Raw genomic sequence first — 60165 nt, 5'->3', positions numbered from 1 at the left:
TGTGCTGCTCAGTCTGAAGCAGTTTGTCGTCTTAAGTAGGTTACATGTGACCTTGCACTGCATTCTTGCTAGACACTGCCCAGCAGGCCCTTTTTCTTTTTAAACAAACAGCACATACACGGCCACCACCCCTCTCCACTGAGCCCAGGGCACTGGCTTCCCCCACAGGAGGCTCCTGGGAGCTATCTGTGCCCTGCCCAAGGGATGCTTCAGTCTATCCAGGCAGCAGGGAGTCCCTGCTGCCCCAGCCCAGTCATGGTTGTAGGTGGAGGGCAAGGAGCCTGAGCTAATGAAAGGTGGCAGGGGTGGATGCCAAGTAGGTCGACAGTGTTCCCAACCTGGGCAGTGTCCCCCTGCCACAAGGGCTTCAAGACCCCAACAGGAGCATAAGGAAAAGCAGTGTATCTGGTCACCCACACCCCCATGGCCAGGACTCTGCATGGATAGCCTGTTTCCTTCACCCCTCGAAGAATCACTCCTGGGCTGTCTCTCAACTGTGATCTGCTGTCCAGGGATCTCCCTTTCCTCGTCATTCCGGAGGCACCCTCCACAACCTCGCCTGGTGGAGCCTGTTTTCTCTCCCTTGTTTTGGTGGGTGCACCTTCCAGTGCTTTCCTGGGCAAGGAGGCCACTTGCCTTGGTGGAGGCATTTGCCCTCCGTTGTTAAGGGAGAAAGTGCTTGATCAAGGGTGGGGCCGCCATCCAGTCCCCTTTCAGATGTTCTCACGCTCCGCTCCCTGGTCTCCCAGCCTCCATGTGCTGGAGACGGAGACGTCAGATCCTTTCTCATCCCAAGATTCTCTGTTTCAGCCCAGTTTCCCCACCTCTGGAAGCTTTTTTTTAGGTTGTCTTGTTCCAAGTGATGGTCATGATGTTCCATGTGGCTTCTCTCAATCTGAAAAATCATGTCTTTCAGTCTGGGGCAGCTTCTTGAATTATTTCCTTTCTTTTTCTTTTCTTTTTCCTTCCTGGAGAATTTTAAAGAATTTCAAAGAATTGCAAATATAAAAAACATGAAGAAAAATACATCATGGTGCATCATGATTTCTAAAAACGATATTGAAAATGAAGATGGAGAACTGCACACTTCCTGATTTCAAAACTTACTACAAAGCTATAGTAATGAAAACGGTGTGGCACCAGCACATGGATAAACATACAGACCAACGGAATAGAGCTGAGAGTCCAGAAACAAGGCCATACATCTATGGCCAATTGATTTTCAGCAAGAGTGCCAAGACCAGTCAGTGGAGAAAAAATGTCTCTTCAACAAATGGATGTCCACATATGTAAAGGGATGACAGTGGACCCCTACCTCACACCATGTACAAAAATTCATTCATAATGAGCCAGCTTTGAGCTAAAAGTATAAAACTCTTAGAAGAAAATAGCACATTTTCATGATCCTGGATTTGGCAAAGAGTCCTTAAGTAGAATTCCAAAAGAAAAAAATAAATTGGATTTCATCAAAATTAAGAACTGTTGTGCCCCAAAGCTTATCATCAAGAAAGAGAAAAGACACCCGACTGAATGGGAGAAGATATTTGCAAAGTCGTTCAAACCAATACTTGTACATGAACGTTCATAGCACAATTCACAACAGCCAGAGAGTGGAAACAACCTAAGTACCCATCAGTTGATGAGTGGATAAACAGTGTGGCATATCCACGCAGTGGACTGTGCGGCCATAAAAAAGAATAAAGTACTGATACCTGCTACAAAGTGAACGCAGAAAACGTGTTACGTGAAATAAGCCAGACACAAAAGACCCTAGGTTGTGTGATCCCATTTATCTGAAGTATCCCAAGTAGGTAAATCCATATAGAAACAGAAAGCAGAGTAGTGGTTGCCAGGAGAGTCGGGAAGGGGGGACGGGGTGACTGCTTAAGGGGGTGATCAAATGTTTTGGAACTTGACAGAGGTGGTGGCTGAACATCGTGAATGTAATAAATGTCACTGAATTGTACATTAAAAATGTGTTCATTTTAGGTATGTGAATTTCACTTCAATTAAAAATACCCCACAAGTGACTCTAACAACCCACCCCCGAGCACTCAGCGCTGCTGTGTGAGGGCCACTGAATCCATCCACACTTCCTGAGCCCCCTTTCTGCTGCTCCCCTTTCTGGATTCTTCTGTGGAAAAGGCGCCCCCTCTGCTTTAGCCAACTCTGCCCCAGTCCTTGCATGGTTCATCCACCTGGCTGAGTTCCCTTTTAATAAGATTTCCTTGTTGAAACATTTTTCAAGAGAGTTAAAGAAAAGCACATTCTAATAAACCATAGATTCACCCACGTGTCAGGTGTTAATTAAAGGGAAACTAACATTTCCACTGGCCTTGGGCTAAGTACCTACACCTGCTCCTTGCTGCCCATAGCAATGGGGCAAAGCCCAGCACCAGGCAGTTAAACGGCACACAGGCTTGTTGTTTAGTGTTTGTGAGAGCAAAAGAGCAGGTGGTGTGTGCGGGCTTAGAGCTGGGCTGCGGCCCCGCCAGCTCTGGGTTCCAAGGCACTTGCTGACTTTGTCTTCCGGTCTCGCTCACGGGCAGCCACGAAGTTGAGCAGGTCAATGGCGGTGACGACCCCGAACACCATCTGCCTCTTACTGGACTTCCCGTGGCTGTGATCTGGGGAGGGAACAAGGCAGCGGATTAAAGGCACCTCCACATGGAGCAGCGCCCAACCCCGGGCACTGTCAGAGGCTGGACCACAAAATGTGGCCCTGGGGGACCAGCCCTGAGCCTGCCCCAATGCCTACAGGCACCTGTGTGCTATGGGAACCCAGGCAGCACCCACGGAAGCCCAACAAAGCTGCCTTCTGACGGGAGCCATCCGGGCGAAGCTGTAGAGAGCAGCATGCTAATCTCTCTGAGCCATGCCCACTGACCGCACGCCCGGGGGCCTCACTGATTCAAAGCAGCCTGTGGGGCTGTCAGGGTGCCAAGGCTCAAGTCTAGGCGTGAAATGCCTACACCAAGCACACCCACGAGCTGTCAGCTCACATCTCTGGCCTGTGATTGTCTCCAAACCCATGCTGTTCTCCGGGGCTTAGAATGAATGCTAGCCCCGGCCCCCTGAAGAGCAGAGAGGATTGTTGAGATGTTTCTACTTGACTGGGCCACAGAGTGCCCGGATTTGGTCAAACATTATTCTGGGTGTTTCTGGATGAGATCAGCATTTGAATTGGTAGACTGAGTAAAGCAGATTGCCCTCCCTGGTGTGGGTGGGCCTCATCCAATCAGTTGAAAGCCTGAATAGAACAAAAAGGCTGATGCTTCCCAAGTAAGAGAGGACTTTCCCAGCTTGTGGACTCAAACGGAAACAATGGCTCTTCCTGGGTCTCAAGTCTGCCCACTGCCCCTGTAGATCATGGGAGCTGCCAAATTAGTCATGTGAGCCAGTCCTTTCTATACACACATCCCACTGGCTCTTTTTCTGGAGAGCCCTGACTGAAGGTTGTCAAGCACAGAGCCTGGGGGAGCTGAGGGGTGGGTGGAAAGTACCCAGGTCACATTTTATCCTGCCAGACCCCACACCAGCTCCTTATGGCCACCTGTCCCTAGGGTAGGGGTGGGGGGGTACAGAGGATCCAGGAACCCTGCTGACCCAATCAAAGCACAGAAAATAACAAGGGGAGCCCAGAGGAAACGAGCTCCCCACGTTTCAGGGACTTCAGGGGAAAGCAGCACTTTGGAGAAGTGTGTCCCCTGCAGGGGAGGGTGGTCTGTGCTGTTTCTGCAACCTGACCCTCGGAGACTCGTGCACAGCGGAGTCGGCCACCTTTGTAAAGGGCCAGAGTCTCTGTTACAACCCTGCAGCTCTGCCAACAGCAGGAAGGCAGCCATGGACAGGGTACCAGGCGTGGCTGTGCCCACGGACACTTCATATATGGACCCTCGAATTGGAATTCATTCTGGGGGATGTTAAAAAATGAGGGAACCCTCCCCACCAGCTCTGGGGTCTGGGACGCCGGACGCCCTCCTCTGCCCTCGGAGTTCTGACAGCAGAGCCATTTCCGAAGAAGACAGCGGGCGTACATACCTGCAGGCCCCCCCACCACTCCTGCCAAGGCCTGGTCCCGTGCTGTGGAGCCAAGGACGGGAGAGGGGTTAGGCTTGGCCATCAGGCCTTGAGACAACCCTCAGCTGGGGGTGGGGAGCAGGCTCCAGGGCACTCCCGATTCTCATGATTCCTACGACCCTCACCCTTATGGGCACCCAGGCCTGGCCCACAGAGGGGTCCTTCTGAGAGCACAAGGCTGGGGGTGGCTGAGGGTCAGCACCACTGACTCTTAACGCCTGTGAGGCAACAGGGCCTCGCCGCCCCACAGGAACTCATGGCAGCAAAGGGCACATGGACACCTGGGACCGGGCCTCGGTGGCCAGCACCTCCAAGGCTCCCCACCCTGCCCCCAGCCCCACTTACACTGGATCTGCTCGTGGACCACCAGGGCGAAGTGGTCCATCTCCAAGATGCGCGAGAGCGCGCCCAGCGGGTCCGTCAAGCGGATCTGGAAGAGAGGCCGCTGTCAGCGGTCACCGGGGCAGCCCGCCGGGCCCTCCGAGGAGAGGGGCATGAGGGGACCTGAACTAGGTGGACAGCGTATGCTCCTGCCGTCTCTCCTCGTTATGGGGGGGGGGGGCACTGCAGGGACCACATGACAGGTGACGGCACTGGGGATGGAAATGGCGAGAATATATGGATTCTGGTGACATTTCAGCTGTGTGTGTGAGAGAGAGACAGAGACCAGGAGGGAGAGAGGTCAAGTTCTCTCTTAGGTTGGGGCTCAACCCTAGTCCCGCTCACTGGGAGATCGGAGAAGGGAGGTGTGAAACCGAGACCAGAGAGAGGGACACCCCGATGGCACTGCCTCAGGGACACCAAGAGCAGCGTCCAGTTGGCTCTGCTCAAGCCTGTCAGAGGGTGGCCAACACTGTCCCCAGACAACCTTGGAGGTCTGGCCATCCCCAGCACAGCAAGGGTACTTCTCCCAGGACATTCCAGTTCTTACTAAATCGTTAGGCGTGCCCGGTGTTCTTAAATTAATGCTTCACAGAGAAAAGCGAGGGCCCAATGTTACGAAACTGACCCCCAGACGCGGCCATAATATGGTGGGTGTGGGCCAGCCTCATGGAGACGGGGGGCTTGCAAAGCTGGGGCGAATTCTCAGGTGTGTGGGCTCCAGGAGGGCGCAGCCAGCACTGGCCTAGCTGGCACGGGGTGCAGAGGGTCAGAGGCCGGGGACCTGGCCCTGGTGCACAGGAAGCGCTGTGTCCGGCCTCAAGGACAGAAGCAGGTCTCGGCACCACAGCGCCAGCGAATCGGAGCCGTACCTGTTTGAACTGCTTGTAGAGGACTTTGTGAACTTGGTCTGACGGCTGCACCTTCCCAGCGAGCAGGCAGGACAGCATGTTCCCCAGAGTCACCATCCCCAGGATCACCCTGGCGGAGGGGGGAGGGGCAGGGTTAGTGCACCCCGCCCCCCCCGAGACAGAACACGCCCACCGCCGGCCTCCCTCAGCACCAGCGTGCTCCTTGGCGAAATGCAGAATTACTCTTAGAATTCAACAGATATCTGCTGAGGACCCACACGTGGCAGGGAGACGGCAGGGGTCGGATGCCCTGCCCTGGACCCGCCCATCCAGTAAACGGATGAGTCCTTTGGGTATTTCCACCTGACAAGTACTTGTCAGCTGCCCTCCACTACTGGACATCTCAGAGCAAGGCCAGTTACTGCCACCTGCCTCCCGAGCTCACACTAGTGCAGTGGGGTGGGACGCGGGGTTCATACGGCCAGCCCCCCGCCCCGGCCAGCGCTCAGGAACAAGGTGTCCAGTGGGTGGACATCCCTATGCAGAATGACTGAGGCCCTTCCAGGGGGTGGCTGAGACTGACCCCGACTCATCGACCACGGGCGCCTGGTCGAAGCCCTTCTCCCGGAGGATCTCGATGGTGTGCTCACAGGTGACCGTGGGCAGCACTGTCAGCGGAGCCGACAGGCTCAGCTCCTGGACTCTGAGGTGCCACCACCTGAGGGAAGAGGGCGGTGAGCCGGCAGGTGTGACATGAGGGCAAGGTCACACAGGGAGACCGTGGGCCGAGCAGCCGGGCGCGGGGGAGAGCGCAGGCGCCCCAGGCTCCCGGGACGTGTGCTCTGCAGCCACCCCGGGTTCTGGGGGGTCCCTGCAGGGTGGTGTCCTCACCAGGGCTTCTTCACCGTGAGCTGATCCTCCTTCAGGAAGCCCTTCTGCAGCATCCATCTGTCACTCAGGAACTTGGACCTGCAGGCGCCAGGAGGTCAGCAGGGCCTGGCGGAGGGTCTCACCGCCGTCTCTGCCCGCACCCAGGGGCACAGCTCTCAATTCTCTTCCCCAGACCCCACGGGGTCCAGGAGAGACCCCCAAGAGGCTGGCTGGAGCTCCAGGAAGAGGCCTGGGAACCAGACTCTACTGTCCCCATGGGAACGGCATGTCCATGGGGCATCTGGTCTACCAGGAGGAAGGCGCTCGAGCACAGCAGGGCCTGGTCTGGAATCTTCGCTGTCGGCCCCGTCAGGCTCCCTCGGCACCTCCTCCCCGGCCCCCCTCACGTCTGCTTAGCCACAGGGAGCAGGGGAGCTCGACCCACTTGGGTCAAACCTCCAGACCAGGCCTCGGGGGCTGCCAGGGACCTGCTCTAAAAAGGTGGACTGGAAGGGGTGGGGGGATAGTAAAGGGGAAAGGGAGCCAAATATACGGTGACAGAAGATGATTTGACTTTGGATGGTGGGCACACAATGCAATGTACAGCTCATGGAACAGAAATGTACACTCAAAACCTGTATGATCCTGTTAACCAATGTCACCCCCAATAAATTTAAATAAATAAGCAAAAATAAAGTGACACGTTGCATCTTCCAACAGGCCAGAAGGCAAGGTGGACCATGCAGCAGGATGCTGGTCTTTTCAGAATGGAAGAGAGGAAAAAATAAAAAATAAAATTAAATCTAAAAATAATGAATAAATAAAAAGGTGGACCGAGGACCAACGTAGTGGGGAGAGACGACCCTGCACCCCTGTGAGCAAGACGGGCCTGTGCAAGCAGGCCCAGAAAACTGCTCCCGAGACGTGGTGGAGCCCTGGCCCGGGGGGGGGGGGGGAGCAGAGCTTGCAGCCCTGGCCCCACCCTGCCTCCCTGCTGCCAGATCTCAGGGGAGATGCAACGGGAACAACTGCAGCACCCAAGCGGGTGCCAGGGAAGGATAGGCCTGGGGGTGGGAGGAGGAAGGTTTCTTACATGTAGTTCCGGACAGAGTCGGGCAGAATCACCACACAGCGCTGGCCCTCCCGCAGCTCCTGCGCCGCCTTCACGGCCACTGACATGGCACTGCCGGCGCTGCCACCTGCCGAGAGGGCCGCGAGGGCCGGAGTCAGACCCACCGGCGTCAGAGGGAAGTGGGCTGGCAGGAGCCCTGTCCCAGCTTCTGGCCATGGAAGCCCTGGTGATGGACCCCTCCAGCCTCTCCCAGCACCCCACCCAGCCTTGGACCCCCACTGATGGGGAGCCCCTGAAAAAATAAGAGTCCTGAGATCTCTGGCCCCAAAACACATGCACCAATGACAGTGCTGCCAGGTCGCCTCCCGGGGGCCACACCCCGGCCCCCACTGATGAGTGTGCCAAGTGCAAAGCCAACAGCTGCTTCCCTTTGCTGTCCAGCTGTCAGGCTCCCCGAATCCCCAGACCCTTTTCGGGGCTCCATGCCATGGCCCATTCTCAGCAGGGCTGTGACGCACAGAAGGCAAAGCGCATGGACCGCAGGGACCCCAGGACCCCAGGAATATTGACCCGGGGCTCTGGTCGCACTGTGAAAGGGCACTCCTGTCTCGCCTGTGGAGTGACCACTGATCTGGAGGACAGGCCAGCTGCTCTCCCAGGGGGTTGGTGTGGACGGACGGCCCCGGGGAAGCTGCCACCCTCATGAGGGTGTCCTTTAGCACCCGGACTGGAAGCTGGCAGAAGGCAAGCGCCCACCTGTCCTCTGCACCCCGGCCGCGGCCCCAGCGCCTGCCGCCACTCACCGCACAGCAGGCCCTCCTGCGCAATCAGCATGCGGGCAAAGGCAAAGGACTCCTCGTCGTTGCACTTGAACCACTTGTCCACCACCTGCAGGCAGGACCCAGACTGCCGGCTCCAGGAGGGGCTCGGGCAGGTGTGCCGGAGGGGTGGGGGCCCCACAGCTGTTCCCAACCTCACGGATGACCTCGGTCCAGGTAGCTGTGACCCTCGGCAGACACAGCCCTGCCCCTGCTCTGGGGCCTGAGACTCACATCTACAAACCCAGAACTTTCTACCTCTCCTTGGTCCGGCGCACTCTGCACGGGGACACTAAAACTGCCCCCGGCTCCCGCCGCACGGCCGTATGTCCTGCCGGCTGGACTCTGCGTCCCTCAGAATGATGCCCCCTTGTGGGTCCTTAGGAGGGGCCTGTTCTGGGGTCCTTACCTCTCCCACATTCCCCTTCCTCAGCCATCCGAGCTCCCTCCCTCTGCGGGGGACCGAGCTGTGCACACGGGCAAAGCCAAACCTCCTGGGAGTCTTTGCCCAGCAGGGTCACCTCGCTACTTGGATACGGGGTAGTCTGACCTTCGACACTACGCTTCCTCCACCTGCTCGTACAGGGGTGTGTCTCTGCCCCCGCCTCCCAGGAGGAGCCAGGCCGGGCACCGGTGGTCAGCCAGCCATGCAGACGCGCAAGCTGGGCAAAGGGCGGCCTGAGCTGGAAGCAGTGACCGCGGCCCACGCACCTGCCGGTCCAGCACCGTGGGGATGAAGTCGTAGCCGATCCCTTCCACCTCGTAGGCTGTCAGCTCCGTCCGGTTCAGCTCCTCGGGCTCCGCGAGGATGGAGCCTTCGGGATCCACCCCGATGATCTACAGAGGGGGCAGGGTCGGGGCGCGTGTCCAGCAAGTGTAACGCGGACGTGCCCGGCTATCATCGGAAGCCAAGACCACCCCTAATGATCTGCCCGTGGGGTGCAGGTCTTGTTCCCAGCTCCGGGGCAAGACTCGAAACCCAGAAACTGGGGAGCTGGAGTGATTACAACTCCAGGGGACGGCTGGGGGAAGTGGTTCACCGGGGAAGTCCCCCCTGCACAGAAGGTCCCAGGACCACCTGGCACACCGCCCTGGGGGACAGTGGAACCCTGGGAACAGCAGTGCTGGGCACTGGCCTCTTCCTGGACAGCAGAGAAGCAGCCAGAGGGAGGAAGTGGGCTCAGCGCCACCGCCAGGAATTTCTAGGACCCCTGCCCCGGGCCCACTCAACTCCAAATCGAGTGCCCCTCCCCGCCTCTCGGAGCCCCGGGTGGGGCAGACGCAGGACCTGAACCTGAAGGCTTAGAGCTTCTCAATGATACTTGGAGGCACCCAAATCGGCTCCCGCCCCCAGCTCATTTGGTCACTGGATTCCTCTATCTCCCCGGCAGGGCCCGCACCCCCCTGGCAGCCCCGGGCCACTTACTTTGCACCCAGGACATTTCTCCTTTAGCTTCCTGGCAATGCCTGTGATGGTGCCACCTGTGCCCGCCGAAGCCACCAGCATGTCCAGCTTCCCTGATGGGGGAGAAGCCGTATCAGGAGGAACATCCAAATAGTAAGTGAAAAGCTACTCGACCAAGATGAAGGCACGTTATCAAGGCCAAGAGAGCTGTGCTCCGGTTTCCACAGCCTCGCATCACAGTCCATCTTTACGAAACACCCGTCACTGGGTCAAGGGGCCCCGTGAGCTGCATTTAAGTCTCGGCTAAATGACACTCGGCCACTGAGTCTCTATTTGGTGTAAAGCCCATCTGGAGGCACAGGGAGGACAGACGTGGGGCTGCCTGGGGGACGGGGGGCAGGGAGGCGCCTCTCGCGCCTTCTTCTGCTGTCTGGTTTTGGACGCTGCGAATAAGTGAACTGAGCTATAAAGGAAACAAATAAATCACTCAGGCTTGGCTCAGAAATCACCTGGGCTCTCCCGCTGCCGAGCGCCAGCCCAGGAATCCTTCAGACAAGTCCACGCGGGCCCCGGTACCGAGGCGGAGGCTGTTTTTGCCAAAGGAGAGAATTCTCACCCGTAAAACCTTGGTGAGCAAACGCCTGGACCTCACCGCCCGGCTCCCGGGCGTGGAACAAGGCTGCACTTAGGCCAGTGCCAACACTGGACTCCAGACGGGCGGCCAGGCAAGCATCCCCTGAAATCTCTTAGGGGAAACAGCCCCTCAGAAAACATCACAACCCCACGGGCCTTGGCACCAGCTGTGTGGAAATGTTCCAGGAGCCTCACGTCACGTCTGTACAGAGAGTAAGCTAATGGGTGACACCACCACCCGGGCTCCGGAAATGAGAAAACCTGAATATGGAATTTAATGCCCAAGTTGGGGCTTGACACCCAGTGCTACTCAGCAACATGAAGCCCAGCTGTGAGCCAAGGACACGCCAGCCTAGGACACACTCACTCCCTGACTCAGGAGCTTCTACAGCTCTGGAGGACAGAAGGCTGGGTAGACAAATACGACTGCATGATATAGTTGGTGTTTAGAAGAGGCTCACGCAAAGTCCAAGAGAGCACAACAGAGGCAGGAAACTGTTCTAGAGAAATGCTCTAGACAGCATTGCAGAGAGGGGACATTTGGTCTGGGTTTTGAAGGATGAATAGGAGTTTACCAAGGAGTGGGTAAGTGATTTGTACACTCCCAGGCAACCAGGGAGCGAAGCAGTGAAGATGGACAGAGGGGTCAGGATGGAAGTACACACCGTCACACTGCTGCAGGATCTCCTCGGCCGTGCTATCGTAGTGAGCAATGGGGTTGTTGACGTTTCGGTACTGAATGGAAAGAGAGCAAAGGGGCTGTGAGTGAAGGTCAAAGACACGGACAAAGCAGCAGCCATAGGGCAGCAGGCAAACAGTTCGGTGCAAGCCAGTGAGGATTCCAGCGGCTCAGAGAAGAGGCCAATGGCACAGGCAGTTTTAGGAGCCTCAACAGGCACAAAACATGAAACCCAGCTCTTCAGAAGATGCAATTTCTGAATTAACCAGGAGCGAAATGAGTGAGAAAGAAGAGCTTCCAGTAAAAGGTTTCTGTGCATTTTACACCTGCAGAGGCTTCCAGGATCCTCACCAAGCGCGATGAACTGAGCCCGAAGCAGAGCCAGAGGCTGGGCCAATCTACTGGCCACAGGCTGGAGGCCCTACCTGGCCGGGAGAAGCCAGCGACCACGTGCCACTCACTGTCAGTCCCCTTAGCAGCCCCCAGTCCTGCTGCAAATGCGGCACCACCCCCACACCCCGGCACGGACCCCTCAGGAGCGCGCTCACCCCAGGGCCCGAACCTCACCTGGTCCAAGATGTGAGAATTGGGGATCTCGTTCCTCAGCCTCCACGCCACCCCCACATGCGACTCGGGGGAGTCAAACCTGGCATTGGTGGGTGTCCTCACGATCTCAGCCCCCAGGGCCCGCAGGACGTCCACCTGCAGAGGGAGGCCGAGCCTTTACCCACCCGCTGGCCTCTCGAGCTGGGGCCGGGGTCCCGGGAGGAGGCTGGCCCGCCACCTACCTTCTCCATGCTCATCTTCTCGGGCATCACGATGATGCAGCGATAACCCTTCACCGCAGCAGCCAAGGCCAGCCCGATCCCTGGGGACAGCATGCGGGTGAGACCCTGCCCCAAGCGCCTGCAGCCACAGGGGACGCTGGAGACAAGCCCCGAAGGCCCAGGGAGAGGGCACTGCAGGATTCCCAGAAGCCCCGCATTGTCCCCTCTGCCCTCTGGGGTGAGAGAGAGAATTCTGAGACAAAGGGAAGTGTGCTCACAGGGAGGAAAAGCTGGGGTGCAAACATGAACTGCAATGCCTCCAGCTTTTGCTGGGTGCCCACGCCACGTCCTGGGTGCTTAGAGCAATAGCAGTGAGAGCAAATGCTGCGCACCGGCGGTGGGTGAGCACAGGCGCCCTTCACGGAAAGGGAAGGTGGCCCCGAAGGCAGGCAGGGCTCGGTGGGCCAGCCTCCTCCCTGGTCCCAAAGGGGCAAAGAGTCAGGGCCACTGTCCAGAGGACGGAACTTAGAGCCAAAGATTCCCCTCAGGTCTTAGGATCCAATGGAACCTGCCCGGCGGGATTTGCCCAGCTAGGGTTTCAGACTTGCTGGGGACCGGGCACCCCTCCGTCTGTCCGGTTTCTCCCTTCGCCACGGAGGTGTCTGTCCTGTGCCTGTGCCACCATCGTATTTTGGAAGCTCAGGACTTGTCAGGTTCACAGCTGGAGGGGAACCTGCCTCAGGAGGAACCTCACCCACATCTGACGAGAAGAGACTGAGGCGAGACCTTGGACAGCGGAGTTGATGCTGGGGTGCGTTAGGATTTGCGGGGGCCCCTGGGGTGAGGGAATGTATTCTGCATGCGAGGAGGACATGGATTCGGGGGCCAGACGGCAGAGTGCTATGGGCTGAACTGTGTTCTCCGAAATTCCTAGGTTGAAGTCCCACCCCCGTCACCTCAGAAAGTGGCTGTTTGAGGAGGTGGGGAGGTGAAATGGGGTCACTGGGGTGGGTCCTAATCCCACTGGACTGGTGTCCGCAGAGTAAGAGGTGAGGACAGACCCGTGGAGAGGAGCGGCCACGCAGAGGCCTCGGGGGAGCCACCCTGCAAACCCTGCCTGGGGCTGCGAGGGAATCTGCGGGTGCTGCTCACGGAGCACCGGACACCGACGGGGCGACTGCAAGGCGCCGGGGGAAGGGGGCGCGGCACAGCGGCACGCACGCGCTCGCACCAAGCGAACTGCCGGGAGGCGGCGGCCAGGAGGCCCGGCTTGTCCCCGCACGCACCTGTGTTCCCCGACGTCGGCTCGATGATGGTGTCCCCCGGCTTCAGGGTCCCGGCCCGCTCGGCCTCCTCGACCATGCGCAGGCTGATCCGGTCCTTCACGCTCCCGCCCGCGTTGAAGAACTCGCATTTGGCCACTGGGAGCCAGAGACGAATGAGGCAGGAACAACCTGGACCCCTAACTGTCCCCTTCCCCCGCCTGACCCAGCCCGTGCAGGGCAGGCCTGGTCTTCCCTGGCTCTGTACATCGACCCCTCTCTCCACTCCCCACCCCCCCAAAGCTGGCGGTGCTCCTCCCACCTGCGGAGGACCGCGGGGCAACCCCGAGGGAATGAGACGGAGGCGCAAGGAGCCCCCACTGGGTGGATGGGTCACAGCCCCCTCCAGCATGGCCAACAGGAGCCCACTGGGCATACAGCCGTTGGGCTCACGGTCCGCCCCTGGGAGACGCCCTTGCCCAGCGACACTAGAGCGACAAAGGCTCCCCACCACTCCTCCCTGCCCAGCGAACACGGTGTGGTTTCCTGCCTGAGGTCTTTGCTCTGCTCTTCCCTTTGAACGACTCCCTCCCTTCTCCTAGAAATATGTGGTGTTTACAGAAAGAGGGAGGTACTGCACCAAATGGGATCTGAAGACTGGGCCAGCCTAGGACACCCACAGCACAACCTCTGACCCAGTTTGTCCTGGTTTCTGAAATCCCACCTCCACCCAGCCGTCCCCTGGAGCCAGGAGAGGCCCCTGCTGGGACCGTGTGGGGGTCTGTGTGCACGTGTGTGTACATGCACCTGTGTGCAGGGGAGGGGCTCCCAAATGCCTGACTGCTGAGCAGGCCTGCACCCAGGACCCTTCTGGTCTCACACTTGAATTATTGAGTTAGATAATTCTAACTAGCCTGAGGGTGTGCCAGCATTGAAGCCGGGATCCAGCGGGCCAGCTGACAGCCTCAGGCAAGCCATGTGACAAAGCCTCCTCGGTTTGTCCACGTGTGAAATGAGCACACCAGAACCTACACTGGGGCCACTGCCACGCTTGGATGCAGGGGCCCACATCTCTCTTACGTGAGGAAAGAGCACAGAGCAGGCCTGGGCCGTGGGGGTCTCCAGGGCACCCCCAGCAGCGTGCACTACTCATTGCTTCTTAGAGAATTCTTCCCCCAGACCGGAGGAGGGACGGCTTTGCTGATGACGCCCTCAGGGGAATGGGCCCGAGGCCTCAGTCCCTCCCGAGTGGTGCCACTTCCTCAAGGCCTGGCTCCCCCTTGAGGTGACCTGTCCTCTCAGGCGACCCCACCCCAGAGTGCGTGGTCCCCTCTAGGGCATCTGCCTCTGCTGTTTCCTCTGTGACAAAGTGGCCGTCTACATTCTACTCGGGCTCTCTGCCCTGAAGAGGGGGAAAGTGAAGACCCCCCCCTTTTGTTCCTAGAAACCACTTCCTGCAAAGCAGTTCCTTCCCCAGATGACAGATAAGGCCAGATTCCCACTCTTTGTCTCGTAAGTGATGGAGGAACTGTCTGTCCCCACAAAACCAGCCAAACACTGAGATAACCACTTCCTGCCCAGGTGATGACTGAGACCCTCATCACGAAAACAGTCCTGTCCTCACATCACCCCGGTGGCAGCGTGTCTGCTCCTCCCCAGAAAAGTCTAAGCCAGCCCCGTACTGCTGGGCTCGGGGCCTCCCCCTGCTCCGTCCAGGTGACATCACCCGCCTTCCTGTCCCAGGTTTGCCTGTGACACCAGCCAGAACAGGCCTCCCAGGGCTCCACACGCTCCCTCCCACGCTCAGGCCTCAGCTCACCGGTGAGACAGGCCAGTAAGCCAGGACTAGCGGAATAGGGAAACTGAGGCACCTAGTAAATCCCATCTTCCCTAAACCAAGGACACTTGAGAGCAAAGGGTTTGCATATCTCCTCCCCAACCAGAGGGTAAAGAGCTTAAATCACCCCACTCAGGGAGACAGACAACAGAAATCCAGTTAGTGCCCTTTGCCACCCACACCCAAGGGCAGGTGAAGTTAAGGGGATAAATCTCACTTTGGTGCTTAGGCACAAAGCTGATGAATATTCTATTGAGATCCTTCCCTAAACAACCAGCCTTTAAAACCCATCAAAACCAAGGTCCCAGGGTGGTGCTTTCCCTCCCCTCCCCCCTCCGCTTCCCTCCCCTTCCCCTGGGGCGTGCATCTCCTAAACTCTAAGGGACTCCACCCCGCTTGCAACCAGGGCAGCAAAGGGCAGCAGCAATTCATCCCAGGCAAACCCCTGAGCCTGTCCCCAAGGCCCCCTTTTCTCTGATTTCTTGGTGAGCCAAAGCAGCCCAGCCTAGGCTCATTTCCCCAGCCCTTTCTTGTTTCAGTCCCCAGCTTTCATAAACACCCTCTAAAATTCACCTGGGACTCGTGTTGTGAAATTTTTCCTGCATGAAGTCAAGAACCCACCCACCCACTACCAACTGGCGTAGGCAGACCGGCTCAGGGCCAGGGCCCCTTTCTGGTAACAAGGTCACCTCTCTGCTGACACTCCCGCTCGGTCGCTCTCTAGCACACGACCCTGTTGTACATTCTTCCTGATCTACCTGACCCAGTCTTGGCCACTCATTAACCCTAAGGGGCCTAAGGGGCCTATCCCGCACCCCCAGGGACACTGAGCTGGCTGGGCAGAGCGCAGAATGGACGGAGCAGGTACTCACGGAGCTCACACTTCAGGCCAAAGTTCTTCCCGATCTTATTGATTCTCACCATGGGGGTATCTCCAATTTTTTTCAGGATATCTGGCAAGATTTTGGGGGACTTTGCCCTAAAACAGAGGAGTCCATCATTACTCAGAAAAACAAAACAGTACCAGCCTTGGCAGCCCAGCACATTCTTTTAAGTAATCAAAGAACTGCCCTGGCCAGGTGGCTCAACTGGTTGGACAGTCGTCCCCTACATCAAAAGGTTTCGGGTTTGATCCCCGGTCGGGGCGTGTATGGGAGACAATCGCGCTGGTCCCGCTCCCCAGGGACTCTGAGACAGGTGAAAAATGCTGCATTCCACCTCAGGGGCCCAAACAGTCAGCCACGCAGACAAGCTGGCATCCACCTGCCCCCTTCCAATGTGGCAAGGAGCTGAAAGGACAGCCAGGCCAAAGGCAGGGTGTCAGGGTGAAGGGAGAGCCTGGGCTGGGGGGCAAAGGGCTCCTGACCCCACTTTGGAGGCCAGGTTCTTAGGGCCGCGCCGGGGGTTGATTCATTAACTACTTAAAGCCAAGGCCGGACAGAGGTAAACACCAGTCCGTGGGGGAGGGACTGGAGGGCTGGTGGGGGGCAAAGGTCATACCAGCTGGAGGCTGAGGCCCACCCACCACCAGGCAGGGGGTGGTGGACAGACAGAGGACTCGGGGTTCCCGACTCAGTCACCTGAGAGTCTTGCCTGAGGTGATCATGGCAGGACCTGGGGAAGCGAATTTACCAGGGGTGGCCCTGGATCACCTCCCAGTCGCTTTCATTTTGACAGCCTCTGGCAGGACAACCCCACAGCATCTTAGAATAATATCCAAACTCCGTACCAGGGATAAGGTCCTGCCTGCCCCTCTCCCGAGGCTCCCACTCTGGCCCTCTTTCTAAGCCCACCCCACCTGCCAGGTCACCTCTCACAGTCAGGACCCCAAGGGCTGTCCCCTCCAGGGGATCTTGGTTTAGTGTTCTCCTAGCAGGTAAGCTCCAGCCTGACTTGGACCTGAGCCCAGCTCAAAACTAGGTACCTGAACTGGGACAAGTGGCGCAGGGCTCCGAGCTCCTGGATGGGATCATCAACCCCTTCAGGGCTTCTAAGGAGGGGTCATTAGGCCAGGAGGTGAGGGGCAGGTGTCACGCTGCCTTCCCACCTGGAGAGCAGGGTGACCTTACCCCCCAAGGACTGAGTGAGAACACCCACCCCTCGGGGGCCTGGTCTCTCCTCTGGAGCCTAACTCTGGCTTCCACCCGCTGCTCAGTTTGTTTTGGCACCGGGGGCTCATCCTGTTGGGCCACTGGCCAACTTGGTTTCCCAAGAGCCCAGCACTGAGATATGCTTGACGCCTGGAGCTTCTGGGTTTGTAAATTTCCATTTCTGTTTATTGGCCCCCAGAGGAGTGCACCCCTTTCTCCACCTCCCAGTTCTGATTCTAAAATCAATAATCATGCCCTGGCCAGTTTGGCTCAGGGGTTAGAGACGATTCCCGGTCAGGGGCACGTGCCTGGGTTGCAGGGTTGATCCCTGGCCCTGGGGCACGTGCAAGGGGCAGCCAGTCGTCTCGCTCTCACCTCCATGTTTCTCTCTCTCTCTCTCCCTCCCCTCCACTCTCTCTAAAAATCAATGGAAAAAATATCCCTGAGTTTCAAAAAAAAAAAAAGAATAAATCTCATTAAAAAATAAAATCAATAATCACGAATGTAGGAATAGCAGCTTATACAGAGTAAGAGCCAAACACCCAAAAGGCACAGTCTTAGACTCTGGGAGATTATACTACAGAGATAGAGATAATGCTAAGATTTCGTGAGCTCGAGTTGTTTCGCAATGGGTTGAGATTTTGTCTCTTTTTTCCCCTTTGCCCAGATAGATCTCGAGCACCTAGAACAGGACACAAAATACAGTAGGCACTTAACAAAGACGGGCCGACTACACGAATGTGTATGGCTTCTATTGTAGTTATGCAGGTAACGGCTACATTAAGTCCCCCTGGAGGGCTTAAGAAATTATGGTTTATTCATCCGATTGTCTCTGTCCAGCCTCAAAAAGAGCTCACTGTCGGAAAACAGTTCATGACCGGGAGAAATGTTTACGACTTAGAGTTAAGTAGAAAGGTGCCGGCAGGATCCTGATTGTTGAAAATACGCATACTCACCTCAAACACAAGCCTGCAGCAAGACAGGCCTGCGTTAGAAGCCCCACCTCTACCCGCCACTCACAGCGGAGACTTGGGCACTTCCATTTATGGGTTCAGCACCTACTCTTGTTGGGCACTGACCTAGGTGCTGGGCTACAGTGCAAACAAGCCTTGGCCTCTCTGAGCCTCGGTGGACTCATCTATACAGTGCCTGCAGCTCACCACCCATCGCAGTGACTGCCAGGGGGATGGGTGACACCCCAAGTCCACATGGCTCTGTGGCGTCCAGGTAACAAACTCCTCCCCTCCAGGGAAGGGATGAACCACCTTGTGATCGTAAACAGGGACTTACAAGGCAGTGTGGTGATGTGGAGAGTCGGTGATGGGCCTGCCCAGCTTCCAGGAGCACCTGCTCGGGGCATCGGGCCGGATCCACACGCGATCCTTGGTGTCGTCCCCAGGAGGCCCCTGCTCCAGGCTCCCTTTTGCTGAGAGGTGGGGGCACCCTGCTGCCCCCTCTTCTGCTTGGGGTGTCTCGGAAGGCATGCTGCAATCTATCAGAGAGACGGGGAAGAGAAGTCATCTGTCCGGGCCATTCCCAAACGCTGCAGAAGAGCCTGCCGGGCCCAGGGACCTCTGCTCACCCGCCCCCCTGGGTGCAGGGCTCCGCTCATTCAGAAAGCTCAGCAAGTACAGGCACAAAAACACGGGGGTGGGGGGGCCTCTGGACAAATGTGGTGGTTTCTCAAAGGTTAACCATAAAACTATCCCCACAATTCCACTCCTAGACATCTATCAAAAAATAAAAATAAAAAAATGGAAACAGGCATTTCCACACCACATTCATAATAACACTATTCACAGTAGTTAAAACGTGCAGACAAAGCAAGTGTCCATCAAGGAACGAGGGGATATACAAAATGTGGCACAGCCATAGGGTGAAACGCTGGGCCAAGCCCCTGGGATGAGCGAACAGAGCCTTTCTTCCCTCTGCCCCGCGCCTGGCCCCTGGGGAGGGGATTCTTCCATTTTGCAGAAGCCCCCGCCCCGTCCTGTGATGGGCCCCCCGCCCCGTGCCCACCCCACCGCCTGGCAGTGCCCCGGCCGGCGGGCGCTCGCTGGGCAGCATTTCCTGGGCGCCTCGCCTCGCCCTGCAGCAACCTCCAGCCAGGCAAGGGGCTGCCGGGGACGCGGATCGCAACCGATCTGGTCCGCGGGCCCAAAGGCGCTCTGCTGGCGCCGCAGGTCCCAGCTCGCAGGCCCTGGCCGGCTGCCAGGCTCGGCTGCCCGAGGGCGGACGACCGTGCGCGTGGGGAGGCGGCTCGCGGGGCGCCGCGCCCTAGGCCGGGGACCCTCCCGGGGTCAGGGCGCGCCCGGGCAGCCGGGGAGGGCCGGTTAGCGCCAAGGGTGCGGAGGGCCAGCTACCCGCCTTCAAAAGTGAGGATTTCCAGGCGGGAGACCGAGACCAAACGGGGGTCTGGACAGCGCCCCGCACCGGCTCCGGGAGGGGCACCTGGGGACACGGTTTGGGAGAAACATCCCGGAGTAACCCCGAGGCTGAAGGGTTTGCGCCCCGCCCCGGCACCCACCTGGGCCGCTGCCCGCGCAGCTACATCCCCCCCCCCCACGCTCGGCGGGAAGGAGCCGCGGACGGAGCCACTTTCCACCCGAAACGCCGCGAAAAGTCAGTGCCGAGCGACGGGCCCCACGACAGCTCTTCTCCCCGAAATCCCCTCCCGGTCCCAGCGCGGCGCGCCCAGGCTCGCGGCGCCCGCGGCCCGGAGTTTGGGTGGCGGTCCCGGGCCACGTGGGCCCTGCGCCCCGGCTCCAGGGCTGCGCGACCTCGCGGCAGGGAGGGTCCCGGGCGCCGGGGAGGGGGCGCCGGCCCGGCTCCGCCGCGCGCGCCCGCGGATGATGCAACTCCGGCGGGGGGCGGGGGGCGACCTGGGGCCCGAGGCTGCCCCGCGGCCCGGGGCTGGGCGGGCCGCGGCCGAGCGGGGCTCACCTGGGCCGAGCGCGGAAGGGCGGCCGGCGGGGCGCGGGAGCGGCGGCCGGACGGCTGGGGCGCGAAGACCAGACCCGAGCGGGCGGCGGCGCACGGACCCTGCGGCCGGAGCGGCTGGGCCGCGATTGGCCGAGAGGCGGGGGCGGAGGGTGGGCGCGCGGCCAATCCCGAGGTGCTGCGCCCCGCCCCGCCCCCGCCCCCGCCCCGCCTCCACCGCCCGCGGGGGCCCCGCTCCTCTCCTCCCGCGCCCGGGCCGCCCAGCCCGCCCCAGACCCCACGCGTCCCGGGGCCCCTGTCCCCACCCCTCCCCCCATGCTCAGTCGCGGGCTGGACCCCCCCTCCCCGCTGCCCAGCCCCCGTCTCCCACCCCCGGCTGACGCAACCGCCGGCCCCGGGCCCCCATTGCCCCCCCCTGACCCGGTGGCCCCGGGCACCTCCCAGAACCGCGGCCTCCGGGCTGTGCGGACGCTCGGAACCGACGTCCCGATGCCGCTTTACTTGGGTCACCGCTCGCTCCGCGCGGCGCGGTAAACACCTGTGGGTGGATTTAAACGCGCGGCCTGGAGAGGGGAAGGGCTCGCAGGGCCCTCAGCATGAGCCTCAACAAGTATCCCGGCTCCCCGGGTCCCCTTACGCCGGCCCTGGCCCCCGCGGCTGGGGACCCCTCGCTCGCGCCCTCTGGCCTCGGGCCCGCAGGGGCCCAAAGCTGCGGCTGCCCCGCGCGCACCCGGCGGGCGCTCAGCCCCTGGGCTCCGGGTGGACCGCGGGGGGCGGGCGGGTCAGCGGGGATTATTGGCTTTGCAGGCCGAGCGCCCCTGCCCACCCACTGGTCAGGGAAGGAACCCGAGCTCACTGAGACTCGGTCAGAAGTCACAAAAGCCTCTTAAAACATGTCAAGCGGGCGGTCCCCATCAATGGATACCTGGGGGGGAGGGGAAAGGGGGGCACTGGGCGCCACACCTAACAATATTCCAAATGCATGTGCTCTGGAGCCCCCAGGACTGAATGGAGAAGCCCTCACCCTGAGTTTCTCAGCACCTGACTAGGCAAGGCCCGGCAGCCAGGTTTGGGCACAGGTGGGCACACTGAGTCCCTCTGTGAGCACCTTGTGCCTGGGTCCCATCCACCGTTATTGAGCAAATCCCTGCCACCTGCCCACACTTGTCCCAGGCCCTGGAAGTAGAGCCCAACCTTCGTGCCACAATAACTTTTTAAAATTTTATTTTAGAGAGAGAAACATCAATGTGGGAGAGAAACGTGAACCAGTTGCCTCCCGACGGGGATTGAACCCAAAACCTGTGCATGTGCCCTGACCAGGAATCAAACCTGCAACCTTTTGGTGTAGGAGACAATGCTCCAACCAACTGAGCCACACCAACCAGGCCCAAAGGAATTTTTAAACCATGCAATACCTGACTGTTTAGTCAGGGGCACTGACCTCTTTTCCCTTAGATTGTCAAAAAAAAAAAAAAAAAAGATGAGTCATCCACAGCCGCCTGGTGTGAATGCCCTGTCTTAAACCACAACTACATAGGTCATATAATAGAGTTGCATCTTGTTGGTCGTGTCACATAAGGTTGCATCTGATTGGTTAATTCTTGGTAACAGAACTCCTTCTATACAAGTATAGGCCCCTGATTTTTTTAAGAAGTCACTTTGGCTCTGGCGGGTGTGGCTCAGTTGGTTTGAACGTGCTGCCCACTGAAAGGTCTCAGGTTTGGTTCCCCATCAGGGCATATGTCTAGGTTTCGGTTCTCTCCCTGATTGGGGTGCGTGGGAGGGGTGGCTGGTTGGTCTCTCTCTCTCTCTCAGCATGTCTTCAGGTAAGGATTAAAAAAAAAGTTAACATTGATACACAACTATGATCTAGTCAACAGGCCCTACTTAGAGTTTGCCAGTCATCCCAACGGTGTCCCTTCTAGCAAACCCCTGACCACACACCGCATGCAGCGGCCATGTCTCCTTAGTCATTCTTTGTATGAAGACGTTGCCATTTTTGAAGTGTCCAGGCCACGTAACTGTGCGGTGTTTCCTCCTGATTAGATCGGAGCGGGGAGGGGAGGCTTTTGTTGACACCCAGGCTGAGTTAGTGTCTGTGTGTCCCTTCTCCCGCACTGGTAACTTTGAACATTTGGTTTCTCCACTGTAAAGTTACTATGTTTACTCTTTGTAATTAACAAGTATCTTGTGGGGAGGTACTTTGAAACTATGTAAACACCCTTCTCAAACTCTTCCTCTCCAGCTTTACTTCCATCCAGTTTGTGTGTGTGTGTGTATCAGGTTCCATTAAAATGGTGGCCGAGGCCTGATTTTTCTAATCCCAGCATTCCTCCACCACTTACTGTTTGGCTTTCCACTAGGAGTTTTTCTTCTTGCCCACTCATTTATGTAGTCACTTAATCATACCAGTGCGGATTCATGCATCTTACCATTGAAAGTGCACATCCCAATGGTTTTTAGTATGCAAACAATGTTCAGCATTCAGAGTGGTGCAATCACCACCACGATATAATTTGAACATTTTTGTCATATAATATATATATTGTCGGTCGCAAGAGAAGCCCTGTATCCATTAGCAGCCCTGCCCATCCCCCTGCGACCTTGCAGCTGGAGGGAAACCGCGCCTTTACCTTATTTGTGCCAAGTGGCTGCATCCTCGGAGTCTTGTTTTATGAAGTAGGTTATAATCTTCTACGACCATTATTTGGATGCTAACATGGCCCCGGGTCAGGACTCAAGCTGGATCCTCTGTCTTGTTGGTGTTTTCCCATCATTCTCCGAGGACCTGCTCCTTGGGGCACAACAGGGTGTTTCCGGCTCATCTTTGCTTTCCCTGCGCTGCTCTTGGGAACATTCTGCAACGGGCCCTCGAAATGGGCTGAACTGCGTCCTCTCCAAATTCACATGTTGAAGCCCCAGCCTCCCTCTCCAAGAATGAAACTGCTCGTAGGTAAAGTCTTTAAAGGGAAGGCAGTGAATCTGAGGCTATTAGGTGACAGAGACCCCCCCTGGACTAAGCTTTGGTCAGGTCCCCTAAGCCGTCTCCTCCGCCAGGCTCGGCGTCTCCTTGTCTGGGGCCTGCCAGCCCAGGGTTAGCGGGAACTCTCCGGCTAAGTCAGTTCAGAGGGACGCCCCCATCCCCAGCCTGCCGGTAGCAGGAACCCCGTTAGGTCAGTTCGGGAGAATCTGCCCAGCCTTCAGTACCCTGCACTCTGCTCCTCAGCTACAAATCCCCTGCTGTCACTGTTGAGAGTGTTCAGAGTTGAGCCCCATTTCTCTCCCCTGCTCCAGCCAATAGTCTTCAGTGTCTTCATTATTTTAACAAGTGTCAGAATAAGTTTTTCTATTTTTTAAAAAAAAACTTTAATTGATTTTTAGAGAGGGAGGAAGGGAGAGCAAGGGGTGGGGGGACATCAGTGTGCGGTTCCACTTGTCCATGCCTTCCCTGGTTGAGTCTCGCACGTGCCCTGACCAGGAACCGCACCTGCAACCTTGGTGTATCCGGACGATCTCTAACCAACCGAGCTACCCGGCCAGGGCCCAGAACACGATTTTCTTGTACGTGCGTGGGGCCCTGACTTAAACAACAGCCGCATGTTTCTCTCAGTCCGGGAGGCTGGAGATCCAAGATCAAGGTGGCCGCCCACTTCCTGGCTTACAGACAATGGAGTTGGGGGGGAGAGGTCCAGCTCTCTCCGCTCTCTTCTTATAAGGGCATAATTCAGCAAGAGGGTGGACTCACGTCACGTACGGCCCTTGGTGACCGACTTCCTTCGCTTGGCCTGTTTCCAGGTCCACCCATGTTTTAGTGTGTATCAGCACGTCGCTTATTTTTAGTGTCAAATAAAATGTCCTGGTGCGAAATGCCACATTTTATTTGTCCATTCAGGGCTGGTGAGCATTTGTGTTGTTTCTGCCCTTTGGCCGCGTGGTTAGCGTTGCTGTGAATGAAACTCACGCGCACGGTTCTGTGGGTCTGCACGTGGGAGCAGGAGCGCCGGGTCACGCGGGGATTCTAGCTCATCCGCGGGAGCAGCTGCCGGGCCCTGCCCACAGCCTGCGCGGCTTGCACTCCCCGCAGGGGCGCCGGGGTCCCGGGGGTCCCGGGGGTCCCCGCGCTCGCCTGCACCTGCTCCCGCTCCTGTTTGGCTCGCAGCCGCCTCGTGGGTGTGAAGGGACCTGGCTGTGGTGCTGACTGTGTTTTCCTGCCGACAGATGCCGTTCAGTGTTTTTCACGTGCTCGCCCCTCCTCTGTGTATCTTCTTTGGAGAAACGTCGATTCAGAGCCTTCGCCCATTTTTAAATTGGGCTTTTTGTTGTTGAGTTGGAGTCGTCCTTTATATATCCTGGACACTAGACCCTTAGCAGATGTATCATTTGCAAATGTTTTCTCCCATTCTGTTGGGGGGGGGAGGGTGTCTTTTCACTTCTTAATAGTGCCTTTCCTGCAAAAAGCTTTCGATTTTGATGGACTTTCTTTCTTTGCTTGTGCTTTGGTGTCATATCCAAGAAACCGCTGCCAAATCCAAGGTCATCAAGATTTTACCCCCGTGTTTTCTTTCTTATATGTGGGTTTTCGACCCATGTCGAGTTACGGCTTAGTATGTGGTGTGAGGCGAGAATCCGCTTCATTCACGTGCATGTGGATCACCAGCTGTCCCAGCCGCACTAGCTGAAGACACTCCTGTCAAACACCAACTGCCCGTGGATGTGAAACGTCTTTCTGGGCCCCCAATTTTATTCCTTGAATCTATATGCCTGTCTGTGCCAGTGGCCCTGTGTTTACTTTCACTTGGATTTAGGGTCCCCTGTAATCCCATGTGAGTTTTAGGGTCAACTTTCCTATTTCTGCAGGAAGGCTGCTAGGATCGTGATGGGGCTGCGCTGACTCTGCAGACTGTCTGGGGGAGACCTGCCCTCTTGATGACGTTAAACCCCCCAATCTGTGGGCTCGGGAGGTCGTTCCACTCTTCAGGTCCTTGACGCCTTTCAGCAGTGGTCCTGTCTGAGCGTCCGAGCCTTGTACGTCCGTGGATGAGTCTATACCTAAGCATATTATTCTTTTGGATTTGGGGCGTAAGACCCCCAGCCCGTGAGCACGGGGTGTCTGTTTATCTAGATCTACTTCACTTTTCCCGACGCTTCGTCACGTTCAGAGGACAAGTTTTGCACTCAGTAACGCCTCGCCGCCCGTCGACTCCTCTTTGTGAGACGGATGGCAGGGCGGCCGCCCCCCCCCGCCGCGCTCCCCACCCCCGCCCCCGCCCCCAGGTGCTGACACCGTGGCCACGGACCCGAACCAGCGCTGAGCTCTGACGGTGCACGTGCCAGGCCGTCCTGGAAACCGGACCCGCAGGCGCTAACGGAGTCTCCTAACACAGGCGCGGGGGCCGTTGAACCACTGCTTACAGAGCTGGGCCATGGGCACAGAGTTCGAGTCTGTAGCTAGTCGAGAGCGGAGCCGGGACTCAGACCCAGGGTTCGACTCCTGCCTCTGCCTCTCCCCACCGAACAGCTCGCCTCTCCTGCAATGGCAACCAGCCCGATCTTGGGATATATTAGGCGGAACCACATGAAACTGCTGATGTTTGAGACCTACAGAAAATGGTGATTTCATGTGATTCAACTTGTTAAAAAAAAAAAAAGACCTGAGATTTGAAGCAGGTGCCTGAATGTTTGTCGCCAGATTCAGGTGGGGGTTTTCTAAGGTTCTGCTCCGTGAGGTTTGACTGTGCTCCCCAAGGACACTCCAGCTGTGGGTGAGCCAGGTGCACCCGGATGTGGGTGGCATCTTCTGAACAAGACTGCAGTCTGTCCTGAGATGGAAACCCCATTTGGGGGGTGAGAGCCACGCTACGCCATCTACGTGAGTCATCCAGCCAGACAAACCCACCACCAGGGACAGGCGCCGAGTGGGTGGCCTCACCCGCTGGCCGACAGAGCTCTGGGCAGGGACCTCTCCTGGCGGGCCACGTGGACTTCAGCGGCTGTTTCCCAGGCCTGTCCTGTTGCTCCTGGAACAGGTGCAAGGGAAGGCAGCCACCTGCTTGGCCTCGGGACTGTATGGTTGAGAAGCTCCCGTTACACGAGAGGTGGAGGGAAAGAGACCTTGACCTTTAGAGAGGGGACCATGCTCTGTCTCAGGGACTTGACCTTGGGGGAGAGCTGTGTTTCCCCAAGCCTAGCAGGTGTCGGTGGCTGGCTTTGTTCTCGCTTGATCTCCTGCACAGCTGCTGGCGAGCCTTCCTGGGCAGGGAGATGGAGCGTCAGGGGAGGCAGGAAGGAGCCCGGATGAAGCCTCAGCCCTGCCTGCCGGGTGGCCCTGGGTCAATCACTGCATGGTTCTCAGCTGCTCAAACCTTGGGTGGAAGCCAGCAGCCTGTTGTGGAACCGGGAGCCACAGAGGAGCAGTGGATGAGGGGGGACAGCCTTGACTAGAGTTGGTTCAAATTCAAGCTCTCCAATCAGCTTTATCAATAACAACGTTGATAAAGGGGGGAAAAACCTGAGGTTAAAACCCTTGGGGGCAGCCTTGAGCTTTCTTTCTCCTGAAACAGGCCCCAGAAAGCTCTGCCCACAAGGGGAAGATGGATAAATTGGGCCAGTTAAGTTTAAGGACACGCAGTCATCGAGCACGCCCAGAGGAAAAGGCAGGCCACCGGCTGGGACAAATAGTGGCCACGCACATCAACAGAACACTCACCTGCAGACTATGTAAAGAACTCCCAGAAACATAAGAAAAAGACAAACTACAGCCTCAATTAGGAAAAAAAAAAGGGGGCAGAGACTTGAAAAGATGCTTCTTGGACATACAGATGGCCAATAGCTTGGGAAGGGCCCAACCTCATTAGCTCTTCAGGGACATGCAGACTAAAACCAGGGACCCCCTCTGAAGCCCACCCCACCCCGAAAGGCTGAAAAAACAACACTGAGCTAGTCTATCCCAGGCCCACCGCCTCACCCACCCCTCCGTGGGCCAAGAGCCCACCTCTCTTGCCTGTAGCACAGCAACAGCTTCCGCGGAGCCCCTCCTCTCATTACCTGTCTTCAGTCGCACGCTGCAGGGAGATGCTACTTTATAAATAGAAACCAGAATCCTCTCTCTCCTGCTCAAACCTTCCCACAACTCAGGATAGACCCCCAGGTCCCCCAAGCCCACCAGGCCCTTTAAGCTGTCTTCCTGGTGAGCTGTGCCTCGAGTGCCTCTGGAGATGCTGTTGCGGCCCAGGATCCCAGGGCCCCCCTCTGGTCCCCTGACTGCAGTCCTAGGTGGCCCTGCGACTCGCTTTGATGGGTCAAGTGTGGCAGGAAGTTCATGGGTCTTTCTGATCAGAGGCGTGAAGAGCCAGCGAGGGGTTCCTCTCTCACTGCTTGTGGCAGGCAGGGCGCACCCGGAGGGGCTGAGCGGCCCAGGCGTCAGGGGTGCGTCTCCGCAGCACACCCTCCTGCCAGCCCATCCCGATCCCGATCCCCCCACGCCCAGCTCGGCCTCGCCTTGGCATTCACCTCCGTCTCCTCCGCCCGCAGGGCCTTCTCCCTGTGCCCGTGCCCGTCCTAACTGTTCCTCTCAGCACACTGCTGTGCCTCGAGCTGCAAATTTCATTCGCTGTGCCCAACAGCGTACTGAGTGCTGCAAACAAGCTGAGCGAGAGCAAGACAAACTAGCAGAGGTTCCATCTACGTGAAGTCAAACACAGGCAAAACTGACGTTTAGAGCCCGGCCAGTGTGGCTCAGTGTTTGAGTGTTGACCCCTGAACCAGGTCATGGTTCGATTCCCAGTCAGGGCACGTGCCCAGGTTTCAGGCTCGATCCCCAGTGGGGGCGCGGAGGCAGCCGATCGATGACTCATCATTGATGCTTCTCTCCCCCCTTCCTCTCTGAAATCAGTAAAAACTAACGTTCAGTGAAGTCTATGTAGACCTCGATAAAACCAAAATGAAACAAAACGATCACAGATGCCGAGACTGGTTTCCTGCAGGAAGGGGAGAGCTTGGTGGCTGGAGGGCTGGTGTGGGCGCTGGTAGGGGCTCCCTGACCAGTGGTGCTCACCAGAATGTTTCCTTTAACCCTTTTTTCTTTTTAAAATATCTCTTTATTGATTTCAGAGAGAGGAAAGGAGAGGGAGAAACATCGATGAGAGTGTCATGGATCAGCTGCCTCCTGCACGCGCCCCCTGCTGGGGATCAAGCCTGCAACCCGGGCATGTGCCCTGACCGGGAATCGAACCATAATCGCCTGGATCTTAGGTTGATGCTCAACCGCTGAGCCACGCCTGCCGGGCCTTCAACCCTTCTTTAAACCAAACTTGTGTGTCAAGTACAACTGACCCTCGGACAAGGGTTTGAACTGTGGGTCCCCTTTAGTTTTTCCAGTGAATACTGTACTTACTCTGACTTAACATCTCTGGAAGCTCGACTTTTCACATGCAACTAAGCTGCCCGCTGGCAACCATCAGCTTGTTCTCTGCATCCACAGGTGTTTTTGTTTACTCACGTCAAACCATATGGTCTTTGTCTGACTCGTCTCACTTAGCAGAACACCGTCCAGGCCCCTCCGTGCTATCACAAACGGCAAGACTTCCCTTTGTGGCTGAGGAATGCTCCTCTCTGTCCACTCCCCCATCGGTGGACACCAAGGTTGCTTTCGTATCTTGGCAATTGTAAATAATGCCGCAATGAACATAGGGGTGCACACATCCTTTTAGCGTTTTCATTTTCTTTGGGCAAACGGTCATAAGCGAGTTATTGCTGGGTTGTATGCTATCTGCACTTGTATTTTTGAGAAACCTCCAGTGTTTCACAACCCCATGAGGACTTTCTCCACATCACCAACACTTTTTTTTCTTGGTGATAGCTGTTCTGGCCAGTGTGAAGGGGACACCTCACTGTGTGGACACTTCTAATTACAGTCAATACATCTTTATTTATTGATTAATCCTCACCTGAGGATATTTTTTCCATTGCTTTTCAGAGAGTGGGAGAGGGAGAGAGAAACATCGACGTGGGAGAGACACACTGCCTGCCTCCTGCACACGCCTTGGCCAGGGCAGTGACTGAGCCTGCAACCGAGGTACATTCTCTTGGCCACAATCGAACTCGGGACCCCTCAGTCCGCAGGCTGACGCTCTAATCACTGAGCCAAACAGGCCAGGGCAAGTCAGTACATCTTTAATCCTTGTTGCTGAAACGACATCACTGCATTGTTACTGGCGCTGGGACAGCTTGGTCAACTGGTTATTTCCAAAGCTGGTTCCTCCTATTTCTCAAAAGGTCATGTAGATTAACTGAGATGTTAAAGCCTGATCCTACAAGGTTCCTTCCTTCCTGCTTTGTTCCAATGGCTATAAGTCCCTTTGCACATGTGTGGACTGGCAAGGGAATTCGAACTCCATGACCCAACTCACCTGGCCACCTGCAGTCTTCAGATTCTGAGCTCCACGCCCCTAGATGGACCCCAGCCCTCTTCCCAAGCTGCTTGTCTGGACCTGAGAGAGTTCTCGGCATGCCCGCTCTTCTGAACTGCCTTTCCTACTTAAACATCCACTTCTCTAGGGGCGAGGCCTTGCTTATTTTTGTCCTGAAATGCCAGCTGGTGTATTTCAAGTGATAATGAGGCATTCACCCATTTTGCTCCCTTCTTGTATGCACAGACGCACATGTATGTCAACACTGTGCAGCAGGGCAGACCTGCATGGCAGGGCTCCTGAGTCCACTTGATCTGGCTGTTAGTCGGCTGTAACATGACAGGTGATCGCTGGCCCACACTGCACAGAGCACGCTCATGTTTTATGCACATTTTAGGAGTGCATGGTGGCTCTCAAAGCAACATGAGCAAACTCACGAATACAGAAGAAAAACGTGACGCTGGACTGCATTTCATCCAGGATTAGCTCCCCTGTAAACCCCAGCACAGTCCACAGAGAATTATACCTAAGTGTTTATTTACTAACTAGTAAGTAAAGGCACCTTGCACCTTACAGGCTTTCCACACCTCTCCTCAGCCTCAGGAGGAAACTCTGTATTACTTGTTAATATGTAGGTAACTAGAAACAGATCTGGCTCTTTCCCATGTGAATTTTACAACTGGTTGGGTGTTTATTTCAGAACCTAAGTTTAAAATATGGTTTCATTTCTACCCAAAGTGATTGATGGACATTAATCTTCACTTCAAGGGCCGATGATGTGCAGGTCTGTAAAGAAAGAGAGATTTAAAGTGGAGTTTCCACAAGAAAAATTACACCAAGAATACTGTATCACTACAAATTTTATTCAGAAACCCATCTTTGTTTTTTTTAAATTGTTTTTTAAAAAAAATTCCCATTATGAACTGGTTTGGTCAATCAACTACAACACTTTCTAGCAGACATACGGTAAAAATGGCCTGGCTCAGAATCGCCCAGATCGCTCACGATCTCGTGATCGCCTCCTGTCACGTTCCCGTCCCCCACCGCCTCCACCTCCGCCTCCGCCACCGCCACGGCCACGGTCTCGAGACCGAGAGCGACGCTCCCGGGACCGGGACCTGGATCGATGCCTGAAATCAAGGAAAAGAAATAAAACCTTGGCACCCAAATGAAAACATGCAACATAAAATCACAGTGACTAACACTTTCAAATACTGTACCCCACAGACTTGCAGACATTAATAAAAAAGATGAGCCCTGACTTCAGATGTAAACTGGGTAAAAGGGCCTCTCAGAATTGAAAGGTGCAGTGTCCCTTGGGTGGATTTCTGGATGGGGAGGGCAGGGTTCTGTCCTCTCCTACTCTTATTTTTGTTGACAACAGGACAGAATCACAAACAATGTGAGCATTTCCTAACATACGTTCAACAGGACAGGGGCGAAAAGCCCTCTGGGGTCAGAACTCAATCTTCATAGGACAAGTGACTCATTATACTTGTCCCTCTGACACCTGGGTTCTCTGTTTGTGACACGCACGCCTGCATTTAAACACCAGAATCAGACAGACAAGACTGTTGGTCTTGCTGGAGGTCCAGAGGAGAGCAAGTGCCAACCCACCGAACCCAGAGAAACCAAGGCACCCAAGGGGAAGCGAGGCATGTGGAGGAGGTGACGACGCTCGACTGGGAGAATACAGTGCACAGGGGAGGATCTGAACTGCCTCCCACTCCCCATTTCCTTAGTGGGTCAGAGGTTCGACCTCTACTTAGGCACGAAGAGGTGTGCACAGAACATTCTTCAAAGAGCACATCTTATATTTTAAAATGCGTTCTACATTCTAAACAGTGCCTTTTAAACAGAAATGACATTTAGGCCAAGCTTTACTTAAAAAAAAACAAAACAAAACAAAACAAAACAAAACAACAAAACGGGGAGGGGGCAAAGCTCACGCGCGACCCCAAGGCTAAGCAGCGCGGGGCGCACACACTCACTTCTTGCGCCGGCGCCCGTACAGCTCCCGCCGCAGCTCTCTGGAAATGGGCTTCAGATGCATGAAGTTGCAGAAGCCGCCTCTTGTACACTCTCTGCAGAGAGAGCCAGGCGACATCACACGGCACAGCGCACACCCCCGCCTGCCCTCCCGCCCCCCGCGGTCTGCCCAAACCTACCCCATCTCGTACTGGCGGCAACAGGCTTCCCGGAAGTCGGTCACAGGGGAGAGCTCAGCGTGGATGGGCTGCCCGTTGAACCAGCGGTTGTTCAAGTCAATCACAGCTTTCTCCGCATCTTCTTCACGGCGAAACTGAAAAGACACCACAAAAATGCTCGCCGCCACACTCTTAACACATTCTCAATCACCGATCCAAACACAGGTTGTGTGCTCATGCCAGTCAAGTAATTAAGGTGGAATGATGTAGCACAATTAAAGTCAGACTTCTATTTACAAGTAGATTAATCTTGCGATGGTCCAAGATCATGCCAAGTATGTTGGTTTTCCAATTCAATTGGTTAAAAGCAAATATAATGATTTGTGTAGACAAAAAACTTCATTAAAAAAAGGAAAAAAGAAACCATATAAACCAACTTCTCCCCAGTTCAAACAGCCTCTACAAAGGTGCCCGACGTGAGGAAGATGTGGGACCGGGACAGCCTGCCACACCCATAGGCCGGACAGCACGTGCGTGTCATTAGCTCCGAGCCCTCCCCGCACTCCTTACTCTCTCCCCGCTGCCAGGAGGCAGAGCGCCCGCCTGCCACCTCTGCTTACCTTCACATACACGTTTCCCACGAGGTGATCGCCCAGGTTGTCGCAGACGTTCATCTCCTCAACCTCCCCGTACTTCTCCTCCATCTCCGTAAAAACCTCCTGGAAGAAGAGCGGCCATTTAGGGTCACGATAACGTTAAAGATAAAAGGCCAACTGAACACACAGCGTGTTAAATATTTGTATTAGTACAGAAATTTTCAATTCCTCCCAAACTGATAAAAAGGTGAACAGGTCTGTTGGTTTCAGATTGTCAGTATCTCACCTCAAAGAACTCATCATAGTGCTCCTGCATCTCGACATCACTCACGGCACCTGTAAGCAACAGACATCTCGCTGGTTAGGGCAGGGCCGTGACCAAGAGACCCTCGTGCTTAAATCACCTGCTACAGTGACACACATCAGATTTTCTAGAGAGAGACCCCGACAGAAGCGCGTTCTACTGGAGCAGACGAGACTGCATCACACGGCCAATTGGTAAAATCTTAGTGTGGTGAGACTTTTAAATGCCCCATGACAGTCTCCATTCTGGCTATTAAAATCACAAGTTTTAATCAGCATCAAAGAGCCACATTTTCAGAAAGTATAAGGAAAGAGTTGACTCTCAAAAAAATTTTTTAAGTGAAAAATTTCTTTTTAAGATTTAAAAATTGAGGCCAAGTAATCAGTTTTCCCCCTTTATTAGGTTAAAATGAAAGCTAAGTCAGGTTAAGTGATTGAAAGCTTACGTTCCTGACTCACTTCTTTCCCAGGTTATCAGCCACACAGAATGCTCTGAAATTATTTCTGATGCGATTAAAACCCAAATGACCATACTCAGCAGGATAGTATCCAAGTTCAACGACAGTACACTGAATGCCCTTTGAGTAAAGGGAAAGTTACAGTACTTGGTTGAAGAAAGCATTCTTATTTCCTACTTTCCTCGTTTCTTTTTCGTAACCCACATGCACTAAAATCATGTCCGTTCTGTGGGTGGGTTTTGCAGATTTATATTCTATCTCCATTATCATCTCCTCTAGCAATTTTCATAGCCCTACCCTGCATCTGAGAGGTCACAAAGCTGCTGTGTCCATAAACTGATGTCCCCAACAGCTGGACCAGGGAGCCCGGGAAGGCTGAGGCATTTAGGCCGGGTCAGCCAAGTCTTCAGTGGCTCCTTCAAGGGCCAGGCTGCTGAACTGGCGGCCTCACCTGGCAAAACCTGAGGGCACCCGAGCTGTGGCGCAGGGCTCTCTATCTGGACTCTCAGCAGTTTCCTAACTGCCTCAAAAACCTCTTTATCTTTAAGGATGAGAACTTTAGTCTTGATTCTGAAAGTGATTTAAGTTTACTTTCTAACATCTAACCTCCCTGGCATTTTACTTATTTTTGAATTTATGGAACCCAGCTCACTTTAGAATCCAAACTCACTGAACTCCCGCTGGCCCATCCCAAATGGAAGGAAGAGGAACGTCTCCTCCCTGAGTAGAAACCAAGTTCTAGAGGAGCCAGGCAGACAAGCCCATTCCAAAGGGCAGGCCAGCGTTTAAACTCACTTCCTTCCCCGCATCAAGAAAATGAGAACAGAGAACAAAAATCTCTACGTGCTCAAAGACCGAGCAGCAACTGACAATCGAGTCTGGTGGCGGCTCTAACACCAGCTGTACTGTGACACTCCTATTCTGTTCTATACAACACAGAGCATTATATTTCCACAACTTCTGGAAAGCTCCTATTTGAAAGAGCTTGAAAGTGGGACTAATTCTATCTTTTACTCTGCTTAAATTTTTTGAGTCAATCAAAATGACCTGAAAAGCAGAGATGATTTAAAACTAATCAACTAAAAAATAATTTACATGACTCAATATATTTTAAGTAATGCAACCTGAAAAATACCAAATTTTCTCACAGAAACATTCTTAAACTGGGATTCATTAAGTTTGACCCAAGCACAGAAAGCTTATTTTTCTATGGATGAAAGGGCACGTTCAAAAGAACCATTAATTTTAGGAAAACTGATGGACCCAGCTGGTTGAAATTTCACTGGAAGGGCCTGATGCCAAATATTTCAGGCTTATTAACTTAAAACTGATTTTCTTTTTAAATTAACAGTCAGAATTTCATGTAATTTGTACAATCTGGACCCCAGAACTGGAATATTTGGTATAGCTAAACTTTTATTCTGTAGCATATGCAGAATGAGCACTGTGAATTGCAAATAAAGACACCAAGAAAACTAACACAACATTCTCCTGCCAATAAAGAACCACAGTCCCCAAGTAAACAAGCAGGGCAAAGAACTGAATCACTGTTACTCCATTACCTACTTTTCACCCATTTAAGTTTAATTAAGTCCACATATAAATGTTTCCCTCCATCTGATTGATCTTACTTCTTAAAGAGAAAACAAAACCAGGTATTTTAAACCAATGGCTACCAAACCAACCCTGCTACCATGAGATCTGAGGCAAGACTTCTCCACTACCAGGCCCGTATTAGCAACTAAAAACGTTTATAGTGTCTGGGCAGGAAAAATAGACAAGACAGCTCGCCCTGCAGACACAGGTGCTCCTGTGTGTGCAGATGTGTACCCGGGAGACCTCCAGTGTGGGGCCAGGAAGAGTGGGAGGTGGCTGCTGGGACCATCCCACTTAGTGCAGGTCACCCATAAACTGATGGCTCTGGGCCAAGGCCACACTGGAGTTAGGTCTGTGCTGCCACGTTACCTTTGATAGTGTCTTCTATTAACGTTTACAGCTTTCAAATAAACTGGTGAATGACAAGCACCTGCCCTGTGGCTTGGACCCTTTGATTTTAACAGGAGTCCAGGATGTTCATTTCAATTTATCCCCAGGTGACTATATTGATTCTATAGCTCGACAGTTCCAAAATTTTAGTTATTTGAGCTTTCCAATGATATTACTATATATCCTGTTCTCTATCCCTAAGTAATACAATATTTTCAAAACTTAGTTTACCAATGCAAGAAGAAATTGGCTATATCTCCTGAATGCCCAGTTTTTATCTATTTCCCCAGTGCATTAACTTGTGAAGCTGGGGATATCTACATACAGCATTCTGGTTAAACACAGAGGGAGCACAGGGCTGGTGCTGAGAACTCGGGACCTCACTTGGGAAACATTCTCAGGACAATGCTCTCACAATTAAAGCAGGAAGCTCCGGAATGGAGTTTAAGGGGAAAAAGGTCTAATAAAATCTGAAAACTAATTTCAGGACAATTTTTTTTTAAGTGAGAGGAACTTTCAAATACTGTTGGTCTCAGAGGGGAGGGCACAGCTCCCCGTTTAACTCCCGGTCTCCTCCCGGGACAATGGTGAAGGTCAAGGGAGAAAGAGCAGCAGCTCCGAGCTACGTAAAGGGTGCCCTTTGCTGTCGTCTTTTTCCTTCTTAAGGAAGTGGGCGGGAGTCCAACTCTCTCACAGGTTTCCATGGGGTCAGTGGGACAAAAGCTCGTGACACTTCTAGTGGCAGCGGTCCTTGACTCTACTCGCGGCAGACCAGGTGGAGTGGACGCTGAGCTCTGACACGCAAGCCCAGGGAACCAGGGAAGGAACTTGTATGAACTTACAGCGCAAACCGTCAGCAGACTGGGAAGAGTTTTGAGGGTTACGGTAAATGTTCAAGAGGGCAATGGTCTGAAATACAAAACGCAACAACTTTATATTATGGAAAATTAAATGTAAACACTTAACCGGTTTCCTGTGGCGATCGCTTCAGTCAAGACTCAGTGCTGAAAAAAAGCAAGTTATTTCTTTCGAGGCAGAGATGTTTTCTTAGCTGATGGCGGTCTCGGAGCACCCTAGCTCTGCGATGCAGAGATCCCATGATATGCCAGTATTGTATTTCCGTTCACAGAGCGCAAACATTCTCCATTTCAAAGTTCCAAGCCAGGTCAGAACATAGGTAACTAGGCAGGCTACTACCAAAACATTCTTAGAAAAACTTTTAATGGACAACTGAGAGAGAAAAAGTGCCCATGTGAACTGATGACACAATCACTGTGTTAGAGAAATACAATAATTACATATCATGAAATCTCCATTTCCTAGAGAAAAAATCATAATGTTGAAATAAAACCCACACTTATTGGGCAACTTACCTTACTGATTCCTACATATTCCTAAGATTATTAATTTTACAGAAAGAACTTAATAAATGCCAGGAGTTCAGTCACTGCAAAGACCAATGACCGGCTGATAATGCTCAAATGTCACATGGACAGGTCCCCTCTTGTTAACAAATGTCAACCAAAGGAAGAGACCCGGCCAGCGACCTTCCCTACGACAGCCTCCTGAACGCAGCCAAGTATCAAGTTCTTGCTGTAAACGCCAAGGACTTTCACCACCTTGTCCTGTTTGCAACAGCTCTATGTCAGCAGCTCAGAAGCCAACATTATTTGTCTCAATTAAGAGTGGGCTCTTTAACACCATTGTCTTAAAAAAATTTCTCCAACTGTGGGACTTACAGTGTGAGCCGTCAGCCGTCTGTGCACTGTTTTGGGGATTACGATAGATGTTTTGAATCAAGATGGTCTGCGGGGAAAAAAAAATAAAAAGGGGAATTCTACTGGCTGCTGTGCATATATTAGACAATTGCAAAGAGACAACTTGTTTGCAAATGGCTCAACGCTTGTTTGTTTCCCACAAGTCAGACTATTGTCTTCTGAAGAATATACCCAAACCATCATATTATGAAAACAGAGTGTGAGCAGTGACTTAGGTCAAGTCAGCCAGCAACCAAGAAAAAATTGTAATTGCTACTTTGAGTAGTCCCACATTATGAAAGTGTTTTAATGCAAGATAAATAGAATGTTAGCATTTTCCTATACTTCAAGCTAGCAAACACTAGGATGTTGAAAAATTTACATTATCATATTCCCCATACAAAATTCTTTTTAAAAAACCAAATGTATAACCCCAACCGTATGCAGTCCATTCAGCTCTCTGGTCTCGTAGGAAACAGGCACACCAAATGGCTTTCCTAACGGTCATGGATACCTATCAGATTAACATTTTCTTGGTGGGATCTCTGTTTACATAATACAATAGCTTAAAACATTTGCTCTTTTCCAATCCTTCTTTTAAGGGGATAAAATCCTTTTTAGCCCTTCTGCTTTAAACTGGATCAGGCAGACTTGAAACCTTACATTGTACCGTTCTTCTTAAAATCAAGTTGTCTGAAAAAACAAACCATGTTTAAGTTAGTAGACTAATAAATTACATGAATCTTAATGTCCACATCACTGTAAGAAGCGTAAAAAGAAACCCACACTGAATTATGTTACATATTTACAAGCTGAACCAATAAAACACGATTTAGAAAAATAAATGTTCAGTTTCAACAACGTGTCCAAATCAGTTTTGTAAGTGGTTTTACAGAACCAGCCAGTTCCTTTTCTAGCTACGTTTAAAGGAGAGAGGTTGGGTGAACACTCCCCAGTCAAAGGTCTGCTGCTGGGAAGCTCACTAGCAAGAACTCCCAACAGCAGACATGTAACCCACAGACCCTCCGCTCAAGGCCTGGCATCTTCCCCCAGCCACAGAGCACTGCCCTGAGTCTACTTATCTCGGGCATATTTCCCAAAGCCGACTCAGTATTTTCAACTGGAATTACAAAGCGTGACAGTTCTGATGGAAAGCAAGACTGAGCCCAATTATTCAACAGAATTCATTTTAAGTTTCACAGAGGTAACTTGGCTGTTTTACCTAAAATCATCCAACCAAATCAAATCAAAACCCTCAAGTTAACACATACAAGTGACCCCCCCCCCCCAAAACGTTAATGGAATTATTGCCCTGTTTTGATCCAAAGTGCCCAAATTAACTTGACATTAACATTCTGAGGTAATCAATGATTCAGAAAGAAACAAACCAGGTGTCTCTGGGTGGCTTAAAAAAGCTGTGTAATAGGGAACAATTTCTCTCTCAGCCCAACACTTGGTACATCTATAAGTAACACTCCAAAATAAAAAAACTCAGTGGACACTTGAGATGCTCAGTTACTGCCCAATTTCTGGCTAGTGGCAAAATTCAGTTATAAACCAAAGCACTTAAAAAAATTAGAACAGAAAATTTAAAGCAAATTCTCCAGTATTCTGAAACTTGAGATATGCTCAAAGCTATTAAAAGATAAATTTTTATTACACTAACTACTTGGGGGAAGGGAAGCCATCACACCCCTCCTTCTAAAAGCAAATTAAATTGTGGGGTTTTCTAAGGGCTTAAATGAGAAAATGCTAATGTCTCTTTCTTACACCAATTGGCTGCTTTTCCTAAACACTTAAACATATGAATAGAAAGATGTGAGCTCAAAGCAGAGTCTGGCAGCTTCCAGGGGTAGACACAATAGTTACCCAATACTAATATAATAAAATAACAATATAGGAAAATCGAAGCTGCATGTTCAGATTTCATGGGCAGTCATGAGGAGGTCAACAACCCTCAGCCTGCAAAGGCTGTAGTACAAGTTTCCCAAATTCCAAACATTCTGGTAAACATGGATGTAAGTTTCTGTTAGTATTAGAGGTGCATTCTCCCTTTAATCCACCAGTGATCACTTATAGGATACAAGCTCTTGCCTTTCCTTCAATTAACCAAAAATATTAAAAATCATAACTTTTTGATTAAACCAAATCATAGTAGACCTAAACCCAAGATAACAGGCATTTCTCAATTAACTCAATAGACTGGCTACAAATAATTGAAGTGAACAGTCATCTAATGCTGAGTTTCATTTTTAATGTTTCTATGCCATGACGTAACTTGCTATTTCCTTGACTAGCGGTCTAAAAACGGGAACACCAGGACTGGAGAACACAAGTGCATGGCAGTCACCTCAGCCTCTCCTGTTGGGTGGCTCTGTCTGGAGAGCACAGAGCAGAAAGACCACTCTGCAACTCCTGTGCTGGGAAGAGGCTAAGTCAACGCCGCATGGCTGCCCCCTGGGCCCACATCTGTAAGAGGGCAGGGAGGATGACAAGGCAGCGAGGACCAGTCCTAGCAAACATGCACACACTAAAAACTTCTTTTTAACAGGTTTCTCTAGTGATAAAAACAGGGAATGATGCTCTCTGACCTTCCACTGGGGTGGCTCACCTGCCTGCCTCGTCCTCACTGAAACAAAAGAACACTCTCACTTATGAACACAAATGGAAAATAAAACCACTAGAGAAATAAAGGTCCTCCTTATACACGGAAACTTTTAACTGGCTCTGTAAAGTACATCCAATTTTGCTAATTTATGTGAAAACAGAAAAAAAGAAAAAAACAAACAAACCTGGCTAAAGGTTGGTTTATTGTGCAACCGAGAGCATCTGTCTCCATGACGACATGCTCCAATTTTGAAATAAAATGAACAGTTGACTCTGTAACAGAAAATAAGAGCAGATTATTTTGCTGGGAAGACATCAAACAGATCATCAAACAAAATGATACATGCTATCAAAAGACTTCCCCAAAACATAGGCACATTGTTTTGATGGGTAGCAGGTCCCCCCCTTTCCCGGCAATATTTTAGGACTACTGAGCTTCAACCCGCCCCTCTGTAACCTCTTCCAATGAAGAGCACTCAAGCCCAATTCCTCCTCATTCAAATCCTCTCCACTTCCAACTTCTTCTGGTCTACTGTTTTCTTATAGATAAAATATTGGTCTAAAACTAAATTCAGCTTAAAACCTATCTGTTCTTTAGTTTTCCACGATGAAATGATTTCTCTTGAGGATACCAACACAATGTAGTGAGGATCAAAGATCCTGACTCTGCTGCTAGCTGCCTGGGCTTGGGCAAGTCACCCCACCTTTCAGGGTCTTAGGAGGCATCTGTAAAATGAGGAAAATGCCAACCTGGCGCCGTTCTGAGAATCAGCTGTAATGTAGGTGTGAGTCACACACAGTGCTCATTAAATGCATTCACTATCTAAACACAACAGAAAACAAAGTCCAGGGGTTCTCACCCATGATACCAGATCAATAGGAAATTTCCAAAATCAGGTCTGAAGTAAATAATTCTTCTGGTTTCAATATACTGAAAACAAGCTATTGGGGAACTCAACCTGCACCTCTGTCCCTATGGCAAAGCCCTCCCTTCATACTTGTCAAATACTGGGTGACCCAGATCAAATCAAAACTAGCAATCCAGCCAGCGTGATAGCAATGCCAGGTGGCTTAGCAGTTCTCTGACAAACTAAGAAGTCTACAGATGAGTCCCATTCACATTTAGACTTGCAGAGGTGGGAAGGTTACCCTGTAGGTTTAATTTTTTAGCAAGTGCCATATACTTAGACTGCCAATCAAGAGTTTAGAAAGAAGGACCTCAGTGAAATCTGATGGACCACGAAGACTGACTAGCCACTGATTTACCATTAGGTAGCAATCAAGTTGGAAAAGTCTGAACTTACCAGGGGAGGAAAGTGATTACACTACTATATATATTTGCAACCTTAACTTATAGGTCTTCCTTTAGATTTTCTAACTTGAGTACATAACATTTTATCTTTAGAGAGTCACCTGAAAATGAAGAGCTTATTTTTTAAAAATCTCAGAATGGGCAAAACCCTGCCTGAACAATTAATGCGCAACTACTTCACAATTAAAACAATCCCAGTTCCTATACGTCCAGGGATGGCTTTCACTTGATGCTGTTTACCCCCTCAGTCTCTCTGAAATGAGAATATGAATAACTTAGATTAAATCATCAAGTTTCTTGAATTAAAACCATGGCTTTTACAAAACAGTTTGGATAGGGGGTTATTGGAATAAACCAGTGAAGTTTACTCCACTGTAGGGTAACAGTGAAGACACCGCCTGAGAGTTAAGGAAAAAACTCCAAAAACAAAACAATTGCACAATACAGAAGTCATGGCCATACTACTATAAGCTAAAGAGTGAAATGAATGATGCATGTTCTTAGCATGCACCGAGAAGCCTCCTTTTCCAGCAGAATCGGCCTCTTCTATCAAGACCCCGTTGCTCTTCTGCAAGCCCAAAGCATCCAGGGCGCACCCCTCTTCCACAGCACGGAGTGCACTTTGATGCCCGGTACTTGAATTACCCTTTCCGTGCACGCCCTCCCTCCCTCCTGGAGAACAGATATAAACTTTATCCATCTCTGAGTCCCCAGAGGCTGCCTTTGGGCTGACACCCAAGCGACTATGATGGTTTTCGTCTTGCGATTTTTGCTAGGAAAAAAATATAACCAACCCCCCCTCTTCCAAACAACACAGGAGATTCTACCAAGTGTAAAAGAAGACATTTTCCAAGATGTATCCTGGAAAACAGAAACAATTTAAAGTGTTTGAAAAAGTGATACTAAAACATTACCTATGACAAACTTACAGGTTTACCATTAAAAACAGACACTCGGGTAACCCTTATGTAGCCCTGAAAAAAAATCCCAAATAATAACTACTTATTCGAAGAGAAGATTAGGCCAGACATTAGCCTTTAGTTTCCACAGTAATTATTATTCCCTAAATGTCTGAAGGCGTTCACTTTAGCCTAAATTTCAATACGCGCAAAGGGGGCACTCAAAAGGCACAACTAAATTTTTAACTTCCAACCTAACAATTGATCAGGGGAGCATGCAACCTGAAGGGGAGGAACAAGGCCACCCGTCCCCTTGCACTGGAACCGCCTCTTGCAGTATTTTAAAGCCTCCGCAGTGAGGACCCTACGTTATCTGACGATGAACGCGGGCGAGATGCGTCCTCGAGCTCGCCCCCCACCTGAGAGACCGAAAGTTGGGGGGATTGTTGAACGTTGACAACTTCAGCACAACTCAGGACGGCTTCCGAGAGCCGCGGGGACGGGGGGCCCACAGGCCGGGACGCCGCCGGGCCGCGCGGGAAAAGCCGCCCGCCGGGGGCCCAGCGCCGGCCCGCCCGCCCGAGCGCCCACGAGGCGGCGGCGGCGCGCGGCTCCGAGGCCGGAAGGACCGGCGCGCCCCTCCCCCCGCCCGCCCGCCCGCCGCCCGCAGCTCGCCGCGTGCCCGCCCGCCCGCCGCCCCGGCCCGCAGCCCCGGCGGGCGGCTCGCACTCACTTGTCTTTCTCGGTGCCGAAGATGGAGGCCAAGTACTCCGCCATTTCCCACCCGCAGCCGCCGGCACAGCTGCCGACGCCGCCGACCCTGCCCGACGCCCGCGGGAGACGTCACCCGGACGCGACGACGCTCGCCCCGCCCCCACGGCGTGGCGGCGCTGCCCAATCGGGACACACGCTGCCTGCGCGTGGGCGGGGCTTGGGGCCCGCGGGAGGTGTGGTCTCCACGACCCCGGAGCCCGCGTGCCGCCTGCCGGCGCCCTCTGCCGGCGCGCCCCGGCCCTGCGCCCGCCCCCGCGCCCGGCCCCGGGGAGCCCGGCGCGCGAACCGCGGCCCCGAGGGGAAGGCGGCGGGCGAGGCTCCTCCGCGGGGTCCCGGGGCTGGGCCCGCGGAGCGAGGAGACCGGCAGGGCGCCGCCGTCCCCGCACCTCCCTGGGGGACCCGCGCCGCCTTTGCAGCCTTTCCTCCGGGAAGACCCCTCCTCCCCGCCCTCGTGCTCGGGGGATGCAGTGGGGGCGCCCCGGCCCCCGCCCCCCGCTCTCGGGAGGCGCGCCGCGTGGGGGCCCGGCCTTTTAAGGGCCGCAGTTCCTAAGCTGGGCCCCCCGGATGACCCGGGGGACCCTCCCTGTGTCGGGGTGGCCTGAGCGCCCCTTCCCGGCAGCGCGCAGCTTAGTGTCTGAACCACCAGGGACGAGAGTCTCGGGGCGACATCGCTAGAGCCCTGCTTGGGTTTGGGGGAGCGGGCCAGAGGGGAGGGGGCGGTTAGCGGAGGAGTTTTGTTGGTGAGAAATGAGGGGCCCTGACTTGGGGCCGGGGCGGCAGGCGCCGGGCTCGGTCCTGGGGGGCGGGCTGCGGAAAGGGCCCAGCGCTGCTGCGACCGGGGAGCTGTGTCCCCCCACGTGCGTGTTGAAGCCCTGACCCCGCACCCCGGCTCCCAGCGCCTCCGAGGGGGTCGTTGGAGGCAGGGCCCTTGCAGAGGCGGTTAGAGGGGGGCCTCACCCACCCGACCCGAGGGTTTCGAGGTGAGATTAGGGTTCAGTGAGGACATGGGAGGGTCCCCCCGCAGGGAGAGGCGCCCAGAAACCAGCCCAGCCTCGCCTCCATCGCAGACGCCAGTCTCCAGCACTGCGAGGGGACACATCCCTGTTTAAAAAGGGTTTTACAATTGTGGGGGGCTGAGCACATATGAATACTTTCCCTCCCACCTTGTAAGTTCCAGCCCGGGCTCAAAAACCAGATTCACAAACAGGAGAAAATAAAAGCTTAATGTACGTTTGCATGGGGAATTCTCAGAGGCGTGATGACCCCATGACAATTCCAAAGACGGGGAGACATTTTTGGACAAAGGAGAAAGGGGGGGTGGTGGGAACGGGGTATTAGATCTCAGAAACGAGGGTGAGCGATTTACAGGTAGTTGAAGAGCAGAACACGCCTGTGAGGAAAATCCTCGCTCGGCAACTCAAACAGTGGGAGGTGGGGTATCTAACGGGCACCTGCCTGAGCCCTCTTATTTTTAAAATTTTTTTATTTTTTATTCTCACCGGAGGATATTTTTTCCATTGCTTTTCAGAGAGAGTGGAAGAGAGAGAGAAACATCGATGTGAGAGGGACACATGGATTGGTTGCCTCCTGCACTCGGCCCCCCGGGGCCAGGGATCGAGCCTTCAACTGAGCCTTTGGCAGAAATCGAACCCGGGATCCTTCGGTCCATGGGCCGAAGCTCTAACCACCGATCCAAACCGGCCGGGGCGAGCCCTCTTATTTACCGTATTTACTTCAAATTAGGCTGAGGCAGCACCCTAACATCTCTTTCCTGAAGCAGGTTTCTCTGAATTTCTTGGACGGGAAAGTGGGGAGGGTGAAAGGCTCCCTCTGAGTCTCATTTCTTAACAAGCAGTTTAAATTAATATCCCAAAAGGCAGCTTCGGATGGTTAAATGTTGGTCCCTTCTAAAGGAAATTGCTGGGCGGGCTGGAACCCTAAGCTCTTGAGATCACCCACTGCACCGGTCTGGGGAGGAGCCTGCCCACCCTGCCCTGCTGCCCTCTGATCCCCTCCACCCTCCCAGCCACACTGGGAACCCCGTGTTGCTCACCCCTCTGCTGCCTGAGTGGAGGTCTTACCGTCACTGCCTCTGTGTGTTTCTGGCAGGGCGGTGAGTGTAGAGGCCAGGCATGGCCTGTGCTTCTAGACTGCTCCTGAGTGGCCAAGGGGAGAGTCAGCACCTACCAGGGCAGGAAATGGCCCAGGAGGAACTGATCTGGGGGTAGTTCTGGCCTCTGTAAGAGACCCTGTTACTTTTTCACAGCTTTTCCTTCCTGTCCTGCCTGCCCTTGGGTCACCACAGACAGAGGACATGTTATGACCCATCCACTGCTTGGGACTTGGCCCTGCACCTTGCTCTGACCTGTGGAATGTGAGAGGAATAAGAGCAGGTTCCAAGTGTCTGCTCCCCTGCAGTCGGGGCCTGAATGAGAAGTGTGGGGAACCGGCCTGAGCAGCCCTGCATCCTGGGTCAGCCCCCCCCCCCCCCCAGCTGCCCTGCAGGCTAAGGAGCTAGGAAGATATTTGTTAGATTTTAAAACTTAGACGTTAGTGTTGTCACTGAGCTCTGCTGACTAATACAGCGCGGATGTGGATGGCCTATCGGAATTTCAGGTAGAAATGACCAGCAACCATTCGTATAAATCACTGTCCAATAAAACATTCCGTGATGACGGACATGCTTTTATCTGTGCTGTCCAGTGATATGACAGCCACTGACCACATGTGGCTCTTGAGCACTTGAAACATGGCTAGTGTGATGAAGGTACTGAATTTTAAATTTTATTTAATTTTAACTAATTTAGACTTAAGTAGCCACATCTGGCCTTCGGATTTGGGTATCTAAGGCTCAGGGGTGAGGCCCAGGGGAGTGGCATATTTGGGACTCATCAATAAGTGTAGAGTTAACATACATAAGTATATATGGAACCCTGGCACCTGTATACAAGATTTTAGCTTATGCCTGTTTTTCTGGGGGCTAATATTCTCTATAATTTTGTCAGATTCCTAAAGGGATCTTAGCCTCCAAAGTTAAGAGGACTCCCTGAGTCCTCCGGGGTCCTGGGTGTAGCCCGGTAATTAAGAACGCTGTTTTGTTTTGTTTTTGCTTTGGCAGGCCGTCAAAGTTATGCTCAGAAACCGAGTCTGTCTTTGCCATCAATCTATGTAGCACGGGTTCACTGTGGGAATTTCACAAGCCAATAGCATCCAAGATCATGTTTCTTAATAAGCAAAACAAGGAAATGACATACTCCAAACAAGTGACAGATTAATGGCACTATTGTTCCAGGCGAGGGGAGATGAAGGAATAAAGTCCAAATTTAATGTGAAGTGTATCTTTCTGTACCAGGAGGCGACCAGCCAAGTAACTGATTTCCAGCTGCCAGTGCAAAAGTCACAGTCCCCTGTGGGTAGAGCGCGTTGCTGGGGAACGGAGATGCCAGTGTCCGAGGCGGGGCCTCTTTCAAGGGGCTGCTGTGTGGTTCACCTGCACCGTCCAGGAGGAATCCCCACCGAGACGGCGTGACTGCCGAGGGTCTTAGGAGGGTTTTAGATCATCGAAGAGTCGCCTCGCCCAAACCGAAACTCCCCGTGGTCCTCACATACTCGGTGTTTATGGCCGCAGTGTGCCCTGCCATAGTTGCTTCTCCCCTTGTTCTTATCAGTAAGTGCCCAGTGGGGCCCCTCAGCAGCTGGGATGCTTATCAACTGGCAGCAGGTGCAGGGCGAGGACATGCCCAGGCTTTTCGTGACCGTCAGGCATCCGCACCATAAGCTCGGATGGGCTGTCCGTGGGCATCTGACTCCCTCACTCTCACGTGCGTTCCAGCCCCTTAGCTTCTCTCAACCACCTCTGCTCCTTTCCCTCCCCTTGGCCATGCTGTGTGCCCCACGTCACCGCGGCGGTCCCTGCGCTGTCATCCTAGCTCAGGCTGCTCTAACGAAGTGCCTCAGACTGGGGCCTGGGACAGCAAACACTGATTTCTCACCGTGCTGGAGAAAGGCCCAGACCCAGGCACCGGCAGGCTGGGTGTCGGGCCTGTTTCCTGGTTCCGAGACGGCTGTCGTCTGGCTGGGACCTCGGCGGGAGATGGGGCAGAGGAACCCTCTGGGGTCACTTTTACGGGGGCACTAGCCCCACTCGCGAGGCCTTAGCCCTCGTGACCGACTCGCTTCCCAGAGGCCCCGCCTCTGATACCACTCACTGCGCAGAGCCTGAACTGGAAGGGAACAAACGTTTTATTATTTCTGCACAACCGCTCCACACAGTCCCTTCCTGAATGTGTTTTTTTTTTCAAAAAAATTTGTTTTTATTGCTTTTTAGAGAGAGGAAGGGAGAGGAACAGAGAGATAGAAACATTGATGAGAGAGAAACATCATCAATTGGCTGATTCCTGCACACCCGCTACTGGGGATGGAGCCCACAACCCGGGCATGTGCCCTGACCCAGAATCGAACTAGTGCTTCACGGGTTGATGGTCAACCGCTGAGCCACACAGGCCGGGCCTGAATATCTTTTGAAAAGTACAGTAGCCCTCCCTTATCTGCAGTTTTGCTTTCTGTGGTTTCAGTTTATCAGCAGTCAATAATGATTTGCAAATATTAAATGGAAAGTTCCAGAAATAAACAACTTGTACATTTTAAATTGTGCTCCATTCTGAGTCGCATGATGGACTCTCCAGCCGTCCTGCCCTGTCCTGCCCGGGCTGTGAACCATCCCTTTGTCCAGCATCTCCAAGAGTAGCCCAAAGCCCTCCCAAGCCCCCTCCCTTCACTGGCTGCCCCTGAAAGTGGCGGTCACACAGCCGCTTTCACTACGACTGCCAGCCGCGGCTGCTCCAGGGAGTTGGGGAGCCAGGTCCTGGGTCTAGGAGGGGAAGCTGGGCCAGCCTGGGGGTGTGGAAGGGGAGGCAGGTAAAGAGATGCAGGGGACTGGACGCAAGCTTTTCCCAAGGAGGCGGTTTGGAGCTTTGAGTTGGCTGAGACAGGCCTGCAGGGGCACTGTGTTCCTTCCTGGGGCAGCATCGGTGCCCAGCGGAGAGTGGACGAGCCCCAGCTGGGCCAGCGTCAGTGGCCGGTCCCCAGAACCCGGAGCTGATAAAAGGGTGGTTGTTTTGGGATGATTTGTGATGCGGCATTGATTGTGACAATAGGTAACTGACACGGGATCTTTGCCGCGTGTGGCTTTCAGATGGAATTCGACACTAGTTCCACTGTGGCGAGGACAGTTCTACTCGGTGACTGGTGTCCAGTTGACCTCTGACCGCTCAGCAGCCATCTCTTAGAGCAGTCAAGGAGGCGATAGCACTGCGTATCAGCCGGGTCCGAGCTGATGGCAGACCCATCGGGAAGTCATGCAGAAGAGGTGGAACCGGCACTGCAGATTCCTGAGAGCTGGTGGCCCAGCACCGTGTGGGGACCCACTGATGACCAGCGAAGGACACTCAAGGTCATGGTATAGGAGCTGAGACTTAACAGATGTGGAGTGGGGAGTGGACAATCCAGGTGGAGGGGACAGGGACTTCAGAGGCTGGAGGGGGCAGCTCGGCACGTGGAGGGAGCCGGAGTGGCCGTGTGCTGGGCCCAGGGATGGAGCAGAGGGCAGGTGAGGCCGCCTAAGTGCGGACAGGTGCTCCTGGGGTCTGGAGGGCTGCGGCCCGAGGCGGATTGTCATTCTAAAATCAGTAGGTGCCCCTGAGGAGTCTGAACAAGAAGAGAACTGAGACCCGATTAATGTTTTTAAATGTCTCGGAAGTGAAGTACGTCAGGTCAAACGCTGAACGGATCAGTGGCAGCTACTGATTTTAGAATGACGCTCAGTCTCACGCAGACCTGCATGTGACTGTTCACGGCAGCGTCGCTCGCAGCAGCCAGAGGTGGAGACGACCTGAGGCCCATCAGATGGCCCATCCTCAGGAGCACACGGCGGTCCTTCCGCGCAGCGGGACAGGCAGCCACGGGCGGAAGGAAGCTCTGGCCCCTCCGACACGGATAGGCCTGAGAACGCAAGGCTGAGGGAAGGCCAGGCGCACAGGACCACAGGCCGTGGGACTCCATTTCTATGAAATATGCAGAACAGGCAAATCCGGGGCGACAGGACGCAGTTTAGCAGGCCCGGGGCCGGGGGAGGGGACAATGCGAGTGACTGCTGCCGGGTATGAGGTTTCTTTCAGGGGTGATGGGAACGTTCTGGAATTTATAGTGGAGACAGGTGTACAATTCAGCGCCTACTCTTAAAACACTGAGCTGTACTCTTTATAACAGCTTTACGGCATGTGGATGATATCTTAATAAAGATGTTTTTAAAAAAGTCGTGCTGGAGTGTTGGGGGTAAGACAGCAGGGAGATGGGTCAGGGAGCTGACCCTGGGAGGGTGATCTGGTTTGGACCAGGGTGGAGCTTGGAGGTGGGGTGAACTGGGTGATTCGGTAAGGTTTTGGGGGTGGAGGTGCCAGACCCTGCTGATGGGTTGGACGTGGCAGGAGAGGGTATGAATGGAGGTGTTCAGCCTGAGCGACGGGGTTTAGTGTGGGGGGGTGTCTGTGCCCGGTGGCCGTTTCTCAGCCGGTGGAGTCAGTCGGCTGGCTGCACGTCTGTGAGGACTGGACGACAATAAACGTGTTGGTGCCAGTGTTAGCGCTCTCCACCTGATTCCGTGCAATTACTTGGAGATATTTCTGTATCACATTAGGAGTCCTCATTTTTAGAAAGAATATGTCTTTATTGATTTCAGAGAGAGGAAGAGAGGGGGGGAGAGAGAGTTGAAACATCAGTGATGAGAGTCATTCATCGGCTGCCTCCTGTGCGCCCCCTACTGGGAACCGAGCCCGGAATCGAGTCCCCAACCCGGGCATGTGCCCTGACCCGGAATCGAACCGCAATCTCCTGGATCCCAGGTCGGATGCTCAGCCGCTGAGCCACGCCAGCCAGGCAAGAGTCCTCATTTTTAAAAATTGTGGTAAAAAATGCATAACCTAAAATTTACCATTTTAACCATTTTAAGTGCACAGCTCAGTGGCATTAAGCACATTCCCACTGGCGTCCAACCATCCCCACCATCCATCTGTAGAACATCCAATCTTCCCGAAATGAAACTCTGTCCCCATTGAACACTAACTCCCGGACCCCTCCCCCAGCCCCTGACCCCCCCCCCCCCCCGTCCTACTTTCTGTCTCTGTGAATGGGACTCCTCTAGGGGCCCACTATTAGTGGAATGACACAGCCTGTCCTTTTGGGACTGGCTTGTCTCACTCAGCGTGACGTCCTCCAGGTTCCCCCACGTTGCGCTGTGTCTCAGGCGCCCTTCCTTTCTGCAGCCGGGTAATGTCCCACTGTGTGCGTATGCCACGTTTTCTTTAGCCCACGTTTTCTGCGGGTGGCATTGGGGTGGTTTCCACCTCTTGGCTGCTGTGAGTGGTGCTGCCATGGAGACACGTGCACATGTTTCCCATTTCCAGAGCGCTGCAGAGTATCCCATGCCCCAGAAGTCAGCGCCCCTGCCCCCTCCGGTGCCCCGTTGGCCAGTGTCTGGTTTTTCTGCCACAGACACAGCTACCCCGAGTACCCCCGTGCACAGGCGACTCCACGCCTGTGCGAGTCTCTGTTTGTTGGATACATTTCTGCAGGTGGAATCTCTGCCTGGAACAGAAGGCGCTCTTGTCGTTGGATGACCCTGTGTCTTTAATGTCTCCGTTTGGCAGCCGCTGGCAGCTGGTTTCAGCCGAGCCAGGTCTTGCGGGCTATGGTGTGAGGGGATTAGGGGGTTTACGAGGCAATAATCGGGGTCAGACTTTGCATATTTCAGGCTTCTGCCGCCCTTAGGGTTGCATCTTTGACAGAACAGTCCAAACAGCCTGGAAGCAGAAGCGCCCGGCCTGCTGGGTGATGGATACCAGGGGGTGCAATTGTCCTGCTTTTGGGCAGAGCGTTGCTCATTAGCAAGAGGAGGTGGGTGGATTTGTGAGTGCACAGCAACCTTGCATCTGGGCTCGGACGCAATTACCAGCCGCCCAGCTTTGCCACCACCGTCTAGAGCAGCCTTGTCTGGGCTTGGCTGCTAGTCTGGGAGGCTCTGGCCGTGAGGGCCGGTGGGTTCCAGAGGCCAGGGGCCACTCCGTTTCTTCTCCTCACACGCGAGCCTGCTGACAGTTCTCCCAGCTGGAGCAGCTGGACGCCGAATGAAAACCACCGTAATCTCTCTGCACGTCTTGGGTTCTGGTGATTTCTCCGCAGCGGTTGTGTAAGAGGATCCGTCCTCAGCTCGAGCACTCGCCTTTCCCGTGGCTTTGAGAGCAGCAAGAAGGTCCCCCCAGGAGTGACGGTGAATGTTACATGTCAGCTCGGCTGGGCTGTGGGGCCCGGCTGTGTGGCCGAGCACCCGTCTAGATGCTGCTGTGAAGGTGTGTGTAGGTGAGATTAACGTGTCATTCAGTGGACTCCAAGGAAAGCAGATTCCTTGCCATAATGTGATGGGACTCATTCAATCAGCTGAAGGCTACGAACAAAGACTGAGTTTCTCAAAGAAGAAGGGTAGATGCTAGCCCGCCAGCTAGATGCCAGGTAAATAGATAAATGACAAATACACAGATGGCAGATGGATGGATAGATAGATCACGGATGGATGGATAGATGACTGATAGATAAATAGATGATAGGTGAATGGATAGATCATGGAGAGATAGATAGATGACAGGTAGGTGGATAAACAGCTAAATAATTGTCCTGGAAGGGGCTGGCGGGCATGGCCAGACCCTCGCTCCTTTCCGAGGGCTGTGGTGGGGTTGGCAGTGGCTGTCCAGGCCGCCTGCCCACCTCACGGAGAGTTTGGTTGGCCCGACACATTCCCACTGACCCACAACGCCCTTGCTACACAGTGCGGATTTGTGGGTGAGCCCCGCTGGGCCCTCGAGTGGAAAATCGGGGTGCTGGGCAGTGTGCCTGCGCCGGCAGACTGCTGGCATCACGGGAATCCTGCAGATAAAGCAAATCGAGGCCTTTGTGTGAGAAGGACTGTGTTCAGCTCCCCGGCAGCAGAGTGCCAAACTGCTGAGGACGGGCTTACGGGCTTACGTGGGGCCTCGGAAACAATGCGAGAGGCGACCGCATGTCCTCTGGGAAGGGTCGCCCTTAAGGCCGCATTTCCTGCCGACCCCGGGGCTTTGCAAGGGTTTGACAAAAATTCCTGACTGGCCCTGATTTGTTTAGATAGTAGACAAAGATGATCTCAGGGATTGTGGCTCAGGCTCCCTAAATGCACACACCACACGCAGGGACACACAGACATACACAGGTGCATCAGCCTTCCCATGTATGACACACAGATACACAGACACACAGACACACACAGACACACAGCCAGCCTGGGGACCTGTCCTGACAACCATGGCACCCCCACACTTGTCCCTCTGTCCTTCCAGTTCCTTTAGCCCATTGCCCTCTTCACGGAGGACCCCGCCCTGAGCCCAAACTCAAGCTTACTGCCCCTCTGCCCCTCAGCTTGCGGACCCCTCGGGGAGCCCTCCTCTCTCGGCCTCAGGTTCACACGCTTGTGACGGCCCGACCCCCCCCCCCCCCAGGACGCAGTTTCCATGCAGGCAGCAGTGTCCCTCCCACCTGTGGGTGGCCTCAGTTCCCTTCATTCAGCAGGTGTCTGAATGAGGGGCACCCCTCTGGATTCAATGCATCTTCTTAGCTTCAGTAGACACACCTTTTTGTCTTTGATTTTTAGGAAATTTAACCCTTTCTCTTTGACCTGCAAAGCCTGCCAGACGCCCTGGCGGAAGGAGACGTGCCGGGCTGGGGCTGCCCTGGGTGTGCTGTGTCCCTGCAGCCAGCGCAGCTCTCTGGGCCTCGGCCGCCTTGGGGAGAGTGGGGACAGGGGAGGCTCCACCACCTTGCCTGCCCTCCTGCTCCCGCGTTGAGCCCCAACCCCGGGGGGACCTGCACTGAAGCTCCCTCCCCTCCGCCAAGCCAAGGGACCTGGGCAACCAGGCTAAACTTCTAACTGCACTTTCCTGGTCTATGAAATGGGGGTATGGGGACCCATCTGCCCTACAGGGTGTCGGCAGGAACCACCAGCTTGCCATCAGCATGGCCAGGCCAGCCTGGGGCAGGGGAGGCGGCCTCACCCCGAAGCACTGATTACCTGCACCCTAACGTGGCCCTTGCTGCCTGGCACCCTGGGGAATGACTCTCTGAAATTGTAGACTTGCAGGGCAAAGGCCGGCATTCCCAGGTTTGTCAGGACCCTTTGCCACCCAGCGGGTGCTCAGAAATGCAGCAGGAAGGGTTTGCTGGGGAGCACGCTGGCTGGAGGGGAGGTGTGTCAAGCAGGCTCTGAAATCCCCACTGTGAACACCGGTTCCCTCTCGGATGTGTCAGCTGCGATCCCGCTTAAACCCCAGGCAAGCCTGCCCTTTCCTTCCGCCGAAGTCCAGCGGCGAGAGATGAGGCTGCGGGATCCCTGGCGCTTCGAGGGGGCGTGAGCGCCACAGACGCGGTTAGAACGGGGAGGCGCGAAGACAAATAAGAAGGCTCTCCGCCTGGGTCGCCCATCACAAAGCCAGCCCGGTGGGGCATGGGAATGGCATTTTCCTTCGCTGTGGGTGGGTGTGAGCTAGAGGCCACGCTACTGAAAAACATCGAAAGCCTTACAACCGAGAAACATCGAAAGCCTAAAAACTGACGCGAGGCAGGTCCCCTCTGAGAACACATGCTGAGAGTGAGTGGACAGGGCTACAGAGAGAGAAGCCGAAAAAGAGCCAGGCCTTGCCAGTAACAGTGACAGCAGGGACGGGTCACAGCCTGACCGGTGCCTGGCTTCAGGGACGTCATGCCCGGGAGAGGACACGTTAGTGGGGTCGACACCAGGGTGAGCATATGGGGCAGAGCCGGGTGTGTGTGGGATCCATGCCTGTAAAAGTGAACTTGCCTGGCCGTCTAGATGCACATGGACCCCACGATAGGGCCCCCGGTGCTGGAGTGACGGGCACTTAAAAAAAATTTTGTTGTTAATCTTCACCTGAGGATATTGATTTTTATGGAGAGAGTGAAGGAAAGGGGCTGGAGAGAGAGAGATATCAACTTATGCCCCTGATGGCACCTGCAACCCAGGCACATACCCTTGACTGGGAATCGAACCTGCGACCCTTTGGTGGGTAGGCTCAGGCTCTAACCACTGGACCACACCAGCCAGGGCAACAGGTGCTTTTCATTGCTTGTATTTTCTCTTTCCTGAGATTTTTGCACATCTGCATAATTTTTGTTAGCAGGAAGAAGCAACAGAGGTAATTCTGCTTTGAACATTGATGAGCCCTCACCTAGTAGCTGTGGGGCTTGGGGGCCACTTGTCTAGCCTCTGTGCTTTAGTTCCCTCGTCTGTGACACGGGTGTGAGGGCCCACAGGTAGGGTGGCCGTGGGGTCCCACAGGACCAGGGAGGCAGACAGCTGACCTCCACTGTCCCCCTGGCGAGGGGTGGCAGGGGCCCTGCAGAGAGCTGCTCCTCGGGGAGGCCTGCTGGTCGGTGCCCGGGGCTGGTAGTGGTGGGCTCTCAGCCAGGGCCCTGTTTCTGCTGACTGGACGGCCTCTCTCATTAGCTCATGCAGGCATTAAATCCCCCTAATGCCTGCATTGTGTCCCAGGCGTATATAGGGAGGGCTCGTGCCCCGGCTCCCTACCGCGCTGCCCAGAGGCCCCTGCCTGAGTTGCCACCAGCCCGGGGAGCTGCAGTGCCCACGCCCGACATGGACATCGCCATCCAGCACCCCTGGTTCAAACGTGCCCTGGGCGCCTTCTACCCCAGCCGGCTGTTCGACCAGTTTTTCGGGGAGGGCCTCTTTGAGTACGACCTGCTGCCCTTCCTGTCCTCCACCGTGAGCCCCCACTACCGCCAGTCCCTCTTCCGCACCGCGCTGGACTCCGGCATCTCCGAGGTAAGGCCGCCGGTCGGGGCCTGGCGTGGCCGGAGGGCCAGCGGGATTGCTGAGGGCTGAGCTCTCGTCCTGTCGTGTGGAGTGGATGGCCGCGGTTGCGGGGCCACTTCTCCCCGCGCCCCAGTTCCTCCCTACACGCAGAGGCGGGGGCGCCCCCACAGCAGAGCCTCCCTTGCCTCCAGGGAGGGGCGGGAGGGGGAGCCGCTGGAGCCCGACGCTGTCTTTTCCTCCATCAGCTCATGACCCACATGTGGTGTGTAATGCACCAACCACATGCCGGAGGCCCCAAGAACAACCCAGCCAAGGCAAGTTCCCCGGCAGCCGCCAGCTGCGTGTTTAGCACTGTCCGGCTCCCCTTCTAGCAGGAAGGCTGGGTGGGGGGTGCTGCCCCACGTCCTGAGCGGAAGGCCTCCTGCCTGACGCCCCCTGCTGCCAGCAGAGATGAGGAGAGAGGGTTCGCCCCATGCCTGCCAGAGCCAGGCCCAAAGGGAAGGCAGCAAGAGCCACTGGTCTTCCCTTTCCCAGCCGGGATGGACCCCAGGTCCAGGGGCTGGAGGTGCTGGGTCTGCCCACTGTCTAAACACAGGGTCTGAGACATGCCCACCCACTCCAGCAGCCCAAAGTGCCTAAACAAACATGCTGAGTGAGTGAGGGGGGCGGATGAACATGCTCTGTGCGCAGTGCAGTTGGTGGTGAGCGTGTGGGCATCCGGCAAGGCCAGGCGATGCAAAGGGACAGGGCTCTGGGCTGTTGATGGAGAAATGAGAGGAAGCCAAGGAAGCAGCCTTAGTCCAAGTGCTGGGTCCACCCAGCCAGGCAACCAACTGACCTTACCCAACCAACCAACCAGCCAGCCAACCAACCTTATCCAACCAACCAATCAGCCAGCCAACCAACTGACCTTACCCAACCAACCAACCAGTCAACCAACCTTATCCAACCAACCAGCCAGCCAACCAACTGACCTTACCCAACCAACCAGCCAGTCAACCAATCTTATCCAACCAACCAACCAGCCAGCCAACCAGCTGACCTTACCCAACCAACCAACCAGTCAACCAACCTTATCCAACCAACCAACCAACCAACCAGCCAGCCAACCAACCAACCTTATCCAACCAACCAACCGGCCAACCTCTAACCAACCAGCCAACCAACCCACAACTGCTGCCCAGCCATAAACAGCCAGTCAGCCGTTTACCAGCCAGACATCAACAGACACCACCGCCTCACACCCCTAGTCTGGTTGTCAGCTGAGGGTCCACACAGCCCCTCGTCACTGGTTCCTGAGACTCTGTTCCCCTGGGTGTGTCTAAGGAGAGGTTAGAGCTGTGATCTGCAGTTTCTGTTCTGATAACTGGGGACAGAGCCACAGGTCACTCCACACCGGCCTCTCTGGCCAGCTGGGCAGGGCCAGCAAGCTCCCTCCCTGAGCCTCGGCCCTGCGGGAGACCCACATGAGTGTCTGGGTTTCAGGTGCGGTCTGACCGGGACAAGTTTGTCATCTTTCTGGACGTGAAACACTTCTCCCCGGAGGACCTGACGGTGAAGGTGCAGGAGGACTTCGTGGAGATCCACGGCAAGCACAATGAGAGGCAGGTGAGCCCTCGAACCCTGGCCCTTCTCCAGGAGGGGGCGCCCCGTCCACCTGAGCAGAACTGGCTCCCAGTGGTGGGAGGTGGCTCCTGAGCCCTCTGCAGGCCCAGCAGCCGGGTGAATGGCTGGGACTGTCCCCAGCTATGTCCAAATCACCTGCGTGATGGGATGGGTTTAGGAGGGACCCCTGAAATGCCAAGCGCCAAGGTGGCAAGCTCCGAGCCCACACAGGTTTCCACGTGAACCCAGCTCTGGAGGGCGGGCTGTGATGACAGCGTGGCTGACATTTATCGCTGCTCCAGACGCTTGGCGTGTGCTGACATGTTCGCCTCTCAGCAGCCCTTCACCACCGGTGCCCTTCCTGAGCCTCAGTGGTCTGTGGGGTCACAGACACAGGGAAACCCTGATCCAGGGCCAGGCGCAGAACCATCTGTGAGATTTCAGAGCGAAATTAGTCTGAATCGCCAACTCCTGGGCGGTGAGGGACCCAGGCAGGCCAGGGCAAACCTCAGCAGGGGCCCAGCTCTCCCTGCCGCCCGCCCTGGGCGAGCTCAGCGGTCCTTCCCCACGGGAGCTCTCCGGCCACCGCAGTAGTGGCGTTTCTGACGGCGCCTTCCCCTGACCCCGCCCAGGATGACCACGGCTACATCTCCCGCGAGTTCCACCGCCGCTACCGCCTGCCTGCCAACGTGGACCAGTCGGCTGTCTCCTGCTCCCTGTCTGCCGACGGCATGCTGACCTTCTCTGGCCCCAAGGTCCCGTCTGGCCTGGATTTGGGCCACAGCGAGCGCGCCATCCCCGTGTCGCGGGAGGAGAAGCCTAGCTCTGCACCCTCGTCCTAAGCTCCCCCTGGCCTCGGTTGCCACCCGCTGCTGCCCCTGTGACCCACCCATCAGGGGACCCTAGAAAGTGGGACATCTGTCTTCCTTCCCTTTCCTTGTTTTCATTTTCTTTCCTCTTCTCTGAAGGAGTGAGGGTTTGCGGGAGTAGCCCGGAGAGCCTGGGGCCTCGGTCCGAGGTGCTGCGGCCTCAGGGTGACCCAGATCCCAACACCAGCTAGATGTGGGAGTGACAGCCATCCCAGCTTCTTTGGGCAACAGTCCCGCCCTCCTGGGGGATGCAGGCCCCTCTCAACTCACTGAGTGGTCAGAAGAAGGACACCCCTGCTGAGCCATCTCTGGGTGACTCCCAGCCAAGTGCATCTGACCCATGGCAATGGACGCCTGTGTCAGGGCCGAGCTGTGTGCCTGCCCACGTGTCCTGGGGCCCTGAGGTCTGTCGATGGGAGGCCCCGTGTGCCTGGGCCCTCGGCAGCCGGCTCCTCTCAGACCACCCTCCCTCCTCCTTTCTCTCTGTAGTAGCTCTCTGGGCATCTGGCTGCCCATGACAGTGCAGCCCGTGGCAGTCAATAAAGAGCAGGTCACACAAGCAACTTGCCGTCTGGTGGCCCTACTGTCTCCATCGGGGAAGTGTGGAGAGTAGTGGAGAAGGGGAGCTGTGACTCAGAGTGGGGGTGTGAGGGGGGAGGGACACAGGGCTCCACCTGTTCCTGTCCTGTCTCTAAGTGACCGGTCACCTCCTCGCTCCCAGTCTCTCCACCCAGCTTCCCAGGAGGGAGAGGGTTTTCAAAACTTGGAGGGATGGAGGGAGGAAGAGGCGGGGGAGGTGGAAGGGAGACCATGAGGCTCCCTTCCCCAGCCCTCCTGGGAACCGGGTGCCAGGCGGGGCCTCCCTCTCCTGGCCCTGGCCTCCCTTCCCTTGGGGGCTTCTCTCCGGGCTCCCTTGGGTTGCATTTTAAGGATCCTGCCCCATTGGTTCCCACGGGATGAGACACAGCATCCAGGGTGGTCAGAACGTGCCCACCTCTAAGTGACACCATGCATTGGCTCCCCATGTGGAAGGCACCCCCTCAGGCTGCCTCCCCCTCCATGAAATAGGCACAGGGGTCCCCCAGGGCTTGTGGAGACCAGAGCTGATCACCCCCACCAAGAGCAGGTGCCCTCACTGCCCCAGACTCCCTGAGATGGGGAGGAGATGAGGCCTGGGAGCAGCAGCCTCGGGGGGGGTGGCTCAGCCAGGGCCTGACAGGGGCACAGTGACCACAGAGAGGTGAGGTGGTGGCCAGATGCGGCGTCGCCAGTGGACACTGTGGTCGGATGGGCACTGCCACAGTGGTCAGGCCGTGTAAAGGGCCCTCTCCAGGGGACTGGAGGTGGGGACACTGGACTCTGGTGGAGCCCAGCGGACAGCCCTCAGGGTGGTGCCCTGGGCGGTATTACAGTGTCACCCCTAACCTGTATGTCAGGAGGCACTGAGGAGGCCAGGGCAGTCCTGCCTTGCTGGCAACTTGCTGTGTGGCCTTGGGCAGGTTTATCAACCCTTCCGAGGATCAGATTCCTGTCCTCACCAGTTCAGGAGGGTGGTGGACTGGATGCTCTGCAGGGGTGGCCGGCCCACAGATGACCGCCTGCGAGTCCAACACTCGCCACCAGGTGGCAGCAGAGGCATTGCCTTGGCCACCGAGACCTCCCAGGCAGCAGCTTGTCACTAAGGTCACCTTCACCGGTCCAGACAGCCGGAAGCAGCAGCAACGCACATCTGCAGAGGGCCTAGTTGCTGCAGCTTGGCTGGCGATGCGCATTTCTGGGAGACCCACCGAACCCCAGGGAGTGGTGTCCAGTACGGGAGACTGGAACAGGGAGGCACAAAAAGCCACACAGGGAGCCAGTGGTATTTCTTTACAATAGCAGTTTTTGTTCCATTTACTGGTTTGTAAAGTCATTTTTAAAAGGAGAAGTCACTGTCTGGCAGATCAGCTCTGTGCCAGGGTCTCCCAGGTCTCCCTGTGCAGAATGACGTAGTACATCAGCCCTCCCTGCCACGGGCCTGCCTGCTCCCCCGGCCTCTCCTAGGAAGGCTCGGAGCAGCTTCCTGTCCTGTCCTGTCATGTCCACGAGGCCTGATACAGGTGGCAGGGTCACAGGGTCACGCAGGAGTGAGCTGAGGCCCAGAGCTTGTGCACACGTGTTAGACCACGGTTTGAAAGCGAAAGGCAACAAGGAGCCCAGGAGCTGAGGGACAGGCTGGGACAAGACATCCCAAGGGCAGGACGGCCTTCTCTGCAGGGCAGGCCTGTTAACCAACACCCATCTCAGCCTTCAGGATGGGAGGGGGCAGGAAAAGGGGAGCCCCACTCAGGCTGGGGGCTCAGAGGGGGGTGGCCTGGCCAAAGGCTGCAGACCCCATATGGCCCCCGATGGGGCCAGCTCCCTACCCATGGGTACCAGGCCGGGAGGCTCTGCTGTTGTGGGATTTCCTCCAAGATCTGGGACGGAGTTGTAGGGGCAGTGGAGGCGGTGGGCCCCACACCTGTGTGTGCAGGCTGCTGTCAGGAAAACAGAGCAGGATGGAAGATTTGCACATGTGCACCCATACACAAGCACACGCAGTGCAAGTGCAGCTCACATGCACACTCCAACACAAACACACAGGCATGCACAACACAGTACACACATGCACATGTGTACACACATGGCAACATATGCACACAGTACACGCACATGCACACAAGTGCACACATACACACACACACACCACACACATATACACACATACACACATATATACATGTGTTTGCACCCCCACCCCCGCAACAGCCAGGAGCAAGCTCTAGGCTGTATTTCCTGCCTCTCGTTGCACCGGCTTCCCTGTGTCTGACTTGGACTTGGACTTGAAAGCCACAATCATACACAGAGCTTTCCTACCCGTTTCTCCGCAGAGCTTTCATGCCAGGTGCTTCCAGAGAGAACTGCCATTCAGTGTTGCTCAGAGCACCCGATTACCCTCGGATGCTGGGGCTGGCAAGAGAGAGGGTGGGGCTGCTTGCTCAAGGGCATCCCAAGGTCACCAGGGAGGAGGGGCAGTGAGAAGCAGGGGTGGCTCGACATTCTGAGGAGCTGTCAGGAGCCAGTGAGCTCTTTGCCTTTACCCCACCAGGAGCCAGAAATTGATTTAAAAAAAAAACGGAGCTCAAAAGCACAGGTTTCCAAAGCCAGTGCTTCTTCAGACAGAGCCCTGCTGGCATTTAAGTAGGGGGGCGGGGAACGCTGCTGCAGATCGCATGGAGCTGGAAGGCCAGTCAGACCCAGAGGACCCAGGTGGGTGACGGAACTCCCCAGTCCGTGTCTGCAGGAGGGGCGAGGCCCCGTGCTGCCTGGCAATGGCTTGCAGACGTCACTGGAGGGGAGCGCAGTTCTCGGAGGGGCTGGAGGCCGATTTCCTCTGCCGCTGACAACAGTCGATGTTTGGGGGTCACTGCGCAGGGGTGTGCTGAGTGCCCACGCCTGGGCTCACCCACAGGAACGTACAGGGGGCTGCTGCTCTTCTCCTGTGTCCTGTGAAAATCCAAGTTAAATGAGTAGTCTGAGGACACGTGGCCTCTGAGGGGTGGCTGCCTGTGATCCCCAGCTGTCTCCTCCCGAGTCCGCCCTCACTCTCTGCCTGCCAGTTTCCGAGGCTGTAGTAACACGTGTTTTCTGGGATGGGCAGCCCTTGCCCTGCAGGCTGCATTGGTGTCCTGGGGTGACTGGGATGTATGAACACACACTTGGCAGCTTCAGACAACAGAAATTTATGTGGAGGCCAGAAGTCTGAAATCAAGGTGTGGGCAGGGCCAGGCTCCCTCCGAGGACTCTAGGGGAGGG

At 54.9% G+C, this 60165-nt stretch overlaps 3 protein-coding genes across 7 annotated transcripts; 1 reads left to right on the top strand and 2 right to left on the bottom strand.

Moving 5' to 3' along the window:
* Nucleotides 1–1773: 1773 nt before the first annotated feature.
* CBS (cystathionine beta-synthase) lies at nucleotides 1774–19818 on the bottom strand. Of its 3 annotated transcripts, none has more exons than XM_081137772.1 (17): nucleotides 19689–19795; nucleotides 18036–18237; nucleotides 15528–15634; nucleotides 12843–12977; nucleotides 11578–11657; nucleotides 11357–11491; nucleotides 10776–10845; nucleotides 9499–9590; nucleotides 8784–8909; nucleotides 8058–8142; nucleotides 7276–7381; nucleotides 6204–6281; nucleotides 5896–6030; nucleotides 5334–5442; nucleotides 4426–4510; nucleotides 4042–4083; nucleotides 1774–2627 (listed from the first exon to the last, which is right to left on the bottom strand). In XM_081137772.1, exons 2-17 carry the CDS (start codon nucleotides 18227–18229, stop codon nucleotides 2470–2472), a joined length of 1737 nt encoding a protein of 578 aa, XP_080993898.1. In that variant the 5' UTR covers nucleotides 18230–18237; nucleotides 19689–19795; the 3' UTR covers nucleotides 1774–2469. The 3 variants fall into 3 exon arrangements, with proteins under 3 accessions (XP_080993898.1, XP_080993896.1, XP_080993897.1); XM_081137770.1 differs by lacking the exon at nucleotides 19689–19795 and adding an exon at nucleotides 19273–19527; XM_081137771.1 differs by lacking the exon at nucleotides 4042–4083 and having other exon boundaries at nucleotides 19689–19818.
* Nucleotides 19819–28576: 8758 nt separating this feature from the next.
* Nucleotides 28577–42018, bottom strand: U2AF1 (U2 small nuclear RNA auxiliary factor 1). The gene is made up of 9 exons (XM_081137830.1): nucleotides 41891–42018; nucleotides 39132–39219; nucleotides 35425–35491; nucleotides 32122–32171; nucleotides 31860–31958; nucleotides 31261–31394; nucleotides 31084–31176; nucleotides 30058–30222; nucleotides 28577–29878 (listed from the first exon to the last, which is right to left on the bottom strand). Exons 1-8 carry the CDS (start codon nucleotides 41932–41934, stop codon nucleotides 30075–30077), a joined length of 723 nt encoding a protein of 240 aa, XP_080993956.1. The 5' UTR covers nucleotides 41935–42018; the 3' UTR covers nucleotides 28577–29878; nucleotides 30058–30074.
* Nucleotides 42019–53555: 11537 nt separating this feature from the next.
* On the top strand, nucleotides 53556–56304 carry CRYAA (crystallin alpha A; the record flags this gene model as incomplete). 3 transcript variants are annotated; one of them, XM_081138494.1, is made up of 4 exons in its annotated part: nucleotides 53678–53866; nucleotides 54103–54171; nucleotides 55343–55465; nucleotides 56095–56304. In XM_081138494.1, 4 exons carry the CDS (start codon nucleotides 53678–53680, stop codon nucleotides 56302–56304), a joined length of 591 nt encoding a protein of 196 aa, XP_080994620.1. The 3 variants fall into 3 exon arrangements, with proteins under 3 accessions (XP_080994618.1, XP_080994620.1, XP_080994619.1); XM_081138493.1 differs by having other exon boundaries at nucleotides 54103–54189; XM_081138492.1 differs by lacking the exon at nucleotides 54103–54171 and having other exon boundaries at nucleotides 53556–53866.
* Nucleotides 56305–60165: the final 3861 nt, after the last annotated feature.

This window comes from Miniopterus schreibersii (assembly GCF_964146895.1).
Source record: "Miniopterus schreibersii genome assembly, chromosome: 5".
Taxonomy (NCBI): Eukaryota; Metazoa; Chordata; class Mammalia; order Chiroptera; family Miniopteridae; genus Miniopterus; species Miniopterus schreibersii.
Note: the sequence above shows the minus strand (reverse complement) of the source record. Positions and strands in the feature narration are given on the sequence as shown.

Coding starts and splice junctions, on each gene's coding strand:
- CBS (XM_081137772.1), bottom strand. CDS start 18,229: ATGCCTTCCGAGACACCCCAAGCAGAAGAGGGGGCAGCAGGGTGCCCC. Junction 11,658..12,842: donor GCCGACGTCGGGGAACACAG/GTGCGTGCGGGG, acceptor TGCTGTCCCCAG/GGATCGGGCTGGCCTTGGCT. Junction 9,591..10,775: donor GATCCTGCAGCAGTGTGACG/GTGTGTACTTCC, acceptor CTCCCCCATCAG/GGAAGCTGGACATGCTGGTG.
- U2AF1 (XM_081137830.1), bottom strand. CDS start 41,934: ATGGCGGAGTACTTGGCCTCCATCTTCGGCACCGAGAAAGACAA. Junction 39,220..41,890: donor TTCGGCACCGAGAAAGACAA/GTGAGTGCGAGC, acceptor TTTCTGTTACAG/AGTCAACTGTTCATTTTATT. Junction 30,223..31,083: donor TACGGGCGCCGGCGCAAGAA/GTGAGTGTGTGC, acceptor CCTTGATTTCAG/GCATCGATCCAGGTCCCGGT.